Source organism: Cannabis sativa, chromosome 6 (assembly GCF_029168945.1).
Source record: "Cannabis sativa cultivar Pink pepper isolate KNU-18-1 chromosome 6, ASM2916894v1, whole genome shotgun sequence".
In the NCBI taxonomy this organism is placed as follows: domain Eukaryota; kingdom Viridiplantae; phylum Streptophyta; class Magnoliopsida; order Rosales; family Cannabaceae; genus Cannabis; species Cannabis sativa.
The window spans coordinates 63,251,642-63,323,730 of record NC_083606.1 but is presented as its reverse complement, the minus strand read 5'-3'; the positions used below and the strand labels follow the sequence as shown (position 1 = coordinate 63,323,730).

At 30.6% G+C, this 72,089-nt stretch overlaps 1 protein-coding gene and 1 non-coding gene across 2 annotated transcripts; both read right to left on the bottom strand.

Annotated features, from left to right (window-relative positions):
• Positions 1–7,788: 7,788 nt before the first annotated feature.
• LOC115708419 (small nucleolar RNA R71) lies at positions 7,789–7,895 on the bottom strand. Its single transcript, XR_004009920.2, has one exon. It is a non-coding gene; the product is annotated as a small nucleolar RNA R71 (small nucleolar RNA).
• A 21,431-nt stretch (positions 7,896–29,326) lies between these two features.
• LOC133039333 (uncharacterized) lies at positions 29,327–52,555 on the bottom strand. Its single transcript, XM_061118200.1, has 8 exons — positions 52,442–52,555; positions 51,780–51,928; positions 51,586–51,671; positions 49,262–49,400; positions 48,598–48,870; positions 32,110–33,275; positions 30,340–32,001; positions 29,327–30,219 (listed from the first exon to the last, which is right to left on the bottom strand). The coding sequence occupies exons 1-8, from the start codon at positions 52,553–52,555 to the stop codon at positions 29,327–29,329; spliced, it is 4,482 nt and encodes a 1,493-aa protein (XP_060974183.1).
• Positions 52,556–72,089: the final 19,534 nt, after the last annotated feature.

Sequence of the window (72,089 nt, the reverse complement as noted above, 5' to 3'; positions counted from 1 at the left end):
TAGAATGATCGAATTGCTACCCTTATATTTTAAGATCAACAATTGCACAATATAATTGTTATCCTAAATTTTGGGTTCTATGACATGCACTGAAAATTGTAACATGTAGCAAGACAGGTCATCATAAAATTATACCTCGTCGATACATTAAGATTGTACAGAGAAGTAAACTATTTTAAATTTTCATGATAGTATATTAATTAAACCTATTATTATGGGAAACTCTTATACACTTTGTTTTTTAAAATTTTATAATTTTTGTATACAATAAAATATAACAATTGCACAATATAATCGCTATTTCAAATTTTGGCCTTGATGACATGCGAACCAAATTGTAACTGTTATTCACGTTTTTGGTATTGGACACGTGGACTCCAGGTCAGTACCGCAGACCTATCAATGGGACCCTTAGCAAAGGAGAAGTGGGTCAATCACACCTGGATATGTCCTTCCATGAACATATATCTTGATTCTGCAGTCGTAAAGCCTTCTGCCTTCAGTAATTTGTACCCGGAAGACATGTCCGGTACCACGAGACTGGAAAGATAAATCGTGCGTTCCCAAAAGGCCCTTCCGATTTCTCTTTATATTCCAACGCATAAATAAGGAAACTACAGTTGTTAGATCACAGCAGAGTATCGTATCAAGATTAAAGGGAAAACTTTCTATAATAAATATTAGCAACTAGGAGTAACCAAACTTGTGATAACTAGGAGTAACCAAGCTTGTGGTTCTTGGTTTGATCCACATGGGACAACCAGGAAAAGTAATGACTATAAACTAGAACCGTTACTATGTTTCCTACTTGCCGGTTATCTCCATAAATAATATATTAATTAAACTTGTTATTATGGGACAATTCTTATAGATTTTTTTTTTAAATTTTGTAATTGTTGTATACAATAAAATAAGACGTGTGATAAGACAACAATAATATTTCTTATACATTGAATCCAAAAATATGAAATATACAGTTAGTGCGAAATGGATTGGATGAACACCCGAATGATAAAGTGGAGATAAAAATCTTCAAAAAAAAAATAAAATAAAATAAAATAGAAAAAAAAAAATTGAGTGATATAAGATAATCAAATGATATTAGAATATTTTTATTTATGGAAATTATTTTCTAATTAAGGAAATGATTTTCTATTTAAGGAAATAAATAAATAATTGATTTTCTGATAAATGAATATTTTATATTCATTGAATCTGGATAAAATCAATTATGTAATATTCTATATATGGTCAGATTTCTATATTCATTACCTGATTTGATTTCCTGAATTAATTGTCAAAATATTCTGACAATTAATGTGGCACAGATACTGATGGAGTATCTCACCTATAAATATAGGGTCTCGGTCCCCGAGCTCTTCACTCATTCTGAATCCATTCAGCAAATTCCATCTAAAGAGAGTTGAGAGAGCGAGGAAGCCCGAACTCCAATACCGAAGCTATCGCAGGGATTGAAGCTCAAAGATCAATGGCTGGAGGTACATCGATCCTTTCATTGCATATATTATTGATATGATTACAGTTTATTTTCCGCATTTCATATCATTTGTATATGCTATATTACATACACTATATATATAGTCTAACAAATGAAGGTTACAAGAATTAAACTCATGTCACTTAACATGAGTTAGGACAACTTACCATCTGTTCTAGAATAATTTATTGTATAATTTGAATCTTATTGATTTATATATTGTTGTGTATAGAATATAAATATATACATGTGTTTTCCAATATAATATGCATTAATTTTTTCCAACTATATATGTCTTTTTTCAAATAGTACTTAATATTGCTTTTATCTAAGTTTATTTATATGGAGAAGAATATATTTAAAGTACACATATATTCTCTTTTGCTACAGAGGCTTTTTACTAAAACTAAAATTTGAAGTAAAAAAAATATAAATGTAGAAGAAGATTTCCATCCAGATGGTAAAGAGTGGCAAGAGAATATAACACGTTTACAAGGACTTGAAGATGATTCAGAGAAGGAAACTGTTAATGATGGTGTTGATCACGATAAGGAAATAACAGAAGATCTTAATCTAAATGTTGAAGAGTGGAAAGACATAATGGCACATCTAGACATCTCAAAAGAACCATGTGAGATCAATGAAAAATAAAATAAATTAATATAGTATGATAGAATTTTAAAACTATTAAATTAATTGAAATCTTAAATTAAATATAAGTAAAGAAAAGAAAAAGAAAATATTACTTCTAAAGTATTGAACTCTTGACATTTTAATTATTTTAAGAGTGATTATTATAAAATTATCAAAAGTTGAATATGTTATAGTTTTTTATAAGTATAATTATTGTTTTAAAAATAAATTTAATTAAAATATCTTTTTATGTAAATTTGAAATAAAAAATATATATAATTAAAACTAAATTTTAAATTGAAATAAAATAAAAAGATAAAAAAAAATTAGGTTTGGAGTTTGTTAGTTGAACCTACAATTAATAATATTCAAGATTAATTATAAATAAAAAAAATATTATTTATGGTGTAGTTTTCAAGAGTTAATTTGAGCCATTGGATTAAATCAAGAGCTATAAATTACTATCCCAATTGATAGGTAAAACACCCAATCCCTACTATAATAGCCCCCTAAGCCCTAATTTTTACTAAGAGGCACATAATCATAAATTAATATTTAAGTCCTTAATTATCTACTGTTGACCGAGGTTTTCGGCAACTAATGAAATAATATAAGATTAGAGAACTGTAAGAAGTTAAGAGAAGGATTTTTACGTGGTTGGTGCGTTAATGAGCCTTAGTCCACGAGTCAGTGTATTTATGAGTGTATTAAATACAGAGAATGTTCTTGGTGAGTATTTACTCTTTTTGCTCTTATGCAATCCCAAATTCTCGACCCCATTTAATGAGCTTTGAGGGGGTATTTATAGTATTTTTGGTGGGGTGATTCCCAGGATTATTGTACATGTGTCTCTGTAAATATCCATAAAGTTGGGTATTCCCAATGAATATACCATGGGTAATGCATGGTCAAATCCCTAGGTACTGTAGGGCTTTTATGTGGAATGTCCTTATTGTTTTTTGACTGACGTGACTCTTCACAGTGTAGCCGTCAATAGACTTAAATGATCATTACTTCGCAGGTGGAAATTGGGGGTTGTGCCGTCAGACTTTATTGCGTGTCACAGTCCCAACACGTTTCCTCCCATGTGGCATTAAATGCGAAATGACTGCTCAGGGGAAGCCTGACGCCTTGCGGAGATGCTTTGATGTTACTTAGGCTTCCGGGAGCATAGGGGGCTCCGTATGCCTTCTCCGGGAGGCACGTCCTGGATGCTGCCTTCTTTCATAAAGACTTAGCAAATAATTTAAGTATTAAGATATTTTGATCCACGTGTCCTTGTCCGGTTGGTCCACGTATATTGGGCAAAATCAGGGGCAACATCTACTAATTCCCACGATTCAACTATGTACATTACAGTTTACCTAGGACTATGTGTTTGTACAATTCGATATGGGTAATAGTAGATTAGTTTACCAAGTCACCACATTTCCTACTTGTGAAAACAACATATATAGTGGAGCAGTACGCGAAGTTATATGCGAAGAAGATAATACGTCTCCATGGGGCTTTGAAGTCCATTGTTTCGGATAAATATCCAAAGTTTACTTCCAAGTTTTGGGAAAGTCTTCAAAAGGCCATGCGTATGAATCTAAAATTTAGTACAACTTTTCACCCTCAGAAAAATGGCAAGTCCGAGAGGACAATAGAGATAATGGAGGATATGTTACAAGCCTATGTAATGGATTTCAAAGGTTTGTGGAGTAAGTATTTACCTTTGATAGAGTTTTCTTACAACAAGAGTTATCAGAGTACTATAAGGATGGCTTCCTATGAGATGTTGTATGGTAGAAAGTGTCGTTCTCTAGTTTACTGGGATGAAATCACAGAAATGAAGTATTTAGGTCCAAAATTAGTTCAATGGACCAGTGAGGCTATAGAGAAGATCAAGGTCGAGATGATTACTTCTCAAAATAGGCAAAAAAGTTATGCAGATCCAAGCCGCAGAGACATATAGTTTCAGGTAAGAGATCATATCTTCCTGCGAGTATCACTAATGAAAGGGGTGAAGCATTTAAGAAAGAATGGCAAGTTAAGCCCTAGGTTTACAAGGTCTTTTGAGATTCTCGAGAAGGTTGTATTAGTATCTTATCATCTAGCCTTGCCTTAAGCAATATCAGTAGTGCATAACATTTTTCATGTGTCGATCCTAAGGAAGTACGTGAAAGATTTAACTCATGTTTTGAGTTATGAAGCCCTAGAACTATAGCCAAACTTATCCCATGAGGAGCAACCAGTGCAGATCCTCAATAGGAAAGATAAAGTCTTTTGGAATAAGACCATAGTGTTGATCATGGTACTTCGAAAAAAATAATAAGGTGGAGGAAGCCATCTGGAGTTGGAGTCCAATATGAGGACTTAGTATCCTGAGTTTCTCAGGTTTGATTTTGAGGAATAAATCCTTTTAATAGGAGAATAATTGTAATGATTACATATTTAGACATGGAAATTAGTAGTTGATTAGTGATTTAATTATTATTTATGTTATATATGTGTATTAGTACAAAATAAGACATATTGTTAGAAATAGACATTTGTGATATACTTTCTTATTTATGTAGATTTTAGTGTATTCTAGTGTGACATGTATGTTAATTATGAATTTTAATATTTTCATGTTTTATGCCCAATGATAGTGGCATCTGACGATTTGGCCATTAGAGTAACATGGATACAGTTGAGTATCTTTGAATTAGCATAGCAAGTTATTTAGAAATTTAGAATATTAAGATTGGGTGGGGTTATATGTTTTGACCATTTTACCCTTAGACTTTAAAGGTTACTTAAGAGGGAAATAAAGGGAAATATGGTAATTTTGCCTAAGATTGATATTAGCTATTTAGGTGAGATTTCTAGAAATTCTTTTAAATGTTATAATCCGATTTTTAACTTAGAATTAATATGAGAATTATAAGGATAATATTAAAATTAGAAAATCAAATCTCCACCAAAACCTGTCTTTCTCTCTCTCAGTTTTGAGCATCTAAAGGAAAACCCCAACCAAATTATACTTTCAAACCAAAATCAAGGGTAATTCAGGAAGGATTTCAAGTAGAATTGTGGGGGAAACAAAAGGTAATCCTAGCTCTTTCATCTCTTTGAATTTCTAAGTTGGAAGTTTGGTTTTGTGCTGTAATTTTGAAGGATTGATTCTGTAAGGGTTTGGATTGTTTAGAAGCTCTTCTGGGAGCTTATTTTGAGTTGTTTTGGTTGTTGTTACTTGTTGTTGTAGTTGGTGTTAAGCAAGTTTGAGTTTAAAACTCAAAGCTTGCTCAACAATAGCTCTTTTGATTTCTGAGCTTTGATGATGTTGTTTTTAGTTGGTTTATGTTCATTATGATGTAAATAGGTCATCTGGAAAGTTTGGTATGTTTTGGGGTAAAAATGAACTAGAAAAGTCAAGTTTTGGATTTTTCTGCTATGAAACGGTCTACCGTTTTGATAACTCTATGTTATAGAGTTAATTTTTATGCTTTTAAACTAAAGTATTGTGAGGAGAGTAGTGAAAATGTGTTTATTTTGCTTAATTTTAATTAGTTTTAGTGTTATTTTCTATTTAGTAATCTAACCTTTAAGTTTTGTAAATATTGATATTGTTGGGTGTATTTTTCCAATTAACTGTGCTTATTTTGTTGAAAAATGAGGAATTAAATTGATAGGTAAAAGAAAAAGAAGCAAGGAAGAAAAGGAGCACAAGCTGAAACTGGCCGATTCTTTGAAGCAATGCTAAAGCAATGCTGAAGTGAATTCAGCATCCTGGCAGTGACGTGGAAACACGAATTTCACTTATCCACCTCAGCAACTTCGGTCCAGTCACTCAAATTGCACCAGCCAGCTGATGTGGAAGAAAGGGGTCTAACCCTAGTGGGCCAAAGTGGAAAAGTTTGGGCTTCTATTTTGGGGTATGAAGTTTGTACCCTAAAAACCCAACAACAAAAAGAGAAGAAAAAGGAAGTACACCATAGTCATCTTCATCATCTTGTATGTACAGTACGGGGCAGCTGCCATTTTTTCTATGGAGGAGCTTTAATTGCAGCAGGAAGTACAACAAAGAAGAAAGAAGAGGGGACCAAGCCTAGTGTTTGAATTTTCTTTTACCCTTTCTTGATAGTCTTCTTTATTTTTCTCTTTGTTATTGTTGTTTGTACTTAGTATTCAAAACTTCTTGAGATTGTAAATTTGGGCAGCAGCCATGGATGAAGTATTTTTAGCTTGGATTTTATCTTTTTATTTGAATATGAGCTAAGCTTTTGAGGCTTGAATGACTATGAACTTCTAAGTTGGGTATGATTAAATTTTAAGCTTACTTTAGTATTTGTTTGCCTTTGTTCATTCAAGTGAGTTTCATTTTAATTGATTGTTGTTTCTTGGCCATGAATAACAATTTGCTAAGCTAGATCTTGTACCGGAAGGGCTAGATCTAGTAGTTCAACTTGAATGAAGCAAGTGAAAACCTAGATTTAGGCTTTTCTTTGTAAGTGGGATAGGAATATTTCATTTACCTTGCATAACTTACCAAATTAATGCTTGAATAGTGTTCTGCTTGCTGGTTTGATATAGGAATATATTAAACTAAATGGTAGAATTAAAGTTGTGAGTGTTGGAAAATTCTCACAAGCCTAGAGGAATTTGTTGTTACCTCTGTGCAGAATGCTAGAGTAATGCTGAACCAATGTTGTACTGACTGTAAAAAAACCTGACTAGAAGGAATTAGTTATTCAAGCCATTTTTGCCATATTATATTTTTTATCTTGCAAACAATTTTTCTAGCAGCAGTAGTTTTAATTTTAGCAAGTTTAATTCTTGTCAATTTTAATTTTGAATCATTACTCAACCATTTACATATTATTTCTTTCTATTTTAAGTTGTAATTAGTTGATTTTATATCAAACTTTGTTTGCAATCCCTGTGGAGACGATCTTACTTATCACTTTATTACTTGTGTGACTGCGTATACTTGCGTATATAATTTTCACAACAAGTTTTTGGCGCCGTTGCCGGGGATTGAAACTAAAAATTGTGTATTATCAACTATTTTGCAATTTATTTTCTGGTTTAAAGTTTTAATCCTATTTGGTGCACTGAATTTTTCTTTTTCAGGTGTAATCTAGTGTATGAACGAGCAAGAAGAAGACCTTGAACTTGCTCCTATTGACCCCGAAATTGAACGCACTTTCAGACAAAGAAGAAAGGAACAAAAGGCTAAAAAACGCTGCAATATGACCGATGGGTTTGAAATTGGGGGTGCTCATAATGAAGCCAATCCTATTGCTTTGGCCGATGATAGAGCCCGAGCAATAAGAGAGTATGCAGCCCCTATGTTCAATGAGCTAAATCCGGGTATTTTGAGACCCGAAATCCAAGCACCTCACTTTGAGCTCAAGCCCGTCATGTTTCAAATGCTCCAAACGGTTGGTCAATTTGGTGGGTCGCCAACGGAAGATCCTCACCTCCATATTCGCTCATTTTTGGAGGTGAGTGACTCTTTCAAGCTACAAGGAGTAAGTGAAGAGGCTTTAAGATTGAAGTTGTTCCCATTTTCCTTGAGGGATCGGGCTAGAGCATGGCTTAATACTCTTCCTCCCGATTCGGTGACTAATTGGAATGACTTGGCTGAAAATTTTTTGAGAAAGTACTTCCCTCCAACAAGAAATGCAAAGTTTCGAAGCGAGATCATGTCCTTTCAACAATTGGAAGATGAGACTACTAGTGATGCATGGGAAAGATTCAAGGAGTTGTTGAGGAAGTGCCCACACCATGGTATTCCTCATTGTATCCAACTTGAGACTTTTTACAATGGTCTCAATGCGGCTTCTAGGATGGTGTTGGACGCTTCGGCTAATGGAGCCATTCTTTCCAAGTCTTACAATGAAGCTTTTGAGATTTTGGAAAGGATAGCTAGCAACAACTATCAATGGTCAACTAATAGAGCTCTTACAAGCCGAAAAGTAGCGGGTGTACTTGAAGTAGATGCTTTGACCGCTCTAACTGCTCAAATGGCCTCATTGACCAACATTTTGTAAGAACATGAATATTGGAGAAATTGTACAACCAATTGTTGCCATTCAAAGGGCAGAGATCTCTTGTGTGTATTGTGGTGATGGGCATACTTTTGAAAATTGCCCTTCAAATCCAGCTTCGGTTTGCTATGCGGGTAATCAAAACTTCAACCGCAACAACAATCCATACTCAAACTCCTACAATCCGGCATGGAAGCATCATCCGAACTTTTCATGGGGAGGTCAAGGGGCAAGTTCAAGTGGAGCACAACAAGCACAAGGAAAGCAATCATTTCCACCGGGTTTTTCTCAACAGCCAAGACCTCAACAACCTCACCAACCTCAAGGATCTCAAACTAGTTCTTTGGAGAGCTTAATGAGAGATTATATGGCCAAGAATGACGCTGTAATTCAAAGCCAAGCAGCATCTCTTCGGAATCTTGAAGTTCAATTGGGGCAATTGGCCAATGATTTGAAGAATAGACCACAAGGCACTTTGCCTAGTGACACCGAAAACCCAAGAAGAGATTGCAAAGAACATTGCAAAGCGGTAACCTTGAGAAGTGGAAAAATAATTGAGTCAAATGTGGCTGCAGCAGGCAGTAAAGGGCCCTCTTCAATCCAAAAAGAGGGGGAAATGAAGAAAAAACCAGCAACTTCAACTGCTGAAATTCCCCCAGTAGTTACAGCATCCAGTCAGCATTCTACTGCAGAAAAGTCTTTGCAAAAGCCATCGCCACCATTTCCTCAACGGTTCAAGAAGCAACAAGACGATGGTCAATTCCGGAGATTTCTTGATGTTCTAAAGCAGCTCCACATCAATATACCATTAGTAGAAGCTTTGGAGCAAATGCCAACTTATGTGAAGTTTTTGAAGGATATTTTGACAAAGAAAAGGAGGCTTGGCGAGTTTGAAACGGTCGCTTTGACGGAGGGATGTAGTGCTATGTTGAAAAGTAAAATCCCACCCAAATTGAAAGATCCGGGCAGCTTTACAATTCCAATTTCTATTGGGGGTAGAGATGTTGGAAGAGCTCTTTGTGACTTGGGAGCTAGTATTAATCTCATGCCTATGTCTATTTTTAGGAAGTTGGGAATTGGAGAAGCAAGGCCAACCACCGTCACTTTGCAATTAGCGGATCGTTCCATGGCTCATCCGGAAGGGAAAATTGAAGATGTGTTGGTACAAGTGGATAAGTTCATTTTTCCGGCCGATTTCATTATTCTTGACTATGAGGAAGATAGGGAAGTTCCAATCATTTTAGGGAGGCCATTTCTTGCCACGGGAAGAACTTTGATAGATGTTGAAAAGGGAGAGCTTACCATGAGAGCTCAAGATGAGCAAGCCACATTCAAGGTCTTTCATCCTATGCGTGCTCCGGATGCAATAGGAGAATGCTTAGCAATTGGAGATATGGATCCTAACATGGTTGAGGAGTCCAAATTCAAAAATAGTAAGAAGGTGAGAAAGAAGATTCCCCTTAAAGAAATTGCTAGGGATCACGAGCCGCAAGAAAGCAAAGACAAAACATCATTTGACCCTAAAAAACCACCCAAAAAGAAGAGAAAGAAAAAGAAGTTTAGTAGAAAATTTTGGTCTCAAATGTTTGAAGTTGGGCAACAAGTGATTTTTGCTAACTCTTTAACGAAGGCTACTCATGGACGACTAGATTCAAGGTGTGATGGATCTTTCTTGGTGGTGAGAGTGTACCCCGATGGAGTGGTAGAACTACGTGATGCACTTTCAAGAAGAAAATTTTTGGTGAAAGGCCAAGGAGTGAAGTTTGGGAGTGGTGAGGTTGATCGAGCAAAGACCTCCATCACATTGGAAGAGGCTTGAGGAAGAAGGGTCTCGGGTTGTCATGGCTTTAGTGAATAACATTTGGGCAACCCAAGAGTGGAGGAACAAGATTATATTTAGTTATATATATGCTATGTAATAAGTTTGGGGTGTGCCACCCCTTGAAAAAAATATATATGTATTTACAATTAAGTTTGGGGTGTGCCACCCCTTGAAAAAAAAAGAATGAAAAAAAAAAAGAAAAAAAGAAAAAGAAAAAAAAGAGGAAAAGAAGAAAAAGGAAAAAAAATTAGTATATACATACTTATATAATTACATATATATATAACTTTTAATTTCCTACATTTACTAATGATTTTGCTGTAGTGTAGTGATCTTTATTGTTGGTGCAAAGCAAGGAATGACAGAAAAAAGGGGCTGCTGCAATATGGTGTGAGCAAATTTGTATGTTGAAGCAGTAGGTCCCAGTACAGCATTGGATCAGCATCGCTTCAGCATTTTGAAGCAGAGACTCTAGTGGGGAAGAGTTCAAATCTTGAGGGAGGTTTTTTTTTTTTTTTCCTTAGTTAAATTGTTATTGCTGGTTGTGTTTGATTGTTTACTTAGTTTACTTTTATTGTTGTCTTTAGTTGTGTGAGTAATAAATATTATGTGGATTAGATGTGTATTAATCATGTTGTTTTGTCATGTTTGTTACGTTTTGTTTTAGCTTGCAAATGAGAAAAATACTGCTTGTATTTTCAGCTTGGTTTAGGGCAGCGCTCGATGATGAAAAATATCCATTTCCCTCCATTTGTCGAGTGCCTTGGTTTGTGTGTTGAAAATGCTAATTTTAAGTGTTATTTTTGTCCAAATGCTAGCCTATGAGGAATGCTTTCAACAATTGTATGCTTGTGTTATTCCACCATACCTTGAGTTTTTAGAATAGCTAACACTTTGAGAGAGTTTAAGCATCTAGAATTAGCTAGTGTAATCCTTGAGGCGAAATCCTAGCGAGCTTTATAACTTAGAAATGATTTAGGCCATCTTTGGACGTTTGGGCCTTTCTAACCTTCCCTATAAAATCAATTTTTCTCTAGTCACCCAAGTTTGAGCCGTTTAGCCTATTCTTGTTGTGCAACCCAATCATACATCTAACGCCAATCCTAATTTGCATTTCCACATATATCCTAACTTAATTGCTCACTTGTCAAGAGACAAGTTTCACATTAAGTTTGGGGTGAGTGCGGTGAGTGTAACTTGTGGCGAGCTAATTCAAGGTTATACTTTTAGCCACATTGGGGACAATGTTGGATTGTAAGTTTGGGGTGGGGGAATTAGCTCACAAAGTATATGAGTATGAACTTTCAATTAACCTTCTCTTGCTATTTATTATATAAGTATAATATAGTAATAAATGTCTTTCTAATATATGAAGAAAAAAAATCAGCAATGAAAAAAAAAAAAAAAAAAGAAGAGAATAAACATAGCAAGAGAAGTCAATTTTAATATCAAGTACTTGTGAGTATTGAATTAGGGAAGAGGGTCAAGAGAAAAAAAAAATTTAAGGAAGAGACTCGGTTTTTGACAAGTGAAGTGGTTAGGTGTTGAGCTAGCTTAAATACATCCTATACCATACCCTAACCCAAGCCTAACATTCAAGCCTAGTCAAGTCCTTTTGATCTAAGTTGCAAAGCTAAGCTACATTAGTGGAGAGGATTGCACTAATTCAACTTATGGAAGCAAACCTTTAAACTTGAGGATCAAAGGTGGTTGTTATAGAAATTCAAGTTGTTGGTGGGAAGTATTTGCACACTTATTTGATCGAATTACTCTTGATAAGTTTTAAGGACATAAATAGCATGCAAAATTCTGTTGAAACACACAAGTTCGAGGCATATTCACTACTACCAATTACATTTCCATTTCATCTAATTCCGAGAGCAAATTTCGTCCCTAGACCAAGTGTGAAAGAGCAAGATTTTCTCTACTGCAAGCGTGTTAGTGTCGCTGTCATTTTCTGTTCTTATTGTTTAGTTCTTTGTGTTTTTCATTACTCGAGGACGAGCAATACTCTAAGTTTGGGGTGTGATAACTCTATGTTATAGAGTTAATTTTTATGCTTTTAAACTAAAGTATTGTGAGGAGAGTAGTGAAAATGTGTTTATTTTGCTTAATTTTAATTAGTTTTAGTGTTATTTTCTATTTAGTAATCTAACCTTTAAGTTTTGTAAATATTGATATTGTTGGGTGTATTTTTCCAATTAACTGTGCTTATTTTGTTGAAAAATGAGGAATTAAATTGATAGGTAAAAGAAAAAGAAGCAAGGAAGAAAAGGAGCACAAGCTGAAATCGGGCCGATTCTTTGAAGCAATGCTAAAGCAATGCTGAAGTGAATTCAGCATCCTGGCAGTGACGTGGAAACACGAATTTCACTTATCCACCTCAGCAACTTCGGTCCAGTCACTCAAATTGCACCAGCCAGCTGATGTGGAAGAAAGGGGTCTAACCCTAGTGGGCCAAAGTGGAAAAGTTTGGGCTTCTATTTTGGGGTATGAAGTTTGTACCCTAAAAACCCAACAACAAAAAGAGAAGAAAAAGGAAGTACACCATAGTCATCTTCATCATCTTGTATGTACAGTACGGGGCAGCTGCCATTTTTTCTATGGAGGAGCTTTAATTGCAGCAGGAAGTACAACAAAGAAGAAAGAAGAGGGGACCAAGCCTAGTGTTTGAATTTTCTTTTACCCTTTCTTGATAGTCTTCTTTATTTTTCTCTTTGTTATTGTTGTTTGTACTTAGTATTCAAAACTTCTTGAGATTGTAAATTTGGGCAGCAGCCATGGATGAAGTATTTTTAGCTTGGATTTTATCTTTTTATTTGAATATGAGCTAAGCTTTTGAGGCTTGAATGACTATGAACTTCTAAGTTGGGTATGATTAAATTTTAAGCTTACTTTAGTATTTGTTTGCCTTTGTTCATTCAAGTGAGTTTCATTTTAATTGATTGTTGTTTCTTGGCCATGAATAACAATTTGCTAAGCTAGATCTTGTACCGGAAGGGCTAGATCTAGTAGTTCAACTTGAATGAAGGAAGTGAAAACCTAGATTTAGGCTTTTCTTTGTAAGTGGGATAGGAATATTTCATTTACCTTGCATAACTTACCAAATTAATGCTTGAATAGTGTTCTGCTTGCTGGTTTGATATAGGAATATATTAAACTAAATGGTAGAATTAAAGTTGTGAGTGTTGGAAAATTCTCACAAGCCTAGAGGAATTTGTTGTTATCTCTGTGCAGAATGCTAGAGTAATGCTGAACCAATGTTGTACTGACTGTAAAAAAACCTGACTAGAAGGAATTAGTTATTCAAGCCATTTTTGCCATATTATATTTTTTATCTTGCAAACAATTTTTCTAGCAGCAGTAGTTTTAATTTTAGCAAGTTTAATTCTTGTCAATTTTAATTTTGAATCATTACTCAACCATTTACATATTATTTCTTTCTATTTTAAGTTGTAATTAGTTGATTTTATATCAAACTTTGTTTGCAATCCCTGTGGAGACGATCTTACTTATCACTTTATTACTTGTGTGACTGCGTATACTTGCGTATATAATTTTCACAACAAGTTTTTGACGTTTCTGTAGAAGTAGTGAACAGTTTCTCCACGCAGGACCCTAAGAAACGGTGGACCGTTTGGGGATCTGGTTCACTAATTAGAGTGTTTTTTAGGTTCCTCAGTTTTTGTGTTTTCTTGATATATAGGGTATTTCCACTCTATTTAGCGATAGGGAAACTTCTGGTTTTAAGTTTAAGTCCTTAGTATTGAGTTAGCAAGTCGCTAACCTGTTTTGCATTAGGACCTCAGAATCATTGAGCAATATTTCCACTCGGATTGGTTGGCAGACCTGATAACAGAAGTAAGGTAAGATTAGTATAAATGATGCACATATGTATACATGCATGTTTTATGAATTTTTAAGCTAGTCCTATCGACACTAGTATGTTAGAGGTACTAAGTGCATATGGTATAGTGACTCAAGTTAGTCGTGCCAACACTAGTACATTAGAGGTACTGAGTACATGTGGTATAGTGACTCAAGTTATTCCTACCAACACTAGTACGTTAGGGGCCCGTTTGGTACGCAGGAGTGGATTGGATTAGACAGGCTAATTTTTCTAATCCAGTGTTTAGGCATGGTAGATAACTAATCTAGCTAACCTCATCTGGTTGAGATTATTTATCCCATCCATCAGGGTGGGATAAATAATCACATGCAAGAGAGATTTTTTTTTTATCGTTTTTTTAATTTTGATTTTATTAATAAATTTTAAATTTAATAAGAATTTAAAGAAAATAATTATCACACATTTATTTATACATTTTTTTTATCAAAAACATAATCATTAAAATTAGTGAAAATGTATAATTTTGAATTATTATACATTTATTTTTAAAATTTAAAATTATTGTACATTTATTAATTAAACAATAGTTACTTAATTGATTCTAAGAAAAATAATATAACAATAAAATTATATATTATTTATAAATTACTAAAAAATTTATATAAATATTTTTAAAAATTAATGTGTATATGAAATTAGTGTTTAAGATAAATAATTTTATATTATTCAAGTATTTTTATTTTATTATTTTAATTATTTATTAAATAAAAAATATGGTAAAATATTTTATTATGTATTTATGATATATACTTAATTATATAGGATATTTTATTTTATTTTATTTTATAATTTATTTATTTTTATTTTTTTACTGTGAATTATTTATTTTGATTTATTTATTATTATATATTTTTAATTTTAATTTATTATTATATTTTTTTATTTTAATTTAAGTTTTTTTTTTTCTAAAAGGAAATAAATAAAATAGTCCAACCTATTCTTAAACCAAACACGAGATTACTTTCAGCATAATCCAATCTTGTCCAGTCCAGTCCAGTCCAATCCTTTTCAGTCCTATCCAGTCCAATCCTGCGTACCAAACGTGCCATAGAGGAACTAAGTGCATATGGTATAGTGACTCAAACTAACCCTTGTTGGAATATATTTTACCAAAATCTAGATTTACTAACAAGTATGTTTTTAACATCCTAAACATGACTTCTAAAACGGTATAAAATAAACACATAAAAGGTATGAGAAACCTTACAGTGGTTGCAACGGAATTAAATGACTCCTCTCGCTCAGATCTCTAACCCTTGTATCCTTTTTGTAGCAGAGTATCATCAAAATATGAGCCTGATTCTCATTCTCTTGAATTTGGATTCTTCACAGCCTTACACACTATGATTGAGTATCACTTGATGTGTGTGGGCACTTACTCTAATCACTATAGGGTATGAATTGAAGAGAGAAAGAGAGAGAGGAGGATTCGAAATGGGTATAGAGAAGATGGCTCAAATTTTGACTGAAGGAAAGTGTTTGCATCATCTTTTGCTTTGAGGCCATCACTACCTATTTATAGGAATCCACCTAGGGTTAGGTTAGAATTATTTGGCATTAAAATAATAAAAAAATAAATGGTAAATTTTCCATTAAGTGGTCGGCCATGGATATGGCCCCACTTTGCAATTTTCCCATTTTTTTAACTATTTATCTTATTTTCTTAAAAATGCTATTTTTCCAATTCAACCACTTAAATGTCAAAACTAATTATTTAATAAAATTTCCATCTAATATTTATTAATTAGATTTAATAAAGTCTCTTAATTAACAAATAAATCCTAGAATCTCTTTTCTTCACATTTAAACTCTAGCTTAGTGAAAATTCATAAACTAGACATAGTCTAATTTTAGGATTATAATTGATTAATTAAAATCAATTAACTGAGTCTTACAACCAATATTGTCTCAACAAGTATGGGGACCATGGGCCTATATATCCGAGCTTCCAATAAGCAGATCTAGAATTTATCAAGTAAATCCACTAACTTATTAATTCCTCATTGCATCCACCATAGAACTTGGAATTGCACTCTCAGTTACATAGAACGCTCTATATGTTCCACGATATAGATATGCTATTAATTATCCATTGTTATAATCCCAATAATCAATGATCCTCTATAGATGATTTATATTGCATAGGGATTAATTTACCGTTACACCCTTCAATGTATTTTATCCTTAAAACACTTAGCCACCTATAAATGATATTTCAGTGAACTAACATAATCATTGAAATGAGTACTCAACCACTTATCTCTGTTTAGCCAAGCTCTAAGGAAATCATCATTTCACTTCTATGTCCAGATAGAAGCTATAGATTCCATATCTATGATTAGTGCTCCCACTCAATTGTACTACCATGTTCCCAAAATGTACGTATCACCCTGACCAAAAAGTAGGCTTAACTAACAAATCAAAGAACATAAATAACACTCTTGAGATCGAACCTGACCACGTCAAGATTAAGATCATTTGATCTAAGATCAACTAGGTGATATTGAATTAAATAGATATTACGGTAAATTTATCATATCTAATCCAAGTTCAGTATCGGTCCCTTCCAATACATACTCCATGCATCCAACTCAAGCTTTACTTTAACCAATGCCCTGGAAAGGACATAACACTTATCCAATGTGCAAGTAAACTATGTTGTAGATTATCATATCAGTTAAACCCTGTGTACTGATAAATCTAGGAATACATTTAATCACATAATCTTAATTACTTTCCACTGTACTGAAGACACAATAAACAAGAACATCAATGTGATAAGGATTTAGATGAATTTATAAATCAAATAAACATATAAATGATCACATGAACCAAATGACATACTAAATAAGTGATGAAAGTACTTTTGTTTCTTTATAGATAATTGAATGGTAAAGATTACATTGAAATAGAGTTTTATTTAGGGCACAAAGCCCAACAACCCTACCAACACTAGTGTGTTAGAGGTAGTGCATATGATAAAGAGGTTAGGAAGTACAAACTAACCCTACCAATACTAGTACGATAGATGTACTGAGTGCATATGGTAAAGAGGTTAATAGTGCTTCAGGGGGTATGAGATAATTGTACTCTTTTCAATAACGTTCAAGACTCGTACGTGTTGGACGAGTGATGATTACTTTGAAATTGGGTGTATGGGTTCCTAAGTTACGAAGGTAGGTCATATGTTATATTTTTATGGGCAGGTCATATCATATAATTTTATAATTTTCTTACTGAGTTTGTCGACTCACAAATATGTGCTTCATGTGTAGGTAAAGGCAAGGCAAAAACTGATTGAGCAGTGAGTCTGGAGCTCCATGAAGATTGTACGTATCAGGACGGTTAGACCTGGAGGGTTCAAATCTTCAGGACATCATGGGCTCAGTTTAATTAGTCGTTGGACGAAACTTTTGATACAGTATATTTTGGTTGTATTTGTAAAATTAATTGGGATCCCCAAGTTTGTAACTTTGTATATTAATATTATAACTTAGGGAGCTAATACAACAGGTATTGTACATTTTACTTATTGATACGTATAATCATTTATAGCCATTGATTTAATTAAATGGTATATTAATTCTTAAAAACTACACTATAATTAATATTTCTTTTATTTATAATTAATTTTAAATATTAATAATTAGATCCAACGAACAATACTCCAAAGTTAACTCCAAACCTATAATTTTTCTTACTTATTTACCTTATAACTTTTTAAAATTTTAATTAATTATTTTTTAATTTTGAATTTATATATTAATTTTATTTTCTAGTCAATAGTAATTATAGCTGAAAGAGTAGAAAATATTCAAGTTATTTAATCATAAAATAACTAATACAATCAATAATATAATCATAGTGTAAATGGTAAAATTCTCTTACATCAACTATAATGTCATAAGTTCAATCATTTGTAAAGACATGCTTTTTATTATTTTTAATTTAAGTTTTTAAATTAATTGAATAATTTAATTTTTTTTTCCAAACAATAATTTAAATTTCTTCAATATTTTTTCATTATTAGTATGAAACAATTCTTATACTATAATAATTTAAAGTTTGTAATTATTGTGGTGGGAAATCTTCAATTTTTTTTTGTTAATATATATGGGTAAATACCATTTTAGACACTGTGTTTTACAAAAGTTACCAATTAGACCCTCTGTTTTATTAAATAACAAAATGGACCCTATATTTTTTAAAAGTTGTACAAATAGGACCCTGATTTGATTTTTTTATCAAAATAAAACTTAATGATAATTCGATCTGGAGACATTATGATAAATCTGGTTACATTTTCTGTATCTGTTATTGCTAGAGATATTATGATAAATCTGATTATATTTTATGATCTAGAGATATTAGGGTTTAGGGTTTGGCACAATTTTAATATTATAAAAATTTTAAAATTTGTAATTATTGTGGTGGAAAGTCTTAAATATTTATTTGTTAATATATATTGATCGTTGTATTACATAAAGTATAATAGTGAACAATAAAATACCACATGCAATAATAATAATAATCAAATGAAAAATTTTGTCAAATAAAAAATTGTATAATAAATTTTGTCAAATAAAAATGCATAATAAATAGATGAAAAGTTTTGCACTAAAAAATATCTGAACGATCTCAATTACCGTCGATCTCATCTAAATTTGATAGTCTATGACAACTTTTGATAATTATAAAACGTGTGGTAAGACATTAATATCATCCAAATATAATAGTTGATTGTTGTAAAATTTATTTGCTATGTAAGTATATACACCGGTAATTTATTTGCTATGCAAGTACACACAGTAAAATAAAACTAAATATTTTTTTGTACATATAATTTTTTTCCCTTGTGTTTGTTATTTTTTGTTTTATTTATTTTAATTTGTTGTTGGCCACATAAAATAACAATAATTTATTTTTATTTTGTTGTTAGTTATATGAAAAAAAAAATAAGAAACATTAAGTAATTCAATATTAAAAACTAACCAATCCAATCCGCACTTTTGTGGATTGAATTTGAGTTATTATGTGGATTAGATTGAATCCAAAATATAAAATTCTCACTTAGTACAAATCGAATACACTCAAAATAGTGCAGAATGAATTGCATGATTATCGTTATTGAGAATGATAAAGAGGAGATAAAAAAACTCTTCAAAAAAAAATGAAAAAAACGAAATATGAAAAAAATAAATTGTATAAAATTATTAAATGAAGGTGTCAAGGCTTGAACTCATGCAACTTAACAAGAGATAGGATAATGTGCATTAACCCACTAGTACATGCATAATTTATATAGATATAGTGTTATTAAAAAAGTAATTAATTTAATATTTAAAAATTTTAAATACATTGAACTAAGTTGAAGAAAAAATATATTATGAATATGTATTATTTACTATTTTATGCATGATTATATAAATAATATAATTATGGTAAATAATTAATTTTATATCTAAAATTTTTTAATACATTCAACATTATAATTTTATAAAGTAAATTAATTAATATAATATGATAAAATTTTGAAATTATTAAATTAATTAAAATCTTAAATCAAATATAAATAAAGAAAAAAATATTACTTTTAAAGGATTGAACTCATGACGTTTTGATTGTTTTAAGAGTGATTATATTAATTATTATAAGTTGAACATGTTATAGTTTTCTATAAGTATAATTATTGTTTTAAAATAAATTTAATTAAAATATTATAAATTTATATATATAATTAAAATTAACTTTTTAGTAGACATTATGGTTTGGAGTTTTGTTAGTTAAATTTATAATTAATAATATTCAAAGTTAATTATAAATAAATAAATATATAAATTATGGTGTAGTTTTCAAGAGTTAATTTGAGTCATTCGATTAAATTAAATAAGTTATTGTATTTATTATAAAGGTTTTGTTAATCACATTTTTTTTACTAAAATTCTTTGATTAACAAAGGTTTGCACAATAATTAAGAAATGCATTGTAGCACCTTTAAGTTAGTAAGACATTATAACTGTTCTTTTTTGTTTAGTATATATATATATATAATCAAAAATGTATTTTGATACTTTTTTAGGACATAATCAGGCCCGACCATGGGTTGAGGCGAGCTAGGCCCGTGCCTAAGGCCCACCCAAACCCAAGGCTTAAAACATATATATGAACTAAAAAAATCAGTTTTATACAACCCAAAATATAATACTCGTGACACATTTCCAAAGTCCATTGCCTCACTTCAGTAGAAGACAAGAAATATATAGTTAATATATATTATAACTTCAAGTACTTTCTTTTACTGTTGGGAATTTCTCTCGGTATTTAATCATTCGCATACCAAAAATTGTTAGATAAATTAACAATTAACCCAAGATCTATTTGTATATAACATAGAACACAATAATAAGATATAATAATTAGGTATGTGTACCTGATTGATCCATAGCAATTATCTCTGTTTGATCCACAGCAGTTACTTCAATTTGATAGTGCAATACTATCAACTAAGTCTTCCTCCCTAGATCTCTAAATCAGAAGCAGTTTATTTTATCTGATTATCAAAAGGTATACAATTGTGATGAGACAATATGTATTTATAGAGTTAGGGAGGGGACTTAGCTACAAAACCCTAGTTGGGCTGGGCCTGCTCATCAAAGGCTTCAGTCAACTAGAAAAGCCCACACTTCTGCTTCACCTAGACTTTACTCACAGATGCTAAGCCCATTAACAATTGATCACCAACAACATGGGCTAACACAACAAAGAACTATCCAATCAACCCAAGTTTTAATAAAACCAATAAAATTTAATGTAAGCCCAAATAAAAGTCTAACATTCTCCCACTTGGGCTACATTGATTTTAATACATATATATTATATATCAAAATAATTTGTTTGAAAACGACTCATGGGTTGAACAACAGGAAAACGTTTGTGGCCACTTTAAAAAATGATAGTTCTCTGATAGCATCTCAACATACCGGTCCAATTTAACCTTTGATAATGAACTATGACAGTCATATTGTTTTGAACTCAACAAAAGACATTCATAATCACAAATACCAAAGTATTAAATCGACATGGTCAATAAGTCTAGTAGTGTGGTAAGGAATTATGTTCAACATGTGATCAATTTAAAATAACATAATATCCTTATCAGTCCTCAATTTCACTGATACCGTGATGCTTAATAAATAAGCCAGTGAAATTAAACATACACCACTTAAAATAAGTTAGTGTCACTAAAATTGCTTAAAACATTAAGCCAACAAGATATCATTATCAATAAGCAAATAAATTTAAAAGACAATGATCACAACAATATGAACCACATGCTTTCAATTCAATCATTCTCGAGAATATAACAAAACATAATTGAAAACATATCCATTCAATAATAAAAAATATTGAAACATAAAATGTAGTTCATAACTTTATTCAGAAAATTATAAATAATAATTTCTAAAAACAAACAGAAAACAAAACTCCCACTAACCCAAAAGATCAAAAGATTCTAAAATGCCCATATTAACAACATGTTTATTAAACAGCACGGCACTTAACCCTTTGGTTAGAGGATCAGCTAACATGGACTCGGTCTTGCAATTTTCAATGACAATGTCTCCTTTCTTGACCAAGTCTCTGACAGTGAGATACTTTATTTCCCTATGTTTAGAAGCACTACTAATCTTGTTATTCTTTGAAAAGAAAACAGCAGTATTATTATTACAATAGATTAGCATAGGAGAGGAAATAGAATCAACTAGCCGTATCTCTAAAATCAAATTCTTTAACCATAAAGCTTACAAAGATGCCCCATAACATGCAACAAATTTAACATACATAGTAGATGATACGATTAAAGTCTATTTAACACTTTTTCAAGAAATAGCAGCACCAACAAAAGTGAAAATATAGCCAGAAGTTGACTTTAAATCATCTACATAACCACCAAAATCTGAATCTGAATAACCAACAACTTAAAGATTGTTGACATGCTTATACACAAGCATAAAACTCTTCGTTCTATGCAAATATCTCAAAACTTTATTAGCTGCAACCCAATGATCATGGCCAGGATTAGATAAATATCTCCTAAGAACATCGACCATGAAAGCAATATCAGGTCTAGTGCAAACCTAAGCATACATCAAACTCCCTACTGCACTTGCATATGGGATATTCTTCATTGCTTCTCTTTTTAAGTCGTTCTTAGGACAATGTTGCTTAGTAAATTTGTCCCTTTCAAAATAGGAACGAAACCAGCTTTACACAAATCCATGTTGAACCTTTTGAGCACACGATTATTGTAAGCTTCTTGAGGTAAGCCAAGAAATTTTCAATTCTTATCATGATAAATCTCAATCTCCAAAACTAAAGATGCCTCTCCAAGATCTTTCATATCAAAATTGGTAGATAGAAAATTTTTGGTCTCATTTAGTAATGACAAATCACTGCTGGCAAGTAAAATATCATCTACATAAAGAACAAGAAAAAATATGATGACTCCCACTGATCTTCATATAAATACACTAGTCAAACTTGTTCTCGATGAAACCCAACAGTGACACAACCTTATCAAACTTCAAGTACCACTGGTGAGATGCCTGTTTGAGACCATAAATGGATCATTTCAATTTGCAAAACAAATTGTCATTTCCATTTTCCTCGAACCCTTCAGATTGAGACATAAAAAATTTGCTCACTCAATTCTCCATTCAGAACAATAGTTTTAACATCCATTTGATGCAACTCTAAATCAAAATGCGCAACTAAGGCCATAATAATTCTGAATGAATCTTTAGTAGAAACAAGTGAGAAAGTTTCAGTGTAATCAATACCTTCTCTTTGAGTAAAGCCTTTAGCCACTAAACGCGCTTTAAACCTTTCAATCTGTCCCTTTTTATCCCTTTTAGTTCTTAAAAAATCCATTTGCAACCTATTGGTTTGAAACCATCAGGTAATAAAACTAGCTCCCATACACCATTTTTGTTCATGGAGTCGATCTCATCATCCGTAGCTGCTAACCATTTTGAAGATTGTGGACTATTAAGTGCTTCACTAAAAGTGACAGGATCCACAAAATGATCAATATCATATTCTCCTTCTCCAAGATAAACAAAATTATCATGACACTTTGTTGATTTCTTTTGTCTCTGAGATCTTCTTAGAGGAGGTACTTCTGGAATAACTTCTCTTTGTTGATCATTATTTTGAATGACATATTCCACAATTAGATTTCTCTGATAACATGACCCTCATTAACAACAAAACCTTCTTCAATAATAGGTTCCTCATCAATAATAGGACCCTCGTCATCTTAGATATTAGGAGCAATATATTCATCAGTAATGGGAGTGTTATCAACTAGAGTAAGAATAAGACTGCTATTATTATCATCTCTTGAAAAAGACATAGGAATAAAAATTCCTTTAGATGACTCCCTCGTTTCAAGAGATGTTGAAGGAATATTTTCAGCAACATCAAATTCCAAAAAAAATTTAGCAGTCTGAGATTCAACAATTCGCGTACCACGAGTAGGATAGCAAAAGCGATAGCGTTTTGAGTGCATTGGATAACCAATGAAATAACAAAGATTGGTTCTCGAATCTAACTTTTTCAAATTAGGATCATAAATCCATACTTTAGCTGGACAACCCCATACATGAAGATGATTAAGACTAGGCTTCCTTTCAATCCACAACGCAAAAGGATTTTGGGAACAGATTTACTGGGAACACGATTTAAAATATAAGTTGCAGTCATGAGTGCTTCACCCCATAAAAACTCTGGAAGATTTGTTCTACTTATCATGTTTCTGATCATATCCATGAGAGTGCGATTTCTCCTTTCAGCAACGCCATTTTTCTCAGTGAACCAGGCATAGTGTATTGAGCAACTACACCATTTTCTTGTAAGTACTCTGCAAAAAGCCCCATGTGTTGTCCAGATTCTGTATAACGACCATAATATTCTCCTCCACGATCAGAATGAACAACTTTGATGACTCTTCCTAATTGTTTCTCAACCTCATTTCGAAAAATTTTGAGTTTATCAAGGGCGTCAGATTTTTCTTTAATTAAATAGGTGAATCCATAACGAGAAAAATCATCAATAAAAGTGATAAAATACTTATTTCTGCACAACGTGGTGGAATAAGGACCACTGATGTCTGTGTGGATAATTTCCAATAAAGATTGACTGCGGTTTGCAGTCTTCTTTCTTGTTTTAGTTAATTTTCCACGAGTACAATCAACACAAGTATCCCAATCAGAAGCATCAAGAGGAGGAAGTATTTCAGATTTAATTAAACGATCAACCCTTTCTCTGGAAATATGACCCAATCTTTTGTGCCATAACAATAAGGATGTTATCTTAATATAAGATTTCTTATCCACAATATTCACAGCATTGAAAAAGGAAGCTAATGAAGTCAATGATAATTTGAAAAGAATATCAGAGTAAAAACAGTTTCCAATTATTCGGAGTCAAACATAATGTTAACACTATAATTGGTAAAACGAAAAGAAAATCATTGTTTAACTAAACGCGGAAGCGAAACTGAATTACTTTAAAAGTAAGAATCAAGAAAGTACTGTTCAAGACAATCTGAACACTAAACTGTAATTCAAGAATTAAGGTGCCAACGTAAATAACGTCAACTCCAATATAAGTGTCCACTGTAAGCATTGACTCCCTCTCACTTGGTTTTCTGAGATCCCTTAGCCCCTGGTTGTGGTTGCTTGTTTTCATATTTTCTTTATCCTTTGTTGGGTTTGAGTTGAGAAACAAAGTGAGAAGATTCATTCTTCTCATTCTATTAGCTTGCTTGTTTCAGCTATATACTGAGAAATAAGGTTATTAACACTCCATATTTTACTATAAGTGTTTAGGTTGTCTTGGTAAAGCTAAAAGAAGTAAGAAGTTCATGAAGAACTTGAAGAATGGTGTAAAAGTCAGGAAGAGGAATATTATGATCTTTCAACTCGGACTGAAGAATAATAATTTTCAAAATAAAATCTAGCACTCCTTTGATTTATCAAACTGAATGGTTGTCATTTTATCCATAAGATGTCCAACTTCAGCGTTTTCACCAGTGTCATATAGTTTTTCTACAGCATTGAAAAACTCTTTGGCATTTGTGGTGTTTGGCAAACCACCAAAAGATGTTCAGGAATTGATCTTTTCATAGTAAGAAGACTAAGACGACTTGACTTTTCCCATTGTGCATGATGAGTTCTCTGGGCAGTTGTACTGGAGTCAGTAAGATCAGCAGGTTTTTCTTCTCGAAGGCATAAGTCCAAATCTATTATGCCTAAAGTAAATTCCACATCTCGTTTTTTAGTCTTGTAGTTGGAAGCATTCAAAATATGGATGGAAGCATTATTGTTGTTCACAGAAAAGGAGACTGAAAAAATTCAAAAAACTAAAACTTGAATAAGCAATATGAGCAATGTATTAGAAAATATTGTAGAATCAACTGGTCATTATAAACTCCCCTTTGGGGTGAGAATATAACACACACATGATCTACCTTCATGAAGTTAACAACAAAGAAAAAAATACATATCATTTAAGAATTTTATTACCTTTGGGCAAATAAATTTCTTAAAAATATGTATTAATTCAAGCAAAAAACTAATAATAAATTTATATATTTAAATTATTACCTTTGGGCAAATAATTAAAATATATACATTTAATATTAACTCACTTCATGGACTATAAACTAATATATATAACTACTACCTTTGGGCAAGTAATTACACATATAGCCAACCAAAATAAATATTTTCTATAACATATGAAATTTGGTGATAAAATAATCATTAAAAATTTAATAATTTTCAACCAAATTTCTAAAAAGTTATATATAAATTGCTTGTAATATATTGATAATAAAAAAATAAAGTGTCCACCATAACACATTATTTTTACATCAAACAATCAAGTTTTAAAATTTTAGAACAACAAATAATGGAAAAATGTGAAATAAAGAATATTGGTGGAGATTACATAGTCAAGATAAATCAAATAAGAGAGTGACTATGTCTTATGGAACGAGAAGAAACCCAAAAAAATTTCTATGATCGACAGATTTCGAAAAATCATCAAAAAATATTTTTAATAATTTTTTAACTACATAATTATCATTAAAATAATAATAATTATTAAAAGGAGTCAAAAAATTAATTAAAAACCATAGAAAAATCAGAAATTTAATTTTAAGCACGATGGAAAAAAAAACGTCGAAAAACGACACTCCAGGAGGCCTCACGCGCCCCCACGCGCCTCCTGCGCGAGTGGGCGTTGCTGCTGGGACGGTCTTCTTCAACCTCCAGCGGGTCGGATGCGGGTCACGCGACCCGGTCGGCCCCAGTCGGGGCTGTCCAGTTTTTCGGCCAAAAAAATGACGAAAACACGCGATTCTTGATGGGTTTTGCTCGGGATGGAATTTCTAATTGATCTATGCTACTAATTTCGGGTATTAAAGATTAAATCTCTAGATTTCATGGCAAACCCAATTCGAAAATTAAGAACTTAAAAAAAAAAAAAAAAATTGATTGTGATATCAATTCTCGATTGAAACACGAAATAAATGGTGTAAGAAGGTTGATAAACAATTGATAATGAGATATCTATAATCAATTTTAGATCAAAAACAATAATATCAAAACACACAAATTATAATTTCATATTATAATTATATAAACCCTAAAACTTTAAACTTAAAATTCTCATAATATACATAATGATTTCATGCATATAATATATCAATTGAAAGAGAATTTAACGATCAATAAAACCCCTAAAGTTTTAAGATTTAAAAACAAAAAATTGAACATAAAATAATAACGAAATTGATATGTAATTTTAGATAATTAACATATAAAAATTAATTATACTAATTATAGGTTCTAAATTATATACAATAGGCAATCTGATACCACATGTTAGATAAATTAACAATTAACCCAAGATCTATTTGTATATAACATAGAACACAATAATAAGATATAATAATTAGGTATGTGTACCTGATTGATCCATAGCAATTATCTCTGTTTGATCCACAGTTACTTCAATTTGATAGTGCAATACTATCAACTAAGTCTTCCTCCCTAGATCTCTAAATCAGAAGCAGTTTATTTTATCTGATTATCAAAAGGTATACAATTGTGATGAGACAATATGTATTTATAGAGTTAGGGAGGGGACTTAGCTACAAAACCCTAGTTGGCCGGGCCTGCTCATCAAAGGCTTCAGTCAACTAGAAAAGCCCACACTTCTGCTTCACCTAGACTTTACTCACAGATGCTAAGCCCATTAACAATTGATCACCAACAACATGGGCTAACACAACAAAGAACTATCCAATCAACCCAAGTTTTAATAAAACCAATAAAATTTAATGTAAGCCCAAATAAAAGTCTAACAAAAATTACTTTTAAAGACAAGTCACATGTTGGTACATTTGTCAATGAGGATGGCGCTCCTGAGATCATGAAGCAGCTGCATGGTTATGACTTGAATTTACCACTTTGGTGCAGAGTTGATATCTGGTCTTTTGGTATAACTGCGACAGAGTTTGCTCATGGTCATGCTCCTTTCTCAAAATACCCTCCAATAAAAGTGCATAGCTTGCTCAATCTACTGAACTCTAATCACATTAATTACGAATAGAGTTTAATTTGAACTAATTTTTAAATTGTGAATAGGTACTACTAATGACACTCTAAAGTGGACTTCCTTGTGTTACTAATCTTTCAAATGATATGTTTTCTAATGTATGATCTTTACCTCTTAATATCTTATTTATACTTTTCATTCAAAAAAAAAAATAACTTCAAATACTTTAAGGGAAAAAATACTTTTACTGATTGGTGCAGTAACGTGCAGAAAAGCAAGAAATAAAAAATAAATTGAACAATAAAGGACCCATTTTTTTTCATCTTATAATGCATTTCTCGGACCCATAAATACTCAGGGTTGGTCCTAGATATAATCTCTGTAAACATGTTACTATAATCAATTGGTGATTGGTTACTTGTAACTAAACATAACAAGTACTTACTTAGATAATAAGTGTAAATAGATTTTTGGACAAATATTTTATACTTGTTCAAGTTTAATTATTTACAATACTCAACACTAAGGTTGTGTAAATAAGGAGAGTTATTCTTGTTCATTTCTTATACTTTGTTCTTATTTCTCTTGCTATTGCCCTTTATTTACATTATTGTGTTTGTAACTTTTTTTCGATCTCTTACTTATTTTCTACAAGTTATTTGTAACTTTTACACTAGTATTATGACACATTTTATCAAGTTCTTAATACTTCTAATATTTTGTAACTGAATTGTAACTTATTATTATTATATTTCATTGGGAGTGAGTATTTAATGGTTATATTTTTATTGTAAACATCATGGTTACATTTTTCTTTGTAAGTTACTAATATGTAAACATTCCTTTTTTAGAATTAATTAATTATAATTAACTATTTTCTTAAAATAATTAATTAAATCTTTAACAAAACCTTTTTTAGCAATTAATATTTATAAATAATTTTTTTTATTTATATTTAAATCCTTACTCTAATTATTTTAACAATTAAGTCATTTAATTATAATATTTACAATAAAATTTATTTTTTATAAAAATTAAACTTCTTTCTACACAAATTAAAATTCTCTTTTTATAATAAATTTTTAAATAATTAATTATTTTTAAATGATATTTAATTATTTTTTTACAATTAGATGAACTAAGTATGAGGCCTCAAGCTAGTCAATCGATAACAAGTGTAGCAATTGTTTTTTCTAAAAACTTCTTTAACTTATTTCACTTTTTACTTTTTAAATATTTAAATAAAAAAATTAAAAAAAATTAAGTGTAATAATTTAAAATTAAGATTACAAGTATAATAAAATTTAAATTATGAAATTATATGTGTATAATTTTAAATTATAAAAAGTTTTGCTATAAAATTTTAAATAATTTAAGTGCAAAAAATAAATTGCTTAAAAATCCTTATATAGTAATAAACTACAAAAAATTAATTAATAATTATAATTAATTTAATTTTAAAATATAATGAATCTTAATTAAAGTTTTATAAGGAAACAAATTATTAGGTTACTTTTAGGTTACAAGTTATTTATTATTTATTTTTATTTTATTTCCAAATTAATCACAACTATTTAATAGTAATCCAATGGCTTAAAAAAATGTAACCATTAAAACCTCTTCTATTCCATTGGATGGAATACACTCTCTAACCTTATTTTCAATACATCCATCTAACTAGGAATTTTACTTTTATATTTTAATAAAATAAAAATAATTAAAATTAGATATTAAATCAATTATGAAAATAAGGAAGCGATAATTAAAGCCAATCGATTTTTTTTTTTTTTTGATGAAATATCAACTTCATTAAATTAACATTCTGAGTACAAAACATCCAGAATAGCAACTGGAGCATTAGACACAGAAATATTACAACCAGATAAGTACCGTGACATTCTAGCTACAACATGTGCTAGACGGTTTGCTGATTGTTTAACAAAACAGATTTTTATTAAAGGCATAGAAAGCAAAAGGGAACGACAGTCTTGAGCTAGATTTCCAAAAATGGAACAAAGAGGCAAGGAGCTACGAATAGCTTGAATAGAGACAAGACTGTCAGATTCCAGAACCACATGTTTCCAACCTTTTCGTTTGATCCAGCTTAAAGCCTCTTTGATACCCATGATCTCAACAACTTCTGGAGTGAAGTCACCATTAGAACAGTGAGCTGTAGCATCAATAAGAGACCCTGAGTCGTTTCTGGCAACCATTCCATAACCATATTGGTTTTCACTAGCAAATATCGCAGCATCAACATTGACCTTGATTGTATTAGTTTCTGGTTTAGTCCATAGCTCAGCTCCATCATCAGAACTACCAAAGTAGATATGAGAAAGAGAGGTGTTATCCTGAGCTTTACGCCAGTGATCAAGAGCAATGCGGGCTGAAGATAGAACATTTGCAACAGTAAGAACCTTATCTTTCCACACAATTGAGTTTCTTGCTTTCCATAAGGACCACGTCACCATAGCCAACGAACAGACCCGATCAGAATCAAGAGACTGAAAGAGGCTATCCAGCCAGCTAGCAAAGGAGAGGTCAAGAGAGACTCCAGCAGGTAGACCCATATGGTGCCAACAAGAAGAAGCAAAAGTGCAAGAAAGCAGGATATGTGGGGTTGTTTCAAGAGCCGCTTGGCAGACAGGGCAGACAGGTGGAACATCAACATGCTTGGTTCTAAGATTTACACAGGTCGGCAAACTCCCTGATGCAGCACGCCAAAGGAAATTACGAACCTTCGGTGAGATTTTTAGTTACCAAAGGTTTTGCCAAAAACCTGAATTGTTGCTACCAGTTCTGGGGTCTTAAGAAGCTTGGAGGATACGATAAGCACTTTTGACAGAGAAATGACCAGAGCTTTCATTAGACCAAGACCAGAAGTCAGAAGAAGCAGAGAAGCTTAGAGGGATGCTTAAAATTAGATTAGCATCCCTGTCATTAAACATATCTCGAACCAAATCGGTATCCCAACTTCTTTCATCAATAGAAAACAATGAGCTAACAGTGTGACCAATAAGACCAATATGAGAAGAAGTGATGTAAGGATTACCAGAGTCAGGGAGCCAAGGGTGATGCAGGATACTAGTAGAAGAGCCAGTACCGATAGTTCTTTTAACCCCTTGGCGAAGAAGATCCATAGAACTCCAGATACTTCGCCAAACAAAACTAGGATTACGCCCCAACCCCGCAGAGAGGTAGTCATCATGAGGAAAATAACGAGCTTTGTAGAGCCTGGAGACAAGGGAGTCCGGGTAGCACAGCAACCTCCAACCTTGTTTAGCTAACATAGCCAAATTAAAATCATGGAGAAGGCGAAAGCCTAAACCACCTTCATCTTTTGGTCGAGAAAGACGGTCCCACTTCATCCAAATAATTCCATTGCCTTTACTATTTGTTGTTTTCCACCAGAAACGAGCCATTAGCTTCTCAATTTCGTCGCAAGTACCAAGTGGGATGAGAAAGACACTCATAGCATAAGTAGGGAGAGCTTGAACCACAGTCTTGAAGAGAATTTCCTTGCCCGCACTTGACAACAACTTCCCAGACCAGCTATTGATTCTGTTCAAAACCTTGTTCTTAAGGAAACCGAGTATAGCTTTCTTGTTTCTCCCGATAATGTTGGGGAGTCCCAAGTAAAAACTATTTTCAAGAGCCTCAGGAATATGAAGGATGGAGCAGATACTGGCCCGAAGCTGAGCTTGAACATTGGGGCTGAAAAAAAGAGAAGATTTAGCAAAATTAATTTGTTGACCCGATGCATTTTCGAATTGCCGAAGCAGAGACAAAACACTACCAGCAGAACCATTGTGAGCTTGGCAAAAGACATAGCTGTCATCAGCAAACACCATGTGAGAGACCATTGGTGCCCCTTGAGCAACACAACAACCTTGAAGTAAACGCTCCCTCTCAAACTTAGATATAAGAGCTGAAAAGCCTTCAGCACAGATCATAAATAAATAGGTAGAGAGCGGATCACCTTGACGAATACCACGAGATGGAGTAATAGGTCCCATGACATGACCGTCATGAAAAATAGAATACCGAACACTAGTAACGCAAGCCATAATCAAAGTGACCCATCTGTGATCAAAGCCCATTTGAAGCATAATAGCTTGTAAGTAACCCCATTCAACACGATCGTAGGCTTTACTCATGTCAAGCTTGAGAGCCATATAGCCTTTCTTCCCATGAACTTTCCTCTTGAGATAGTGCATTACTTCAAAAGCAATTATGATGTTGTCTGAGATCAAGCGACCCGGAATGAACGCACTCTGAGTGGGAGAGATAATGTGATCAATGAGAAGCTTCATACGGTTTGCTAGAACTTTTGCAATCACCTTGTAAGAGACATTGCATAAAGCTATAGGACGGAGATCACTCATAGAGCTTGGAGACTTCTTCTTAGGGACCAACACTAGATTTGTATCATTCAAGTGGTTTGGGAAAGTGGCCGAAGCAAAAAAATCACAGGTAGCATTAATCAAATCTGTCCCAACAATATGCCAATGTTTCTGAAAAAAACCAGGTCACATTCCATCGGGTCCCGGAGCCTTGTCGGGATGCATTTGGAAGAGAGTCAGCCGAACTTCCTCACTAGTGACCGACTTCAACAACTCAAGATTATGGGCAGCCGTGACCTTGCAATGAACACCATTCACAACCGGGTTCCAATCAACAATCCCAGCAGAATAAATATTGGTGAAATAATCAACCATTACCTCTTCAAGGCCATTGTTCCAGGCAGTCCAAACACCAGAACTATTTTTAAGATATTGAATCTTATTGCTGCGTTTCCGATTACTAGCCATAGCATGAAAAAATTTTGAGTTTTTATCCCCACTATGTAGCCAAAATTGCTTTGATCTTTGCTTCCAATAAAGCTCTTGTTGGGCTAAAATCTCAAAATAATTATTTTGTTCATAACCAAAATTAGCAATGGAAGAAGGGTCAGAATTACCTTTTAAAGAAGCAATTTTTGCTTTGCTTTGCCTGATTCTTTTCTTAAAATTACAAGTTAAATTTCTGCCCCAATCAGCAAGATCCTTGCTGCAGAGAGAGATCTTTTCATGAAGAGGCAGTGAAGCATTTTTATCCCAGCAGGCTTGTACGATTTGAGCACAAAAAGGCTCTCTTGTCCAGGCATTCTCGAAGCGGAACTGGTACACCATTTCAGCAGGAGCAGCAGGTGAAGGTTCAAGATAGATTGGCGTGTGATCTGAGGAAGAGACATCACAGTTTGATAACACAGCAGAAGGAAAAATATCGAGCCACAGAGAAGTAACTAGAGCTTTGTCGAGACGAATTTCTACCCAATTGTTCGTGCCTTTGCCACGTTCCCATGTGTACGGATGGCCATGGAGTTCCATATCAGTCAAGTTACAATTGCATAGCACTTCTTGGAAACCTGTGATCAAAGAAGAAGGATAAAGTCTACCTCCTTTTTTCTCACTTTGGTTACCTATGTTGTTTATATCGCCTATGATGCACCATGGAAGTTGAGACTCACAGTGAAGAGAGGTGATTAATTGCCAAGTCTTGAACCGTAAGCTACGGTTTGGTTCCCCGTATAGACCAGTCAAACGCCAAGTAGGGAGATTTGGAGTAGAAATTTCAATGTCGATATGGCTGTGAGAAAATCCCAGAAACCGCACTCCATCACTGTACTTCCATAAAAGTGCAAGCCCACCCTTATGACCATTAGCATCAACACTGTAAGCACCCTCAAAGCCCAACTTAATTCTCATTCTTTCAATATTATCACTTTTGCACAAAGTTTCACATAAAAAGATAAACTTGGGTTTCTTTTGAACAACAACGTTCTCAAGGAATTGTCTGGCCCGTGGGTTCCCAAGCCCACGGCAATTCCAACTTAAGATACTCATAACAATTGGTGGGCCTGGATACCAGAATCCACCGAATTCATGTAACATTTAAATTTAGATAAAGTTACTTTCATTCTTAATTTTGATATATTTATTTATTTATTTTAGTTTTGATAACCTCCATATTCACATTAGTTTTGTCTGTATGAGATAGGGATAATTTTTAGACTGTTGATTATGTGGAATTGTTAATGTTCATTGCATTTATTGTATATGTTGCCACGTACAAATCTAATTTAATTTAAAATAATTTATTATTATTCTTTTTGTAAAAGGAGAGTTCTATTTGCACCCATTAAACTTATAAATACACCCCATTATTAAAAAAAAAAAAAAGAAATTAAATAATTTTTAAAAATTACTCTTAATATTTTTTTAAAATTTTTTCTTTACATTATTTTATTTTAATTTCAATACTTATTTTGATTTCATTTTCATAATTTTTTCTAACTCATGTGTATTTTTTTTTTTTTTTTATGTTTTTTTAAAAAAAAATCACATAATTTTTTAATTTTTTTTTGTCATAATATATAAAATACACTTTATTTTTATTTGATAGTATATTTTTTAAGAATATAAATTGAAAGAAAAAAGTTTAAAAAAATTAGTACAATTAAAAATATAAATTTTATATAAAATCAAAATTATCAAAATAGGGTGTCTTTAGAACTTTTTAGGGTGTAAATAAAATTTCCCTTTCTAAAAGTAACCTGCAATGACAAATATGGGTCCCACAACACATGCAAAACAAAAATCTACCATTTGCTCTGCAAATAATACTAAAGTATATTCAGATAAAAACACTGTATACGCAATATAAAATAATTCGTATCATGTATTGTGATCATCAATGAAGTCATATATACATGTTAATATGAATTGAATATAGGGGTTTTTTTAATATTATACCTAAAATTAATTTTATTTACAAAAATACCTTTAAGAAAATTATTTACACAAATACCGTTGTGCCACGTCAGCATACATACCGAAATTCAAAACAATTACCGAAAATAAAAAAAATGGAAAAATCTCGTTTCTAGAAATTTTTTGTTTTTTGGGAGTTTTGAAAAGAAAAAAATAACCATTTAGTTGCTTTTAATGTGAATAAGATATCAATGTGAATAAGATATCAATTGGTTACTTTTCAATTAAAAAATGTATTTCCGAATTTTACACATATATAAATAATAAAATAACCATTTTAATATGTGAGAAACATATATTTCTCGGTATCCAAAAAAGAACGACTAATATTAAAAGAAACTTTTTTATTTCTTTTTTATATTTTTAGGCTATATTATGTTATTTTATTGTTTAAGATACAATGAGGTTACCTTTTTTTTTAATGTAACTTATATGATGTTTCAGATACTATTCAATTTCTTTAAAAATTATTTCATAAATTTATTAAAATAGTTTTATAAAAATAAGTCTATTTTTATTTAATTTTGTAATGTCTAAATATAAAAATAAAAATAAAATAGTAACTTATTAAATTATTTGATACATTAAATTTTATTTAAACTAAAGTGTTTATTGTTATATATTTTAAGAAGGGCCAAGATGCAAAATGGCCCTAAGTCTAACAATTAAGTTAATAAATGTCCCTTTTTAAAAAAAATTAACAAAATGTCCTTTCTGTTAAAAGTTTGATAATAAAATTACAATTATAATCTTGAATAATTAAGTGTTTGGTATAGTTATTTTCAACAATAGTATATCGTTTTTATGTGCAATAATATATTAAAAAAACTGAAAGGTAGTATATATATATATTTGAAATAACTGAAAGATAGTATATTAGTTTAAGGTTGTAGTATATTATTTTAATGTGCTATGGTATATAATGAACGAAAGACGAAAATTAAAAAATATGGAATATTAGTTTAAGTTCGAAGTATAGTTATATTTCACTAGGAAATATTGTCTTTATGTTCATTAGTATATCATGAAGGAAAGAAAAAGAAAAAAAAAATATGTGGAATATTAAATTAAATTTTTGGTATATATATATATATTTCCACTATAATAGTGGTATATTAATTTTTCACTAAAGTATTTATGCTTATGATTGCAGAATATAATTTTTATATGCTTGTATATCGTGGAAAAAAAATCATTTAATAGTATATTAGTTTAAGTTTATGATATATTTATATTGGTCTAAGGTATATCGTTTGTATGTGATATGTATATCGTGAAGGATAGAAAGGAAAAAAACTATTAAATATTAATTTAAGTATGAGGTATAGTTATATTTGACTGAGGTATATTGATTTTATGTTCATTGGTATCTCATGAAGGAAAGAACAAGAAAAAAAAACTTGTGGAATATTAAATTAAGTTTTTTGTATAATTTTTTTTTTCACTATGCTGGTGGTATATTAATTTTTGATTATGGTATATCTGCTTATGATTATGGTATAAATTTTTGTATGCTACTGTATATTATGAAAAACAATTCATTTAATAGTATATTAGTTTAAGTTTGTGATATATGTATATTGGTTTAAGGTATATTGTTTGTATATCATACGATATATTAATAAAATCCTAATTATATGCTTAAATAACATATTAAACAGCAACAACAACAGCAAAATCTAAAAGAATAAACCATATAATATCTTTTATATAATGAAAAAATAGTTGACAAAAATTCAGTAGAGATGTTTTGATCTATTGTTTTTCATAATTTCTATTAAAGGAATAAAACATATAATACTTTTTATATAATGAAGGGTATTTTAGGTATTAAAAAGTAAAAAAGGACATTTGTTTTATTATTTTAAAAAAGGGACATTAACTATCTATAAAGTTAAAAATAGGACCATTTACTTGCATTTCTCTTTTATGAAACTATGTGGTTTCTTATAATATTTTGAAACTTATCAAATTATTTTACAAATTAAGCTAATGTATAATATAAACAAGCAACTATTAAATATTAAGAGAGAGAGTTAAGGTATAAGATTATTTTATAGCTTTTAAAAAATATAAAAATAAAAAAAAATAAAGGGAAAGCTCTTTATTAAATAAATATATTAAAAACAACACCCAATAAAAATAATTTTTTAAAATAATCTGACAAAAAAAATAATTTATGTTTCCCAATAAAAATAATTTTTAACTTCATTAAAAGTGAAGTTGTTTGTTTCAGTATGCGTGCGTACAAAATAACTAAAAATTTGACGGTATTATTTATATTAATATAAATAAGGACATTTCTTAAAATAAAATGAAAAGTGCGTATCCTCATGCAATTATTTCTTGAATATATAGGAGTAAAGAAATTAATCTCTTCATTGATCAATAAAACACATATATTGAGAAGTATTTGAAATGTGGATGAAATTTCAATTGCGAGCGAGAGATATGAGCTTGAAGATTAGTATTAATGCCCATGACTTCCGGCGATCAAGTTATTCAACATGAAATCGAATAAAGACTTTATAAGTGACCCATTAAGCAATTATTATTGGAAATGTTACTCTTTAGATAGAATCAGATTGGGCAAGATGTTGAGACATAAAATATAGGAACCCAATTGAACCAAATCGGTGATGGTAGAAAGTCTTATTAAGAGTTAGTCCCACATTGCTAATGTGTGGAAATAAATTATGATATATAAGATGAATGGGCTACTCCTCCCATAACCAATTGGTTTTGAGATGGAACCCCATGATTCTTAACATGGTATCAGAGCCACTTGTGATCCGTTGTGAGCCCAAATTGCCACCTGTACAAAAAGCCGTTTGTGATCCGTTGTGAGCCAAAGTACCGCCAGTCCAAACAGATACTTCCACTGTCTCCCCTATAACCTCCATTTGGGACCTTTTCGGCCAATGTGTGCCAATTTCGAGTATTGGGGTCTTTGACCTGTTTCAAAATCCAAAAAATTCCCGACGTGTACACCCACAAATTTCCTAATATTTGGCCTTGTAGGATTCTTTCAAAATTCCCGACGTGTACACCCACAAAATTCGTTCGTTATACCCACACTTTCCAAGCACAAACGTGAGGAGGGTGTATTAAGAGTTAGTCCCACATTGCTAATGTGTGGAAATAAATTGTGATATATAAGATGAATGGGCTACTCCTCCCATAGCCAATTGGTTTTGAGATGGAACCTCATTCATCTTATTCCTACATTCTAACAAGCCCATCACGAGAAACTCATGTCCAAGAAAGGCATATGTTGTTGGTGTTCGATTTATAATTATAGATAAAAGAAGGCCTTTGAGAGTACTTTAATGAAAGTAAAAAATGTTAGGATTTATATAAACACTTAAGAAATATATAAATCACAGATCTAAATATATTACTAAAAAGTGCTTTAATATAGAAAACGCTAAATCATAAATTTATGGAACCTTTGCTAAATTAAAGAAGAAGATGATAAAAGATCAGCGGAAGCACTAACTTGAAGCCATTGTTGGAGATTGCAGAAAATGTTTTAATCTTCCAAGAATACACTATTTTCTAAAGTACTTTCCCTGATGGGGAAGGAGAGAATACAAAAACCCTTGTGTTTCTTGGGGACCACTACCTATTTATAGACTCATCTTAGAATGAGTTTTGGGTATTTATAATTTGGCCCCTCAACAAATTATAAATTAACTTATGGTATCTACACATTATTTCCATGACAATTTAATACCCTTTTGATACCCATAACATAATTGGTCACTTAATTTTGTATCACACTTTATAATAGCATATACATTATACATATGTGCCCACAATAGGATTTTAATCCAACAATCTCCCACTTGGGGAACATATGTTACCTGATAAATGTATAACCTTATGAGCTCAAAATTTGCTATTATGTAAAGGTATTTAAACAATCTCGTCCATCAACTATACCCATATAGGATCAAAGTGATTTTTGTCGTATCAATCATGACTAAACCCATCAATGGTCACATATACAAATATAGCCAAATGACATAGATCAATCATGAATGCGTAGCATGAAAATTACATGCAATGTGAACCGAACATGCCTATTTCCAACTGGTCCTCCTTAAACCAAAGTGAGGTCAGACTTAAACATAACAAAACAGAGTGAATAAACTGAAAACTTTATTTCTGATCAGAAAATAACCAAATACATAAATGTCTTAAACAAACATAAAGTAAAGAAAATACAAACTCCCACTAAATCATGATATCCTCAAGCAATACTACACCCATATGAGCAGTGTGCTCGTGAAAGACCTTGGGTGGTAATCCTTTTGTGAGCGGATCCGCTATCATTGAGTTTGTCCCAATGTGTTCTATGGATATCTGTCCACTCTGCACTCTTTCTTTCACAACTAGGAACTTTATTGTTGGGTTTTGTGCCCTAAATAAAACTCATTTCAATATAATCAGATTTACTTATTAATAAAGATCAGAAATAACATTTTATGTTGCATGGTTCACATGATTTATTTCATGATTATATGTATATAATGTATGAATTCTTTTTAAGTCTAGAACATATGAATATGTTAAAGATTATAGTGTTGTCAGCACAGTGGAATATAATCTTAAGTATATGTTCAAAAAGTTTATTCCCTGATTTGTCAGAACACTGGATTTTAAACTGACATGGTATAATCAGCGATAGGTATTCTTACACCTTGGAAAAGTGTTATGTCCTTTCAATCATAGTATGTAAGACTATGGAAAATCTGCATCAAAGAAGGAGAAAAGAAGACCCAGATTCAGATCTTGATTATGCTCTTCTACAGAAAGGAATCAAGGGCTAGAGATCTGAATGGAAGAAGACATAATATTCCGCTGCACTCACTGTAAGGTTTTCTTAACTTTATATGTGTTTATTTTCATTGTTTTAGAATTCATATTAGGATGTTAATCAAACATACTTGTTAGTAGATCTAGATCCTGGTAAAATAAATTTCCAACAACTGGCACCAGAGCCATAGTAATGATTTACTTTCATGTAATATGAATTAAAACAATGTGTTATATGTTTTTGTGTTGATTTGGATGGTTTCATGTTGGTTTATGTGTTTATGTGATAAAAGTTTGTGTTGTACGAATTTTTCCATGAAAAATATTTTTTTTTCAATTTTTGAAAATATTTTATTTGGATTCTATGTGAAAAATTGAGCAATTTTCGTTTTTATGGAACTCGATTCCGATAAAAATTGAAAGAGTTATGATTTTTAGAAAATCGGGGTTAAATGGTGTTCCCCACAAATTGCGAAATTTTAGGGTTTTTTTCCCCAAAAATCTAATTTTTTTGTTTCCCAAAATTTATTTTTCCAAATTTAAATATTTTTAAATTGAAATATTTCCAATTTTAAAATATTTTCAATTTAGAATTTTTCCAATTTTAAATATTTCTATTTTGGAATATTTCCAATTTTAAATATTTCCTATTATGGTCAGATTTAAAAATTTGTTAACTTCTTTAATATTTATTTATTATTTAATTGTAAGATTAGATATTTTGATATTTAACATATTTTAAATTTAAAGGTAACTTTATCTTTTTATTTAAAATATTATATTAAAATTATCTTATATGACAAATTAAATAATTAATAAATTTGAAATTAACATTGATATTTTTATAGATATACTTACCATAATATTTTCAAATTCAAAATTTGTTATTTCGTTAAATATTTAATTATTTATAAATTATAAGTTTAAAAATGATATTTTTCTATGTATATATCATTTTTTTTCCATATTGGAAATTTATAAATCATATCTTAAATATTTAAATAACTTATATATTTTTGTAGAAATTTGAATATTGCTTAATTTAGATATTTTGACATATAAATATGGTAATTATTATTCATTTATTATTTTCCTAAAATAATAATTATTTAACCAAATCTATTTTAAAATTGGTTTAATTTTATTAAATTATAAGATCTGAAAGTGATATTGAAGATTCTTTCCTTTCAAATCATTGATCTTATTAGATATTTAATTTAATTTGATTCAAATAAACTTAGATATTTTAAAATTAGTTTCCTTTATTTGGTTAGTTTAAGAATAATAATTTAATTATATTAATATCTTATTTTCACATCTGTTACATGGACAATATTTGTTTATTTATATTGTTTTTTCAAAAAAAAAAATTAACAAACCTATTATTTATTTGATCTAAATTGCTATGGTTAACTTGTGATAGATCCAATGATCTGATTTTAATCATAGTCCGATTGTCAATAGATCTTATAAATAATTTGTAACAAGTAAATTTTGTACTTCTTTCATCTGTGTAAACCTAGTAACATGATAGGGCCCATCCAAATCATTTGACCTGTGTGAGCCTATATGTTTGCTATTGGGCTTAGATGCATATAGGAAGCCCATTTAAGTTTTTACTAAGTAAATGGACTAGGTTGCTAAAATAAAATTTGACATAAGTAATTTTATTTAGACCCAATTAGATTTGGGCTTATTCAATGAATAACAATTGTTTATTTTAAGGTTAAATTCCTCTCTTTTGGGCCTTGTGTGAGAGTTGGGGGCCAATAGAAGTGGGTACGACATACTGAACCCAACTCCCCCTCAAATGAACTACCCCAATTGTGAAGGCCCATTTGTCTTATTTAAATAATTGTATTAGGTTAATTATATTAGTCTGACCTAATTAAAATTGAATTAGCAACATAATTAACTTTTAAAATATATGAAAAAAAATTTCATTTAATATTTTAAAGTTAATTTTAGAAAAACGCTTAGTTAATGATATATATTCTAGATAGTTATGTCTATACTAGTTATTATTTCTAATATTAAATAGGAAAATATCATTGATTGTGAAATTAATTGGTTAAAAATTAATTTTGGTACAATCTAAGTTTAGTATATTTTCCTAGTATTAAACTAGAATTAATAATTAAGTTTCCTCTATACTTAATTATTTATTTCTCGAATTTAATACATTTAATTAAATTGAAAATTCAATATCTAAGTTGATTTTCATCATGATACTTAAATATTGTTATTTTCATGTTATTTAATTAAAGTTAAAAATTATCTTAAATTTGGAATCTTGTTTCAGAATAACTTAAAGCTGAATAATTTTCATAATATATTTTATTTTATTTTATTAATTATTTCCCAAAATTTCGAAATTACATTTCTTTAATGTAGAAATTTTGAATTTTATTTGAAAAATAGATTAAAGTTGAAAATTATTTATTTTGGACCAACTTAAATCAATGACTTTTTCATTTAATGATTAATTAAAATAAATGAACTAAAATATATTATAATTAGAAATTGAATTAATTAGTCTATAAAAGTCTAGATAGATATTATCTGCTTTGCTTAAAGTATTTTTCTAGTGTATTTAATTAAATAGAAAATTAATATTTAAGTTGATTTTTAATCATGATACTTAAATATTTGAAATTTTTCTTAGATATTTAATTAAATAGGAAAATTATATTTTTGTTGAAAATTAATTTTTATTAATTTTGGGCCAACATAAAATTAGAGTAATTTTCCAGGATTTATTTTTATTTTATTTTAAAGCATTTTCGAAAGTAGTATTGTTATACACTTTTTTTTCGAAATGCAATCTATATATATTTATAGAAAATTAAATTTGAGTTGTAAATTTATTTAAATTAATTTTGAAACAACTTAAATTGAATAATTTTCTAAATATTTATGGAAATTATTACTAAGATGGAAATAATTCATGTTATTTTCATATCCATCTAAGTATAATTTATAAATATTAAATTAAAATTTATATTTAGAATATTTTATTCTAAATTGGAAATTTTAATTAAATAAATATATATATTTAAAATAAATTTTAAGGAGAAAATACAACCTTCATTAAATAATGAGCTTTATTATTATAAAGATATTCGATCTCAATTGTTTGTTTTACATAGCTATTGTTTTAGTGAGTAATCCTCCCTAACGGAGGAACATTCATTAGCAAGTTAGCACCGTTTAATCTCGAAAGATAAGTAATCTTGTAAGTTTTTTATATAGTTTTGATCACCCTAATGGTGGCGACTGTATAAGACTTGCAAGAATATGAAACAATGGTGGAAGCTCATAAGATAGAATAGCCTTGACTCTCGCCTAAACGGGACAACGCGGATTGCAATCTTCATCGAATAAAAGGTTGCTAGAATGTTGATCATTTTAGATGAGCTGACAACTCTATTCAATGGATGGTAGCTTTGACTCTTGCCTAAACGAGACACTGATATCAGTTTGTTGAAAACCTTGGAAATTATTTAGGATTGTATGTTTTAGTATTTTCACTTGTCATTCCTACTTGCTATGTGCTTCATAATTTCTGAATTGTGTATGAATTTGTATTGAACCATGTTATTTTCTGTTATTAAATTGTAGTTTAATTTCGAATCTTCATTGTTGGTCTAACTTGGTTTGTTTTTCTAATGAGATAAATCCCTAATGGATTTTCACCATTAGACTAGCATAATAGTGCTAGATCTCGAAAGATAAATATTGTATATGCAACATCTAGCTGTTCATCAATTGATGACACCTTAGACTAGTATTTTACAATATGAAATAAGAAGATTGAATCAATAAGATTACTTTGACTCTCCCTAATCGGAGCATCGTTGGATTCTTATTTAAAACGAAATTATCCTAATTCCTCTTAGCTTATTCATTTTGAATCAGCTTAATAACATATCATTGGATGAATGGTCTATAAATCATATAAAGTCATTCCATATTTTCTCTTAAGAAATTAAATGACGCATATGATTATATTCCTGAAATTCTATCCCAAAATGATATAAATCCTCAATCTTAGAAACCTCCAACTTGTATGGGCAAATCATAGAGTTAGATTAGTAGTGGTGGTCCAAGAAAGAATTACTAATTATACAGTTACACTTTCACAAGTGTTTAATAACCATTTTCTTTCAATGGATTCAAACTGTATGAGTTTAGTATTCTGTGACCAGAATCCACTTGTACTATTCTAAGAACTCTTTGATGTAACTAAACTAAAGTCATCAAAAGATACAACCACATATTTTATAAATCTATGGCATTTGTATCTTGTTCATAGTGGTTTTGACGAGATCATTCTCTGCAAAGAGTTAATATGCCTATATCCACTGAAAGTAAGTTCATCTCATTCGCATATGGATGTACATTTTGGGGTGGATATGAGTCTTCGTTGTATTCTTAAAACGATCACTCTAGATTTTACCTTAAGTAAAAGAAATTTGAAATGTTTGAAAAATTTCATGAATTTCTAGCAATGGTAAGTGGTTAAAGATCTTGCGAACTGATAGGGGTGGAGAAAAGGTTAGTAGATATGCAGTTCAAAGATCATTAATTTGATTTTTGAATTATATCCAAACTTACCTCCCCAAAAATTCGAGTTGCATATTGATGATTAGTTACTAATCGTTACCTAAATCCTTCTATGGTAATAAAATTTCAGAATGATGCAATGGTTGTATACTTAATGTAAATCATTACTAGATTCATGGATGACCTAATCGAAATCTTAAGAAAAGCTAGAACTGCTAACCTTGGTTTGCATGTTTGTTAGCTATTCTAAGTGATTAGGGGTGGAGCATCCCATAGTCATTAGATAAGAAAGTGTTTGTTTAAACAAATACTACTTTTCTAAGAAAATGATCCCACTGCCTCTGTTGTCTTAACACAACCGAAGAGGTCAATACCATTTAGTTTTCTTAGACATAATTCACGGTACCTTGTCGTAGTGGGAGAGTTTCAAGGAACTTCACCTTCTCATGACTTGGAAGATACTAGTGATTAAAATCCATTGTGAGTTTAAACAAGTAATGGATTGTCAAGATAAGAAACTAAGAAGAAAGCCAATAGAACTATGGTTTGATCCATTCACATGGAGTAACCTAAAGTTTTCTATTACAAGGACATGAAAGGAAATTTTCGTTCATAAGTCTATTCCATGGACTTAACAAAACTTCCTGTTCCTAGTATTATAGGTTTGAGTTTATCTAAACCTATGGCTTGTGGTATACCTGGTAATTACTTACTCTAATGCAAGCATAAGATGTTGAAGCCAATGGCAATCTATAGAAGCTTCACAACTTCTTAGACATAGATTTTATTTATCTAAGGAAAAGTCTCAACTATTCCAGAGAAGATAAAGCCATGAAAGAATTTCTTAAATCAACAGTGAGAGGTCTCAGATATGCTTTAGTATGCCTTAGACCAGACACCTGCTGTTGAGTGGGAGTAATGATTAAGTATCAGATTAATCTAGGAGAAGAACATTGGAAGACAATCAAGTAAATCTTAAGATTAAGAAGAGGAACTATATGTTAGTCAATAAGGGTGGTTTTAAAACTCTTAGACTACACCACATCAGATTTCGAGACTTGCCTGTGTGCTAGAAAGTCTGCTGATGAGATGGTGATTATTTTGGGGGTGGAGTAGTGATTTTGGAGAAGTGTAAAAACCTATCTGAAATCTCTTAGTCTACCAGAGAGAGACTGAATGTTAAAAGTTGCAGGAAAGATACTTATTCAGTCTAAGGAAAGTTCTATACATTTGTGGCACCGTTCCAACTTTCCTTAACTACTAGTGTTACTTCCTGAATAACCAAGAAGTAGTTGCCAAAAGTATAGAATCCAGTATCCCAAAAGAGTAAACATATAGAGAGGAATTTCACATTATCAAGGATTTTGTGGTTAAGGAAGAGTAATGGTAGAGAAGAGGTTGTGTTTAATTCAACCTGTCAGATCCTATTACGAGGAGTTTACTACTATTACACTTGATTTGTATATCAAGGTGTTAATGATTATTTGAAATGCAGTTTTTGTTTTATATTAGTGCAAGTGGGAGTTTGTTGGGTTTTGTGCCCTAAATAAAACTCATTTCAATATAATCAGATTTACTTATTAATAAAGATCAGAAATAACATTTTATGTTGCATGGTTCACATGATTTATTTCATGATTATATGTATATAATGTATGAATTCTTTTTAAGTCCAAAACATACGAATTTGTTAAAGATTATAGTGTTGTCAGCACAGTGGAATATAATCTTAAGTATATGTTCAAAAAGTTTATTCCCTGATTTGTTAGAACACTGGATTTAAAACTAACATGGTATAATCAGCTATAGGTATTCTTACACCTTGGAAAAGTGTTATGTCCTTTCCAGGACATTGGCAAAGTTTACCAGTATCGGATGTATGGAGTATACATCGGAAGGGACCGATATTGAACTTTCATTAGATATATTAAAACTTACCGTAAGATCTATTCAATTCAATATCACCTGTTGATCCTAGATCAAATGATCATAATCCTGATATGGTTAGGTTCAATCTCAAGAGTGTTATTCGTGTTCTTTGATTTGTTAGTTAAGCCTACTTTTGGGTCAGGGTGATACGTACATTTTGGGAACACGGTAGTGCAATTGAGTGGGAGCGCTAACATAAATATGGAATCTATAGCTTCTATCTGGCGAATAGAAAGTAAATGATGATTTCTTTCGAGCTTAACCAAACGAAAATAAATGGTGGAGATCTCATTTCACTTAGCTAAAATATCATTTATACATGGTTAAGTGTTTTAAGGATAAAATACATTGTAGGGTGTTACGGTAATTCAATCCCTTTACATTGTAAATCATCTATAGAGAGGATCATTGATCACATTAGGGTTATAACAATGGATAATTAATGACGTGTCTATATCGTGGAACATATAGAACGTTCTATATGACTGAGAGTGCAATTCCAAGTTCTAAGTGTGGATTCAATGAGGAATTAATAAGTTAGGGAATTTACTTGGTAGATTCGGTTCAACTTATTGGAAGCTCGGTTATATAGACTCATGGTCCCCTTACTAGTTGAGACCATACTGCTTGTAAGACTCAGTTAATTGATTTTAATTAATCAATTATAATTCTAAAAGTTAGACTATGTCTACTTTATGAATTTTCACTAAGCAAGGGTGAAATTGTAAAGAAAAGAGATTCTAGGTTTAATTATTAATTAAGAGACTTTGTATGTCTAATTAATAATTATATTAAATGGCAATATTATTTAATAATTATTTTCAAGTTATTAAATAATTATAATTGGCATTTAAAAGGTTAAATTGGAAAATTGGCATTTTCGAGAAAATGGGAATGAAAAATAACAAAATGGGAAAGTTGCAAAGTGAGGCCCAATATCCCTTGTTTGGCCGCCCACTATGCATAGCAATTACCATTTATAGTTTCCATTATTTTAATGCCATACAATTCTAACCTAAACCTAGAGGGTTTTCTATAAATAGAAACTGTTGGCTTCAGGAAACAATGACACAGATCTTTGAACATTAGTTTCTCTCAGAAAGCCACACCCCTCTCTCTCTTTTCTTCTCTCTAAATTTCGAATTCCTTTGAGTGATGAGTAGTGCCCACACACATCAAGTGGTATCTCAATCATAGTATGTAAGACTATGGAAAATCTGCATCAAAGAAGGAGAAAAGAAGATCCAGATTCCGATCTTGATTATGCTCTGCTACAGAAAGGAATCAAGGGCTAGAGATCTGAATGGAAGGAGTCATAATATTCCGCTGCACCCACTGTAAGGTTTTCTTAACTTTATATGTGTTTATTTTCATTGTTTTAGAATTCATATTAGGATGTTAATCAAACATACTTGTTAGTAAATCTAGATCATGGTAAAATAAATTTCCAACATTTATGTCAATATACTTTGACTTGGATGAGCTCTTATTGTTATTAGAATACAACACTGCTGATTTATTGTCACAAAATATCTTAAGTGGTCTTTCTACATTCTCCAAAATACGCAGCCTCGTGACAAAGTTTCTCAGCCATATTTCCTGATTTGATGCCTCATAACACGCTACGAATTCTGCTGCCATAGTGGAAGAAGCTATAAGTGTTTGTTTGACACTTTTCCAGGATATAGCTCCTCCAACTAACAGGAAAATGTAGCCTGATGTAGACCTTCTGCTATCTTGGCATCCAGCGAAATCAGAATCAGAATACCCTACGACCTCCAAATGATCTGACTTCATGTATGTGAGCATGTAATCTTTTGTTCTCTGAAGATACCTCATAACCCTCTTGGCTGCTATCCAATGGTCCATACCAGGATTGCTTAAATATCTGCCTAACATCCCAACAATGTATGCAATATCTGGACGTGTACATACCTGAAGATACATTAGACTCCCTACAACTGATGCATAGAGAATCTTTTCATTTCCTGAATTTCAAGGCTACTTTTAGGGCATTGACTAAGACTGAATTTGTCTCCTTTAGCAACGGGGGTATCACCTGGTCTACAATCTTGCATGCCAAACCTTTTGAGTAATTTATCAATATAGCTCTTTTGTGATAATCCAAGAATACCCCGAGAACGATCTCGACGTATTTGAATTCCTAATACAAAAGAGGCGTTACCAAGATCTTTCATCTCAAATTGCTTAGATAAAAATCTCTTGGTTTCGTGCAATAAGCCTATATCATTAGTGGCAAGCAATATGTCATCGACATATAGAACCAGAAATATGTATTTACTCCCACTGAACTTCTGATATACACAATCATCAATGATATTCATCTCAAAACCAAATGAGATAATTACTTGATGAAACTTGTGATACCATTGACGAGAAGCTTACTTGAGTCCATAGATGGATTTCTTTAATTTGCAAACCATATTCTTTGGGTCACCAAGCACAAAGTTTTTTGGTTGCTCCATATAAATTGTCTCATCAATGTCGCCATTGAGAAACGCTGTTTTAACATCCACTGATGTAACTCAAGGTCAAAATGAGCAACAAGTGCCAATATTATCCTAAAAGATTCTTTCGATGAAACCGGAGAGAAAGTCTCTGTATAATCAATGCCTTGTTTCTGAGTATAGCCTTTTGCTACAAGACGTGCCTTAAATCTCACCACATTACCATATTCATCCTTCTTGGTTTTAAGTATCCACTTACAACCAATTGGTTTTACACCTTCTGGTAATGGGACAACTTCCCAAACCTTATTGTCTTGCATAGACTTATTCTCTTCATTCATGGCATCAATCCACTTTTGAGAGTTAGAACTTTTCATGGCCTGATGCAAGTTGACTGGATTATCTTCCATCATTCCATTTTCATCCTCATGCTCTTGAAGAAATACAAAATAGTCATCTGAAATAGCATTTCTTCTCTCTCTTGTGGACCTCCTTAATGGCTCTTGTTCTTGAGGGTGTTGAATTTGTTCTTCTTGAACAATAGCCTCATCTTGATTTGGGAGTTGTTCAACATTGTCTTGTTGAGGTTCCGGATTCATTTCTTGATCAATGACAGGTGTGGAAGCCTGAACATTGTCTAAAATGATAGTAGGAACTGAGTTTGAATTCAATTTTTCCTCAAAAACAATGTCTCTAACCTTATTTCTTCCCCCAAATTCAATATCCTCAAAAAATGTTGCAGTTCCCGTCTCAAAAATATTTCTGACAGTGAGATCATAAAACTTATAACCCCTAGATCGCTCAGAATAACCAATAAAGTAGCTGCTAACTGTTTTGGAGTCCAATTTATTTTCATGTGGCCTATAAGGCCTTGCCTCAGCTGGACATCCCTAAATGTGGAAAGGCTTTAGACTAGGCTTTCGACCTGTCCAAAGCTCATAAAGTATTTTTGGAACTGCTTTACTTGGTAATCTATTCAGAATGTAAGCTGCTGTCTTTAATGCTTCTCCCCAAAGGGACTCGTCTCTCAGCAACACCATTCATGTTGGGTGATCCTGACATGGTGTACTGTGGGACAATACCACATTCCTCTAGGAATTTAGCAAATGGTCCTGGACGTTGTTCACCTGAGCCATCATATCTACCATAGTACTCACCACCACGATCAGATTTGACATTCTTAATCCTTTTGTTGAGTTGATTCTCAACTTCAGCTTTGTAAGTTTTGAACACATCCACAGACTGAGATTTTTCATGAATGAGATATAGGTACCCATAACGTGAGTAATCATCTATGAATGATATAAAATATTGTTGACCATTTCAAGATGCCAAAGGGAATGGCCCACAAATATCTGTGTGAATCAATTCTAAGACTTCTGAAGCTCTATTGGCACCTAATCTCTTAGTTTTAGTCTGTTTTCCCTTGATACAATTTACACAGACATTGAAATCTGTGAAGTCAAGAGTGTTGGAAATTATTTTACCAGGATCTTAGATCTACTCACAAGTATGTTGATTAACACCCTAAATATGAACTTTCTAAAACGATGAAATAAACACATATAAATTTAGGAAACCTTACATTGGGTGCAGCAGAATATAATGACTCCATCCGTTCAGATATCTAGCCCTTGATTCCTTTCTGTAGAAGAGCATTATCAGTATCTGAACCTGGATCTCTTTCTCTGATTCTTTAGTGCTGAAACTCCTTCTTGCTGAAAGTCTTTCTTCACGATCTTCCTCACTATGGTTGAGGTATCACTTGCTGTGTGTGGGCACTATTCTCACACTAATAATTTCAAAATTCAAGAGGGAAGAGAAAGAAGAAGTGGCGGCTAAAGATAGGGAGAGAGAAAGACTCAGTTTTTTCTGAATGAAAAGTGTGAAATTTTTAGTGTAAATTTCCTGAAATCTTCACTATCTATTTATAGCATTCCACTAGGGTTAGGTTTGAATTATTTGGCATTAAAATAATGAAAATATCAGTTTAAATTCCCTACAAAAGTGGCCGGCCATGCATAGTGGATTTGGGCCTCACTTTTTGCAATTTTGCAGTTTTATCTTTTCTGCATCTGATTTTCTCAAAAACGCCAATTTTTAAATTCAACCATTTAAATGCCAATTCTAACTATTTAATAACTATAAATAATTATTAAATAATATTGTCATTTATCATATTTATTAATTGAACCATACAAAGTATCATAATTAACAAATATGCCCCTAAAACTCTTTCTTTACAATTTTGCCCTTACTTTGTGAAAAATTCACAAATAGACATAGTCTAAATAGAGAATTATAATTGATTAATCAAAACAAATTATATGAGTCTTACAAGCAATATTATCTCAACTAGTGCGGGGACCATGGGTCTATATAACCGAGCTTCCAATAAGTATATCAAGAATTTATTACTAAAATTCACTAACTTATTAATTCTTCGTTGAATCCACGCATAGAACTTAAAATTGTACTCTCAGTATATAGAATGCTCTATATGTTCCACCATATAGACACATCATTAGTTATCCATTGTTATAATCCTAATTTGATCAATGATCCTCTATATGAATGATCTACACTGTAAAGGGATTAGATTACCGTTACACCCTACAATATATTTAATCCTTAAAACACTTAACCCCGTATAAATGATATTTCAGCTTATGTGAAATGAGATCTCCACCATTTATTTTCGTTTGGTCAAGCTCGAAGGAGATCATCCTTTACTTACTATTCGCCAGATAGAAGCTATAGATTCCATGTTTATGTTAGCGCTCCCCCTCAATTGCACTACCGTGTTCCCAAAATGTACGTATCACCCTGACCTAAAAGTAGGCTTAACTAAGAAATCAAAGAACACGAATAACCTTTCGAGATTGAGCCTAATCATAACAGGATTAAGATCATTTGATCTAGGATCAACTAGGCGATATTGACTTGAATAGATATTACGGTAAGTTTAATAAATCTAAGTCAAAGTTCAATATCGGTCCCTTCCGATGCATACTCCATGCATCCAACCTGAGCTTTACTTTAAGCAATGCTCTGGAAAGAACATAGCATTTCTCCAAATGCAAGTAAACTCTGTTGTAGATTATCATATCAGTAAAACCCTATGTCTGATAAATCTAGGAAACTTTATTCACATAGTCATGTTTACTTTCCAATGTGTTGACAGCACAATAAACAGGATCAAGTATGTGAAAAGGGTTTCAGATGAATTTATACATTATGTACATATAATCATGAAATAAATCATGTGAACCATGCAACATTAAATGTTATTTCTGATCTATATTAATAAGTAAATCTGATTATATTGAAATGAGTTTTATTTAGGGCATAAAACCCAACAAAGAGACTCTAAAATGTCATCAGCCACAAGACGCTCAATTCTACCTCTTGAGATATGACCTAAGCGTTTATGCCATAATGACGTTGAAGTTTCTTTATTTAATTTGTGTTTAGTACCTTGTGATTCCACATGCAAAGTTTCAGTATAGGATGCAATTGTTTCTAGCAAATAAAGATTGTCATAAGTATTCAAATAACCAGTTCTAATAAAATTTGAATTTAAAGACAAAGTAAACTGATAGTTTCCAAATGAACAACAATATCCAAATTTGTCCAACAAAGAAACGGAAACTAAATTCCGTCTAAAAGACGGCACAATAAAAGTGTCTTTCAAATCCAAATAAAAACCAGTTCCTAATAACAATCTGAAATGCCCAATTACTTCCACTTCTACCGATTGTCCATCGCCCACAAAGATGTATCTTTCACCATCACTTGGCTTTCGGTAGCTCAGGCAACCCTGCATAGAAACACTTATGTGAGTAGTAGAACCAGAATCTAACCACCAAGTGTTTCTAGGTACTGAAACTAAATTAACCTCATAACAGACCAAAGCAAGATTAATACCTTTCTTTACACACCATGCGTGATATTTGGCACAATCTTTCTTCACATGTCCAGGTTGGTTACAAAAGAAACAACCCTTAGAATCCTGTTGTTGTTTCTTTTGAACTGGACCCTTAGCAGCTTCATTCTCAAATTTCCTTTTCTTACCCTTATCCTTAGGGGTAGTTGCCAAATGAGCACTTTCGGTTTTGTCATTTTTCAACCTTTCTTCCTCTTGCACACAATGAGAAATGAGCTCGTTGAGAGTCCATTTCTCCTTTTGACAGTTGTAACTAATTTTAAATTGGTTAAACTGCGGAGGAAGCGTTAACAAAACCATGAGTACAAGTACATCATCCGAAAGCTCAATCTTAAGTGTCCTTAATCTTGAGACAATATAAAGCATTTCCATAATGTACTCCATTACATTTCCTTGACCCTTATACTTCATGTTCATTAAAGAACTAAGAAGTGTTGTCATTTCAACCTTATCGTTTTTAGCGAAATGTTCCTCAATTTTTTCAAGGAAATTCTTAGCCATAGTAACCCTTCGGATTCGGTGCCCCAAAAGGCTTTTGGAATGTTGTGTTTCATAATCATTAGACTCATGCGATTTGAACGATCCCACCTCTCAAATTTCCTTTTATCATCATGGGAACTTTCCTTAGTGAGAGGTGCAGGTTGTTCATACCTTAGCGCATGGTCTAAATCCATACATCCTAGAACTATAAGTAAGTTCCTTTTCCAATCCTTGAAATTGGTTCCATTAAGCATAGGAATAGAATTAATATTAGCAGATATTGAGGCAGCAGAAGATGAACTAGCTGAATGTAGAACAAATAAAATAAGCTCACATTAATATACTTAATTAAACAATAAATTCAAAAATTGGTTAATCCCATCTCAAGATACCTAACACACATTAATATCAAGTCTTTGGACAGTAATATTAACTGTAAGCAGTATTCTTGGTGTAGCAATCAAATATTGACAATAAAAACTATGCCAAACAATAGGTCAATCTTTGGACTAACGTATTGCTCACACAAAATACCTTATAATTGTCACACATTTATTGCCACAGGTATGTTTGAAATCTAGCAAAATATACACTTACCTTTGGGCTAGTCAATATAAGCATCAATTACAAACACACAACTATCCTAATATTTAAATAAATTAATCTACACAAAAGAGGTCACTTTGACGACATATTGTTTCACTTAATTTACTCAAATATTAGTCATAAACCAACACCAAAATTTAAATTTAATTATTTTTAAAATATCTTAATTAAAATAAATTTATCGTACCATATATAACAATAAACTCAACTGAAATCTTATAATGTATATAAAATATGAACAAAATAATATATAAATGTATATATAAATTTAAATGTATATATAAATGTACATAACAGATTATATATAGAGAAATGTAAGTAAATAGTCCTATTTCTAACTTTATAGATAGTTAATGTCTTTTTTTTAAAATAATAAAGTAAATGTCTTTTTTACTTTTTAATACCTAAAATACCCTTCATTATATAAAATGTATTATATGTTTTATTCCGAAATTATGAAAAACAATATATCAAAACCTCTCTACTGAATTTTTGTCAACTATTTTTTCATTATATAAAAGGTATTATATATTTTATTCTTTTAGATTTTGCTGTTGTTATTGCTATTTAATATGTTATTTAACCATATCATTAGTTTTTTATTAATATATCATATGATATACAAACAATATACCTTAAACCAATATACATATATCACAAACTTAAACTGATATACTATTAAATGAATTGTTTTCCACAATACACAGTAGCATACAAAAACTATATATCACAATCATAAGCAGATATACCATAGTCAAAAATTAATATACCACCAGCATAGTGAAAAAAAAATTATACAAAAAACTTAATTTAATATTCCACAAGTTTTTTTTTCTTGTTCTTTCCTTCATGAAATACCAATGAACATAAAATCAATATACCTCAGTCAAATATAACTAAACCTCATACTTAAATTAATATTTAATAGTTTTTTTTTTCTTTATATCCTTCACGATATACATATCACATACAAACGATATACCTTAGACCAATATAAATATACCATAAACTTAAACTAATATACTATTAAATGATTTTTTTTCCACGATATACAATAGCATATAAAAACTATATTCTCCAATCATAAGCATAAATACTATAGTGAAAAATTAATATACCACCAATATAGTGGAATATATATATATACCAAAAACTTAATTTAATATTCCACATGTTTTTTTTTTTATTATTATTTTTCTTTCTTTCATGATATATTAATGAACATAAAGACAATATTTCCTTGTGAAATATAACTATACCTCAAACTTAAACTGATATTCCATATTTTTTAATTTCCGTCTTTCGTTCATTATATACCATAGCACATTAAAATAATATACTACAATCTTAAACTAATATACTACCTTTCAGTTATTTCAAAATAAAAATATATATATATACTACCTTTCAGTTTTTTTTAATATATTATTACACATAAAAACGATATACTATTGTACAAAATAACTATACCAAACACTTAACTATTCAAGATTATAATTGTAATTTTATCATGAAATTTTTAACTAAAAGGACATTTTGTTAATTTTTTAAAAAATAAACATTTATTAACTTAATTGTTAGATTTAGGGCCATTTTACATCTTGGCCCTTATATATAGGGAAATTTACACAGTTTACTGTGTTTTCCCATTTTCTTTCTTTTATACTGTTACACTCCCAAAATAACTTTTGTACTGTTTTTTTTTTTTTTTTTTTGTAACAATTTTATGTTATTGTTTTGTTTTTTTTTTTAGATTGATTGGGACATGGGCTCAATTATTTATTTAATTTTTTATTTTAATGGATATAAAAGTTATTATTTATTATTTTTAATATTTAATAATTATTATTTTTTGAGATAATTTAATAATTATTATTTTGATGAAAAGGTTGATGGGATGTGTCATAAAAGTGACATGTTTTACTTTTTCTTTTATTTAAAAAATTTAAAAATCACACCCCATGTCTCATTCTTTTTTTTTATTTAAATAGATTTAAAAATCCCACTCCCATTTCTCACTATTCATCTTCTTCATCATCTTTATCTTCTAGCTTTTCAAATAAACCTCACCCCCATGTTCTAATATTCATCTTCTTCTTCAAGTTTTTTTTTCTTCATCTTTACCGTTGTTTTAGTATTGTTCTACTGTTGTTTTTCATGATTTTTATTTTTTTTTTCATGTTCAGTTCTTCTTCTTCATCTTCTTTTCTTTTCTTCTTTTTTTTTTTTTTTTTTTTTAATTTTTTGAAGTTCTTAGTTATGTTTTTTTTTTGAAAATATAAGAGTTAGTGTGGTTTTTTTTTGTTCTAATTTTCTAGAACTTTTCTTGCAAATATAGTGCATTTAGTATTGAGGATGTGCACAACATAGTTAATTTTTGATAATTTTTTTCTTTTATTGTTTTTTTTGTTTTACTATTGTTTTAGTATTGTTTTACTGTTGTTTTTCATGATTTATTTATTTGATGCCGATTTCACTGCCCTTGCTCCATCTCGCTGGAATTAATAGGTATTTTCTGGGTGTTCTCGTGTTGTTGTGATGGTTATGTCTGTGAGTGTGGAAGATGGAGGCTATAAATACATTTCTTCTTCGTTCTCTTTGGCTATTTTTGTGGTTTTTTTCTTTTGGTTCTCCTATAAATATATTTGACGAGCTCACTCACAAGAGAGTTTTGAGGTGTGTGTTTCTTTTATATTTTTCTAAGTAGTTATATTTGCTTCATTTGTTTTTGTGTTGTTTCAGTGTTGTTTTAGTAGTTTTTTTTTTATAATTTTCTAGGAATAGACTTGCAAATATAGTTGATTTTGCATCTCGTGTTGAGGTTGTGCAGCAGATTGTTTGTTTTTTTTAATCATTTTTTTCTTTTGTTTTGTTTGATTGTTTTAGTGTTGTTTTACCGTTGTTTTGCCATGATTATTTATTGACGTCGATTTTACTGCTTTTGTTTATTCTTGTCGGAATTAATGGTTATTTTCCGGTGTCCTGGTGTTGTTGTGGTGGTTATGTCTGTGATTGTCAAAGATGGAGGCCTCATACTTTTGTTTTGTTGTTGACAGTATAAAAGAAAAAAAAAAAGGGAGGACAGTATAAATGTTAATTCTGCCGTGTGGCAGTAAAATTGAAAACTATTACCCCAAATCCAGTATTTTTGTAAAATTCCCTATATATATATATATATGTATATATAATAACATGGGCACATCAAGAAGTAGTAGCCCATAAGCCCAATACCAAAAAAAAAGGAAATAAATAAAAAAAGAATTATCTGAAGCCTAAAAGAAAATCGAATGAATATATATTCCGACGGAACTGATCAAGCCACGATTACATATTTTCTAAAGTATTTTATCTGACCACAACATCTTAGAATGAGTTTTGGGTATTTATAATTTGGCCTCTCAACAAATTATAAATTAATTTATGGTATCTTCACATTATTTCCATGACAATTTAATATCCTTTTGATACCCATAACATAATTGTTCACTTAATTTTGTATCACATTTTATAATAACATATACATTATACATATGTGCCCACAATAGGATTTTAATCCAACTAAAAAATGACACCGCCGTTACTTCGAAGCTACTAATTAAGTAGAGATTAGACGAGAATGACAAAAAGTTTTGGACTGGTAAAACTTAGAGTTCATAATTTTGTGCGTAATATCAAATAATAAAACTCAATACTCTTGACTTTGTTTTAGTTTGATCTCGATTTTTTAATTATTTCCCAACAATATTTTATTTGTATTGCAAATAAAGTTTCATCTTCTCGATATATATCAAAAAGAGAGATTTTAGTATGAGAGAAAATTATAATATATGAAAGTTAAAATTATTGACCAATCATATTGTTGTAAAAGAAATATTAATAGTAAAAATATATTATTAAAATAATATAAAATATATAAATTATCATATACATCAACATTTATATTACTATCGTGCAACTTATTGCTTAATCACCGTTCTATTTTTAATCAATGAACCAAAAAATGTTCCTATGGGTAGGGACAATATTTAGGGCATCGATTACATTAGTAAAAAACGTGTGGCGTTTCTTTTCTTATTTTTTTTTAATTAAAAATTATATTATATTATGTTATAGCTTTATTGTTTAAATTTTCGGGGTAGTTTTGTCCCATGTAGCTCGCTTTGAGAATTTAGCGACTCATGGTTTGGCAAAGCATGTTCTGTGGTTAGACGATGAGCTATCCTGGTTCAAAGAGATTCCAGTGCCGGTAGCGGACGTTTGCGTCGTAAATTCATGAGTGCTTCTAATCACTTTGTCAAAAAATAACTTATATTATACTAGGCAACGATACCGCGCCTCGCGCGGTTGTTTAGAAACTATTTATTTATGTTGTAAAAAATAAAATCTAAATTTAATATATTAAAAGAAAAAAAATATTAATTAATTAATATGTTAATATTCTATAAAAAAAATTAAATTTATAATTTTAATATGTTAAAATATGTGAAAGATTTAATTTTTTTTTTTTAAAAACAAAATTACTTTAAACTAAATAAACCACAAAATAAATAATCTAAAATTGACAAATTTTAGAGAGTCAACTCATCATTTTTATAATTTGTATTTTATATATAAGGAGCATTGAAAAATAAAAACACAAAATCTAATAAGTAAAAAAAATTTAGAGAAATAGTTTAAAAAATAAATATATCGTCACATATATAAAATAATAAAAGCTCTTATATATATATTTATATGTATGAGATATATTTATATGTATGAGATTAGTTATTAAGTAAATATGTTACAACAATAATAACAATAATAATAATAATAGTAAGAGTTATAAAAATAAAAAGTCACTAATAATGAATGATTAACACAAATATTAAATTTTAAGAATTAAAATGTAACAAATAATTAATTATCTTTTATTAGCAAATAACATGAAAAAATAGAGAAAATTAAATAAATTAAAAATAATAAAATAATAAAGAACATAAAATACATTGTATAAAGAATGTCATATGACATATGTTGTGCTTTCCTTTATATATATATATACATATATATATATATTTATATAGATAAATACATAGAAAATTATTATTATTATTATTAAGAAAAAAATATAAATTCTTGAGTACTTTTTATATAAATATATATATATAGATATAGAATATTTATCTAAATAACTTATGATATTTGTACAAATAATTCTCTTAAACAAATTTTTGTAAATAAAATTAATTTTAGGTATAATATTAAAAAAATTCCTAAAAGTAATTAATAATAAATAATAAAATAAAAATAAAAATAAATTTAAATTCCATTATAAGTTATAAAAATATGCAAAGACATATCTAAGAAAGAATAAATATGAATTAATATAGAATGTGGAATGTAAATGAAAAAAAACGAAGAAGAAAAAAAAGAGATTACAAAGAATATGGAAGAAAGTTCTATATAGAATGTCACTTTAACAATAGAAACTAATATGGCCTTACAATCTCCCACCAACATTTTTTTTCCAATGAATGCATTATAGGTACGGTTCTTCGGTGGTCCACTCGGTTAGAGCTAGCTCCTTGAATCACTTTTCTATCACCTATAAATTTATGATTAAATTTCTCATTAAACTATGCACTAACCAACTATTATGTAAAACACATTATATTCTAAGATAAATGAGCAAAGAATTACAAGAATATAATAGTTAAATGCTTCATCATACACCTAAGTTGGTACCCAAAAATTACATCAATTGGTAAGTTTTTACTCCAAATTAACCAAAACAATAAGAGAGCATATAAATGTGAATAAAAAAATGACATACCTATTTTCTTCATCCAATTCAAGGACTGGACTTTGTAAGAAGCTCCCCATTTGACTCCCCGCTTGACACTTGCTTAACCTCTTATTATATTTGATGAATTGGATTGTGTTGGATGTGCTTAACATTGTTGAACACCATTTGAAGTACTTTCTTGCTCTTTTTCGTTGGTGCCCACAACCAAGCCCATTGGTTAGATCAAATATATGAATTTATTGCTATATATATACAGTAGAATCTCTATCCAAGAATGCACTTGGGACTAAGAAAATAATATTCTAATTGAGAGGTTATAACTAAATAGAGTTACACTTGAAAAAAAAAAAATCAAAATATCAAAAAATATCAATGTAATAAAAATACCAATAAACAATTCTTAATACTATATTATATTAGAATTATTTTCGAGTACACATAATATTTATACATGTACTATAATTTGAAATAAAATTATTAATTCTACATAAATAAATTTATAAAATATATCTATATATTTTTTTAAGATGTAATTATTCTTATATAGAGGCATATTTTATTAATACGGGACTTAAAAAATGTATAACTAATTACAATATAGAGGTTATTCTTATTTATAACTGGCCCAAATTGGGACTTCATTTTTTTATAACAAATTAGAGGTTATTCTTGAATAGAGTATTCTTAAATAGAGGTTCTACTATATATATATATATATATATAGAGAGAGAGAGAGAGAGAGAGAGAGAGAGAGAGAGAGAGAGAGAGAGAGAGAGAGAGAGATTTGAGTGGAGGTGTTGGAAGAAGATAAAAAGTAAAAATGTATATATTATAAAATGGGAGTTATGGAAATGAAAAGTTAGAATTAGAATGAAATGAGATTAAATTATTGGGTTATTAGCTTATCATATTATTATAATAATTATAAAATGGGAGTTATGGAAATGAAAAGTTAGAATTAGAATGAAATGAGATTAAATTATTGGATTATCAACTTATCATATTATAATAATAAAAAATACATTAATTTTATTATTCAATTGTCACATTACATATTAATATTAATATTAATTAAATGATATTTAGGCTAGTCTTTTTATTAGTCATTACTATTGCGGTTACTTTTCTTTTTATTAGTATTTTCAACTAAAAAGTTTAGAAAAATTCCAAATTAGAGAAATTATAAGAATGAAAGGAGAAGATGCCACCTCACCTCTTCAAAAGCTTCCTTTATATATGTATATAGATTTTAAATGATATAAAAGTATGATGTGACTTGTGTTATCACTTTAGTGACATATTTCTTTTTTTTTTTAATTAAAATCGATGATAAAAATATGATACTCTAAATATTTAATACTCATTCCTTTCACTTTAATCTCACTTCCCCATTATTCTCTCTTACTAGGGGTGAACAACGGTCGGTTTGGTCGGTTTTTTATACAAAAAAAAATCTAAAATCGAGTTTTCAGTTTTCATGGTTATAATCTAAAAATCGACTGACCATTATACAAATGTAAAAAAAAATTGACCGTTTTAATTCACGGTTTGGTCGGTTTAAACCGATCAAGCCGAACTTCATTTTTTTTTTTTAAAAAAAAAATAAGTTTTTAAATTTTCTATAATTAATTGAATATTAAAAAAAAAATTAGAGTATTGTATCAAATATCATATAATTTAGGAATAAAACTTTCTTGGTTAAATAAATAATGTAAAAATAAACTATTTTAAATTTGTTCAATTTGTTTGTGCTATTTATATTAAAAAGCTCGTATTTTATGAATGTGTGTATATAATATTTAAATGCATCAAATTATAATAAAATAAAGCAATGAATAATTGTGAGTTTAAATAAAAAGGATATAAGTAAAACTAGTTTAATAAAATTATATATTAAATATGTAAAAAATAAAATATATTATATATAATATATATCTTCGATCGGTTCTCGGTTTAATCGGTTGGTTTGCCATTGACACTAAAACTGACCATGTTAAAGCGGTTTTAACCGAAGACAGTTTTTCGATTTTTTGGTTTTTTCGGTGTTAGTTTTTTTGGTGTTCGGACGGTCGGCGTACTCGGTTTGGTCAGTTTCTTAGATTTTTTGCTCACCCCTATCTCTTACTATTCATCAGCTTCTTTTTTTTTTTCACTCTCTACTTGCTCAAGTTCTCTCTATTTTTCTCCATTAACATATAAGTTTTTTTTTCTTGTTCAGTTCGTCTTCGTCTTCTTCTTTTTATTTTTTGAAGTTCTTAGTCACGTTTTTGGAAAATATAAGAGTTGGTGTGATTTTTTTATTCTGATTTTCCAGATTTTTCTTGCAAATATAGTGCATCTAGTATTGAGGATGTGCAGAAGATAGTTAGCTTTTTTAATCATTTTTTCCTTTTATTTTTTTTATTTGTTTTAGTGTTGTTCTTCATGATTTATTTATTTGATGCCGATTTCACTGATCTTGCTCCATCTCCCCAGAATTAATAGTTATTTTTTGGGTATTCTCGTGTTGTTGTGGTGGTTCTATCCATGGGTGTGGAAGATGGAAGCTATAAATATATTTTTTCTTCGTTCTCTTTTGATATTTTAGTGATTTTTTTTATTCTAGTTCTCCTATAAATACATTTGATGAGCTCACTGACAAAAGAGTTTTGAAGTGTGTAGTTCTTTTATATTTTTCTAAGTGGTTATATCTGCTTCATTTGTTTTACATTTGTTTTTGTATTATTTTGGTGTTATTTTAGTAGTTTTTTTATTATGATTTTCTAGGAACGGACTTGCAAATATAGTTGATTTTGTATCTGGTGTTGAGGCTGTGCAACAGATTATTATTTTTTTTAATCGTTTTTTTCTTTTATTTTGTTTGATTTGCTTTAGTGTTGTTTTACAATTGTTTTGCATGTGGGTGTGGAAGATGGAGACCTCATACTTTTTTTTTTTTTTTTTTTGTTTAGTATAAAAGAAAAAAAAAAAGAAAAAAGGAGAGGAGAGGACAGTATAAATATAATTTCTGTCGTATGACAGTGAAATTGAAAAGTATTACTCCAAATCCATATTTTCGTAAAAAGCCTTTTTTACTTTGGGGTAAGTTGAAAAGTGCCTCTTTTATTCATCAATTAATCAAATTTACATCTAATTTTATATTTATTTGAAACATACCTCTTTTTATATGTATTGTACCCAAAATACCCTTACATAAGAGAATCACATAGAGAATATCTTGAAGTGACAGGGGTAAAATTGGTACAATGTTTAAAAAAAGAGGTAAAAATGATAGATTTTAAAAAAGAAGGTAAAAATAAAAGAGGACAATATAAAAAGGGTATAGAGTGTAATTTCGTCTTTTACTTTTACAATCTTTTGTATCACAGTTGGGCTTTAGCCACGGAGGGCTTAGGCCTGCGAGAGCCCACCCAGGTCTAACGGTCACAAAAATATATATATTTTTTAAAATATACATAATTTATAGTAATTTTTTAAAATACAACATATTTTTTAATAAAGGGATGAATCATATATTTTTGGGTGGACGGTGTTTAGTACGTACGTATGGAGAATATGTTTATAAGAACTACATGTATGTATATATTGTAAGACTTTCTTTCAAAAAAAAAAAAAAAAAGTCTATAAGAACCAAATAAGAACATAAAGTTAATTATTTATGAAAAAAAAATCTCAAGTGAACACCATCAAAAAAAATAAAAGTGTTAATCTTTTGAGTAATTAAGAGCAAAAATCTTTATTATTATATATAACTATAAAAAACTGTTATTTTTAGTGACAATTTTTTAGTCACAACATAATTTTTTTGTGACTAAATGTGACTTTTAGTCACAACAAAATGTTACTTGTGACTAAAACATAGTATTTAGTTACAAGTTGTCACTAATTTAGTTTTAGTCACAACAAGTATTGTGACTAAAAATACATTTAGTCACAAAAAATTGTAATTTTTGTGACTAATACATTTAGCCACGGACCTTTTAGTCACAACATAAGAATAATAATTTATAATTAGTCATAATTTTCTTACTTTTAGTCACAAGTTTTGTTGTGACTAAAAGTAAGATTTTTTTGTAGTATATATAAATATAGGGTGATTCTACAATGCACCACCTTAAAAGGAATGTATTGATGTACCCTTAACTTGTTTCGGCATTCAGACGAATTTTTTAGTCTAATTTCTTTTCATATTCATATACGTTATAACTATTTAAGATATCCTACAAATTTTAAGAAATTCGAAATAATTTACAATATTGAAAACAATGTTCAAATAGTCTATTTTACACGCGTATAAAATAAAATAGTCACGCGTGCAACACACTGTTTTAACATAGTTTTCAGCGTGTTAAACTTTTCTAAATTTCTTAAAATTTTGCAGGATGTCTTAAATAACTATAATGCACATGACCATGAGAAAAAATTTGACTAAAAAATTATTTCGAATGCTAAAACAGATAGAGATGCATCAATACATCCATTTTAAGGGGGTGTATTGTAGAATTTTCCATATATATATATATAAAATATGGTTATCTAACTATTTTTGTTAGTTTAACAAAATAATTTAAAAATATAAGAATGTTTCGTTAAATTTAACGGTATTAAAAATGTTAGTTTTATAAATAAATACATAAATATTAATATTATTTATTTTAGACTAATTTAAATATATATATATAAATATTAATATTATTTGTTTTTGGTTGACAGAAGTTATACCAATTTTAGGTTAACTTATATATATAAAAAAATATTAATATAGTAATTGTAATATTATTATTTTATTATTATTTTTAATATTGGGAGTATGTTACAATTTTAATATTCTTAAACTTTATAGTTATTTTTCTCAAATTTTTGAAACTTTAAATATTATTTTTTAAAAAAATATAAAAAATTAATAAATAGTTTCCTTTAATTTATAAAATTTTAAAAATATACAAAACAAAACTAAAAATTAAAAATATAATATACACATAACAATAACAAAATATATATATATACACTAGAAGACAATTACGTGCAAGGTATTTGTTTGTTTATTTTTTTTTAATCTTGATTTAACAATATAATTTAAAATAAAAATATTATTTAAAACCTTTATTACATTTTTCATAACTTAAATTGTTTCATTATTCAAAAACATTACATCAAAAGATAATTTATATATATATTTTTTAAATATTAGTTATAAATAATTTATAAACTAAAATAAAGATATATCAACTTTCTCTTATTTTACTTCTTCACTAATAAATTTCAGTCTTCTGTAATATTAATCTCATATATTCATGATATAAGTAACTTAACTAATTTTTGGATTTTTATATTTATCTTTGTAATATAAAATAATAAATAATTATATATCGTACATAAATAATTTAATCAAGTATATATATACAAATATAAGCTATATTAATAAAACTAAAAATAATCTAATAAAGTATCTACAAATATAAGCTATATTAACAAAATTAAAAATAATCTAATCTAAGTATATATATACAAATATAAGCTATATTAATAGAACTAATCTATATATAAAGCAAGTTTTTTTTTCTTTTTTTACAGATATCTGGTTATCCAGTTTAAGCCCATTACTTAAAGTACAACAAAAAAAAATCATGCATTTATATATGATCCTTTTAAAAAATAGCATATATAATTTTGAAATTAATTAAAAAATAAATATAGCATTTAGGTACCTGAAAAAACCGTATATGATTTGATAAAGCAAACATTTTTTATTAACAAATCACTTATGTTTACCATCTATTTCTTTTGGGCCCAACCTAACTAATTCAATTGGGAAATTTACACCACATATTTTTTTTATTTTATTTTAATTTTACTGTTGTAAGGAAAATATTACATTTTTACTGTCTTTTTCTATACTGTGTATGTGTACTGTTTTTTTTTTTTTTTTTTTTTTTTTTTTTTTTTTTACTTTTGAACAACCTACCTGTAATGACCGCTTTAGTAATTTGGTTTAGTAAAGGCAATTAGCACTAATTTTTATTATTTTATTATTATTTGTAAATTAATTTAATTGTGGACCCCAATATTTAGAAATAAATATTAGAGTTATAATTTCTCAATTCCGGAGATTTTATTAAACTCTAGGGGTATTATTTAGCTTATATGTGAAATACGTTATTTTTATAATTTTTGCTCGGCAACAACGGAAAATGCGATGGATGGCTAGTTTGATCACATGGGTAAGTTTAGAACCTTATATCTTAGTGGGAAACATTTTAGAGAGAATAAAATATTGGGATTGAGCGGGGTTATGGAATTTGACCATTTTACCCCTAGCTTTTGGTTTATCCTAGTTTTATGTGTAAGGGCATTTTGGTCATTTAGTAAAATGGTTAATGTGGGTTAGGTGGCAGCCTTGGGTGATGACACCTACTTTATTTTCAGCCTAATTGAATGAAAGAAGGACTTTACTTTGGAGGAAATCAAACTAAGAAAAGAAAAATCAAATTAGAGAAAATATCACTTCTCTTTTCTCTCTCTTGGTGTTCGGCCCTCCCAAACCAGAAGGAAAACCCAGCCAACTCTTCATTTTTATTGTGTTTTTAGCCAAGGATTAAAAGGAGAACATTCAAGGTAAACCCTAGCTCCTTTCCTTTTAAGTTTATGAAGTTGTATTTTAGTTTTAGGAGGTGATTTTGGGTTATAGGAGCTGTTAAGGTTTGATGTTTGTTTAGTTCGAATTTTAGGGTTAGTATGAGTTAATTTTAGTTCATAGCAGCTGGTGTAGTGATTGATTGTAAGTTTTATGCAACTTTGAGCTTTGAGTTCAAAGCTTTGGGCTTTAATGGCAACTTGGGTTTTGATGGCTTGTTCTGTGAATTACTGGCTGGAAATTATTGTTTATGCCCTAATTAGGTACTCTGGACGGTTTCATTGTATTTGGTGGAAGATTGGGCATTGAATGAAAGGTTTTGGGAAACCTGGTGCAAACCGGCTAGCCGGTTTGCAGGGCCACAAAAACCGGCTAGCCGGTTTTGGCAGGGTTCCCCGGGCCTTTCATTTTCTCAATTTTCGCCTTTTCGATGCCTCGGTTAGATGTTTCCCCATTTCCAGAGTTAGAATAACCCATTAAGAGCATAACAGAACCTAAGGTTTTGGTTTTGGGTTTCCCGGGGTTAGGGTTTTAATCATGTGGCTTACCCGGTTTCAATATGTGATTAGGGCATCCATCTAGCACGAGAATTCCGTTCAGGTCGGCCAACACACTTGAATTCGGAAAACAGGTAAGAACTGTGTATAATGTGTGATGTGATTATCTGGGTGTATGTATATGTATGATATATATGCATGCTGATTGTATCATTGTATGTGTTCGGGTGATATCATAGCGACACAATCATTGTGTCGGTTCAAGATACGAGCATCGTACTGGTTAAGAGTGATATTCTCCCTTGAAAGTATGAATTGGTACTATCATAGCGACACAACCATCGTGTCGGTTCAGCAGTACAGGCATCGTACTGGTTAAGAGTGATATCATGGCCAATTATACTTTTGGGTGTTGTTGGCGCTATCATAGCGGCACGAACATAGTGCCGGTCCTACAGCTCGATTATAAAGCTGGTAGGAGTGATATCATGGTCAATAGCACAGGTAGTTTGAACGTTCATACTCATCTGATAAGCTTTGTAAATAGGTGTATGGGCGCCTATTTACAGGTCGTAAATTATATGATATGTTATATGCATTTCTTACTGAGTCTGTTGACTCACAGTTCTGCTTCCATGTGTAGGTAAAGGAAAGGCGAAGGCTGAACAGGTGTGAACCTGAGCTCGGATGGGATTGTACATGTCTAGCAGCGCGACCTGGAGTGTTCGGTCTCGGGACAACTGGGAGTTGTATTTTGAAAGTCGCTGTGCGACCACTAAATTGTGTATTTTGGAATGTATATTTTAGAAAGTAAATTTTACAAATTTTGAAAACGGGATCCCGGCATTTGTAAATATTTTATTATATTACAAAGTTTAATATTTAATGCAAAAGTTTTAATTTGACACGTTTTTTCGAGAAATTTCTTTGATTAGCAAAGATTGCACAATAATTGAAAAAGCACTGTAGCGTGCCTTAGCATTAGGGTGTTACACTACCTATCCACATTATATATATATATATATGTTATATAAACTAACAAAAGTAAAAAACGTGTGAGAGTGGCAGGTTTTTTTTTTAATTAAAATTATATTGTATTTTAAATGATATAAAAGTGTAATGTGACTAGTGTTGTTATATTTTAACTGAATACTATCATTCCGGTTTCTCGCCTTAGCTGTTGCTGTGTTAAAGCAATTCAAGAACTCTTTCAATGATTTTCTAGGTTGTTATTTCACATTAGACAACGAAGAAGCTTCAAGTCTTCAACTTCTTAAGATAGTCATGAGGTTATTGAATGTTAAGTAAATTTGTCAAACAATCTCTTTGCTGCTCTTGTTAAGGAAGTTGGGAACAACACACATCGTAAATTTAATCTAATATTTCATGCTCGCATAACATTATTAGATTTACTAAAGTGCACCACTGGGTCAGTGGTCCCGTCATAGGGAGCAACATGGGAATTTTTAAACCCTTTTGGGAAATATGTGTTGAGAATGTCCGGGTGGAAGGATTCTGGCTCCTCATCAGAGTCATACCTGGGCAATTTCCCATAGTCACCATCTTGATATCTTTTGAACTTTTCCTCCAATTCTATGACCTAAATCTGGATTGGATCATCTAGAGCTCTCATATTTGTTGGCCCACGTCACTCGCGTGAGTTTCTATTTAATTGCTCACGGAGGTCTGGAGTGTTACAATTCAGATGCCCTCAGTGGTCTGGTTGTCTTTGATTCGACCATTCTTGAAGGTTAGAACCGTTATGAAGGCGAGCTACTCTTAAACTGGTAGCTACAAAAATCACTTTCACTAATTTGAGGATCCCTGTCGTCATGGGTTCCACTCTTATTGTCATCGAGAACATCGAGAGTTTGGGACCGCGAGGAGCAACATTGAGTATGGCTTCTCCTTGATTCGCTTTCAGCAGCATTCGAAATAGCCCTTCCAGGATGAGCCTTGTGTCTTGGGCGTTGTCTTTCAAATAAATAAGACATGTGACTGGTACAAACCCTTTGGGGGCCTCGCAATGGCCTAGTTTGACACTGGGGTAGTTCCGTACATTGTTCCAGTTGTGGCTCATTTATTTAGAATCATTTTCAGTATTATTTAATTGTTAAATATAATTTATTAGTTAATGAAAATTTGAATTAACAAATATAATTTTATTTAAAATAAAATAAATATTGATACATAAAAATATTGATTGTGTACATTATATTCAAAATTTTAAGTTATTTTTCATCTTGTTAAAAACGTGCGTGTAGTATAGGTTTTTTTTTTTTTTTTTAAAAAAAAAAAGAAAAATTATTTACTTTTCTGTTTACGATAACTTTATAGTTCTTTATCTTTTAATATTTTCTCAATTAAATAAGATTATCTTGATAATTTATATTTTTTTTTATTGGTTTGCTATGTTTCGAGTTATATGTTTTGTTTTGTTTATACTAATTATTAATGTTTTTGCCTTTTTTTTAATCTCACACCTTTTTTTTTTTTTTTCATTTTTCCTTAAAAAATCTCTCTCCTTTTTAACTCTATTTTTTGTTTGAAAATACTTTATAAGTCTTTTGTACATTTTTTTTACCACTTTTTTTTTTTTTTCTCGTATGCTTCTTTTTTTTTTAAAAAAAAAATATTTATTTATTGTTATGCTCATATTTCGAGCAACAAATATAGTCACGACACGTGGACAAGAGTTCAAAAATAAAATGTATTTAAGAAAAATAAATATGGTAATTAAATGCCTCAAAAATAACTATTAGCAATTTTATATTTAAGTCTTATCTTGAAAGATAATTAAAGGTGAGTCAAAAGATATAAATTGTTAAATATAGAGCCATCGAGAATAAAATAGCATTTGTTAAAATTATTTTGGAGATAACTGAGTACAGAACTTACACAATGTAAAAATATTTAGAGTGCGAGACGAACATAAAGAAACTCACATGAAGAAATAAAAGTTATCCGCGAGCAGTATCATTTGGGAACGTTTCTCAAAGAAAAATTAAAAATGTTTATTGGATAAAACTAAGTGGTGGTTATGCATTTTATCACGCGTTGTAATTGTATGAAACGTGAGGATTATTCGCGTTTTATGAATAATTATTAAGATAAATCTAAACGAAATTACTACCATGAGAGAAATCCTATAAACAAAGGGGTTAATCACTATGTAGAGGAGGGCCGATTTTCGATCTAGTAATTACTTTGAAAGAAATGTGATTCTTTGTATTTCTTTTCATTAACAAAATATCAGAAATAAGAAAGAATCGTGGACTATGTAAATTTAACTACAAAACCACGTAAATATCTTGTGTTTATTATTATATTATTGATTATTTTTCAAAAACTTTATTGAAATTATTCAATTTAATTCATAAAAAAATATCTCATTTATTGTTTAACGATTTAACACTTATCTTTTTCTTTTTTTTTTTAGTTTTTCTTCTTATTTATTTATTAGCAAATATATAATAGTTGTAGAAGACTATAAGAATATATATTAATTTTTTTTGTGCTATTATTTTTTTTTCATAAATTTTTGTTAGTTATAGTTATTTTTTTAAAATTTTTGTATATTAATAAATAATAGTGGAGAAAATTACATAAACTTATATTAAGAGGACAACTACTAATGACATGAAGTTCAATAATCAAATCAGATTATACATAATTTTTTTAATAACTATTTAAAAATAATAAATAAAAGTAAAGTATATAATCATAATTTAGAAATTTTAACGGGGATTAGGTGCATAATGCCCTCCACAGGTTTATATTGTAACACTTAAACCTAATATTTTTGTTGTACGATCTTTGGCAATGCCATGTCACCCATAATTTGTCCTATTCCGGTATTTACTAAGGGAAATTTGAAATTTTATACTCACATATACTTAATATTTTTTTTCCTAAACTAATACTTTTCTACATTGAAAATATATGACAACTTTTCCAAAACCCTAAAAATACCCTTCTCAAAAACTCTTTTTTTTTTTCAATTTTTCTGGGCTTTTAAGGGGTCGGGTCCGATGGGGCCCGATGGGGGCATTTTTTTGGGTTTTTGAAGTCGGGTTCGATGGGCCCGATGCCCCGTCCGATGGGCCTGATGCCGTCCGATGGGCCCGTCCGATGGGTCCCGATGCATGGGTCCGATGGGCATTTTTTGGGGGGATTTTGAAGTCGAGTTTGATGCCCGTCCGATGGGCCCATCGGATCCGACCATAAAAACCCAAAAAAAAATTTCTTTGTGCACGGCATCGAACCTTCTTCTTCTCCGGTGGTCTTTGTGTGTCAGTGCGTGTTTACAGTGTTGTGGACGGTGGTGAGGGGCCGGCGTTTTGGGCGGTGGTGAGGGGTCAGCGCTTTGGGCGGTGGTGAGGGGCATTGGGGGTTGTGGTTCGGTTGGTTGAGAGAGAGAGAGAGATAGACGAAGAGAGAGATGGTGTAACACCCTAACTAATTTAGGCGTATTACGTGATTTTTAAACGTACTGTGCAGCTCGTTGCTAATCAACGAGGTTTATGGAAAAACGTGATTAATTAAAATTTTGCTTTTTCATTAAACTTATAAACCATTTTACCAAAAAGTCTCGGGATCCCGATTTATAAAAATATTTACAAACGTTTTTACTATTCAACTTTTACATCAAAATAAAGTCGTCTAACGACAATTACAAAATCTCAGCCGTGCTGTCCCGAGGATCGTACGCTCCAGGCCTAACCGCCCCGACATGTACAATCCCATAAGCTCGCTCACGGTCCATCAAAGAATCGCCTTGCCTTTACCTACACATGCAACGTAAACTGTGAGTCGACAGACTCAGTAAGAAAAGCATAATAATATCATACATAAAACTGACTGCCGTGTCCAACACGATACTGAGTCCCGCTACTGCCATGTCCAACATGGTACTGAGCACTACTGCCATGTCCAACATGGTACTGAGTTTTGAACGTTCAGGGGACGGTACTATTGACAAGTATCCTCCTGATCGGTCGAACCGGTCATACTCCGCTTGGTCATACTCCACCCGTACCGACGGGATAGGTCAATAAGACCGAACCACCAACCAGGTGTCACTGATCGGCCGAACCGGTCATACTCCGCCGCCGGTCATACTCCCACTCGTACCGACGTGACAGGGTTGGGTGGTTCGAAGCCTAAATACATATCTAATGTAATCTAACAGGCTTCCTACATGCACGCTAAACATGTAATCTAAATATGCATACTGTTATACTAATCTTACCCGGATTCCGATTTCAGTGTGCCGTCAACCCGACCGGAACCGAAGCCGAACGGCGGACATCGGCTCCTAAACCATAAAAATCACAACGCTATAAGTGACAGGCTAAATCACGTCCCGGGGACTAAAACTTGAAACTAAAAGTTTCCCTATCGATAAAAAGCATGGCAATACCCCTAAAAACCCAAAAACGAGGAAAACTAGGGTTCGAAAAATCCCCCATCCGAAGTCCGGTTGCCCAACCGGAATTCCGGTTCGGGAAAATTCGAACCCCCATCCGGAATTCCGGATGCTCAACCGGAATTCCGGTTCCTCGCAGGCAGCAACCAAAAATTCCCATATCTTGACCAATTCGAACCCAAATGGTCCCAAACTTTCCAGACCTCCTACATAGGTCCCAAATGACCATTCCAAGGCCTCAAACCTAACCAGAAACCTCACAAGCAAATTTCACCATTGAAGACCAAGCTTTGAGTTCAAGAACTCAAACTTGGTTAAACCCTCTAGCATGCACCCTAGCCTAGTTAATTCTACTTAACTAAGCATTAAAACACCTCTCGCAAACTAACAATAACAACCAAAGAATAACACAGAAACTAAACATGGCATTTTCTCACAAAAATCATCAATTTTCACATATAATTTAAAAGCTTGAACAACCTAGCTACTCATGCTTCAAATAACTCATTTATCATCAAAAATCATGCTTGAATCCATAAACTAACAACAAAATTACAGCAGCAAGGACATTTCACAATCACATGCATTTTCAACACTTTTTC

What these genes read in the sequence shown, in the direction of transcription:
- LOC133039333 (XM_061118200.1), bottom strand. Translation starts at nt 52,555, where the DNA reads ATGGCTAAGAATTTCCTTGAAAAAATTGAGGAACATTTCGCTAAAAAC. An exon ending in GAACAAGAGCCATTAAGGAG is followed by an intron (nt 33,276 to 48,597) that starts GTCCACAAGAGA and finishes TTTGTGCAAAAG; the next exon opens with TGATAATATTGAAAGAATGA. An exon ending in CTCTGTCAAAAGTGCTTATC is followed by an intron (nt 30,220 to 30,339) that starts GTATCCTCCAAG and finishes GTGCTGCATCAG; the next exon opens with GGAGTTTGCCGACCTGTGTA.